This window comes from Lepidochelys kempii, chromosome 1 (assembly GCF_965140265.1).
Source record: "Lepidochelys kempii isolate rLepKem1 chromosome 1, rLepKem1.hap2, whole genome shotgun sequence".
Lineage (NCBI taxonomy): Eukaryota > Metazoa > Chordata > Testudines > Cheloniidae > Lepidochelys > Lepidochelys kempii.
Genome location: NC_133256.1, coordinates 51,809,326 through 51,881,414, shown reverse-complemented (window position 1 = coordinate 51,881,414; position 72,089 = coordinate 51,809,326). Strand labels below are relative to the sequence as shown.

The 72,089-nt window shown below is 41.0% G+C and overlaps 1 protein-coding gene across 5 annotated transcripts; it reads left to right on the top strand.

Annotated features, from left to right (window-relative positions):
- The first annotated feature begins 15,179 nt into the window (after positions 1–15,179).
- On the top strand, positions 15,180–65,036 carry POSTN (periostin). Of its 5 annotated transcripts, XM_073342400.1 has the most exons (25): positions 15,180–15,385; positions 16,856–16,954; positions 23,895–23,959; positions 25,167–25,324; positions 26,035–26,199; positions 27,383–27,529; positions 31,193–31,334; positions 35,515–35,727; positions 35,976–36,110; positions 37,250–37,398; positions 37,994–38,130; positions 39,745–39,875; positions 44,436–44,566; positions 44,751–44,853; positions 45,715–45,782; positions 47,567–47,612; positions 48,691–48,762; positions 50,933–50,995; positions 52,451–52,528; positions 55,829–55,918; positions 56,772–56,852; positions 57,481–57,561; positions 59,813–59,899; positions 62,829–62,870; positions 63,835–65,036. In XM_073342400.1, the coding sequence occupies exons 1-25, from the start codon at positions 15,264–15,266 to the stop codon at positions 63,870–63,872; spliced, it is 2,643 nt and encodes an 880-aa protein (XP_073198501.1). In that variant the 5' UTR covers positions 15,180–15,263; the 3' UTR covers positions 63,873–65,036. The 5 variants fall into 5 exon arrangements, with proteins under 5 accessions (XP_073198501.1, XP_073198512.1, XP_073198534.1 ...); XM_073342411.1 differs by lacking the exon at positions 48,691–48,762 and having other exon boundaries at positions 15,181–15,385; XM_073342422.1 differs by lacking the exon at positions 59,813–59,899 and having other exon boundaries at positions 15,182–15,385.
- The last annotated feature ends 7,053 nt before the right edge of the window (positions 65,037–72,089 follow it).

Sequence of the window (72,089 nt, the reverse complement as noted above, 5' to 3'; positions counted from 1 at the left end):
GCCTAATCTAATGCTTATTGAAATCAGTGGAAACCTTTGCACTGAAGTTAATGAACATTGGAATCTGGCATTAGTTTATCACAAGACTTCGCTGCTGCATTTAAATCTTGATACCTTAACCAGACACAAGGGTATATGTTAGGGAAAAGAATACTTTCACATTTAAAAACTACATATCGTTGTTTGTTTGCTTGGGTTTTTTTAACTTTAGGATAGAAAATATGGGAGGTATAGGCACATAATTTAGACTGCCGAGGGCACTGTCTAATGTCAGGCCAGGCTAGAAATATTCCTGGGAGAAAACACTTGATTGCTGACTCATACCCCTGCTGCTTCCTGAGCATCACTGTGCGTTACATTCTACTGCTGGTTGACTGAATCACCTATTAACTTCTATTGATTGGTTCAATCTACATTTATCACACTGTTACACTGGTATTTACAATGTGGCAAAAGAAGTCGATAATATTATAGATCTTCTCTCAAGTACTAATTCTCTGAGGTAGAGTTACTGCAAGAGCATCACCTGCTGTCAGATTAAGAATTAACATTAGTAATTACTGAGGATGCTGTTGTGTGTCTGTTTTATTCTTTTTAGGTCTATTTTAGCTGACAGAGGAAGCCAGGTTTGGGATAGAAGGAAGGGTTATTGGTGCTCTGTAGATAGATAGATAGATTTATATGTGCTGGGTTCGGAGGTGAAAGTAAGCTAGTACGCCCCAGTACGGCATACCGGCAAGAGCCGATGCACCGTACTGGGGCAGCCCGGCTTCCCCAGGGGGCAATTTAAAGGACCTGGGGCTCCCAGTAGTGGCTGAAGCCCCAGGCCCTTTAAATTGCCTCCAGAGCCCCGCTGCTGGAGCCCTGGGTTAGCAGCTGCAGGGCTCCGGCAGCTATTTAAAGGGCCTGGGGCTCCCCTGCTTCTACTGCCCGGGCCCTTTAAATAGCCACTGGAGCCCTGCCGCTGCTACTCCAGGACTCCGGCAGCTATTTAAAGGACCGGGGCGGTAGAAGCAGGAGGGCCACGGGGTAGCGGGGGGCTCCAGGGGCTATTTAAAGGGCTGTGGCTCCAGCTGCCTCTGTGGCCCCAGTCCTTAAATAGCTGCTGAAGCCCCGCCGCTTCCCCAGGTCTCTGGTAGCTATTTAAAGGGCCTGGGCGGGAGAAGAAGTCCTTTAAATAGCCCCCGGAGCCCTGGACTGCTGATGCTACCCCGGTGGGGGGGACACTTACCTTACAGGGTGGGCCGGGGCTGGCTCTGACCCCCTCAACCCCTCCCCTTCCACCCTAGGCTCCGCCCCTTCTGGGGGCCAGAGCTGGCCCCAGAGTACCAGTAAGTCACTCGACTTACTTTCACCCCGGCTGGGTTTTCACATAACATTGTCCGTAAGATGACAGCTCATGTGAAAGAGATACAGAAACCCTACTGTGGAGAAAACTGTAATCTGGATGTTGTATTCTTTTAGATATTTTGCATTGTACAAAACAGAGAAGAAGACACTGTCTCACCAGGAAGGATAAATAATAGAGTGAATTCTTGTTTTTTGTACATCAGTTTTACTATCAGACTCCTGCAGAATTCTACAATTAGGAATAATTTATTGGAATATTGGATTACTGTACCTCTTGGTTTAGAATTATAAATATTTAAGAGTACTGTCTTCTTAAATCAAGGAGTATATTCCACTTAAATAAATAAGGACTATTTTGTAAAAATCAAGGACTATCATATGTATCTTGATATAGTGAGTTTTTAAGCATAACTCCTTTCTCCCATCAAAAAAAGTATAAGGTAAAATTTTCAATAATGGCTGAGTGATTTAGGTGCTTAAATCCAATTGACCTTCAGTGGAGTTGGGCACCTAAGTCATTTATGCACTTTTGAAAATTTTACCTGTGGTGAGTCTGGGCTCAACAGAACCTTCCAAACTCTGAGTGTACATTGAAAAATCGGTTATAGATCTTAGACACACAAGTGCAGAAGCTGTTTCTACAAGGTTTATGCTGATGCATGAATCCATACTGGAGGGAAGAGAGTCCTTATTTTGTGTCAAATATTGTGTCAAATATTTTGTGTCAAATCTCCCATTAAAACAAAATATATTCTTGCATCTAACCCAGTCTCAGCTTTATCCCCCTCAAATCCAGCACTTCCATTCGAAATATACTCCCCTCCGACCCCAGATATACCTCCTTTCTTATCCAGTTCCATTACCTTCTTCTTTCTTTTACAGTTCTTTTATTGTCAGTCTCCTGTTCTATGGTCTGTAACCCCAATCCAATAAACCACATAAGCATTTATGAAACTTTAAACACACCAGTAGTCCCATTGAAGCGGGGGGCTATTCATGTGCTTAAAGTTACACACATGCTTAAGTACTAGATCATGGCCTCATGTAACGTTAGTCTTCCAGTCTCTTATCAACTTCAGGTCCACCCCATTTTGACATCTAATGTTATCTATTTATCAAAATACACTCATAGAATCATAGAATCATAGAATATCAGGGTTGGAAGGGACCTCAGGAGGTCATCTAGTCCAACCCCCTGCTCAAAGCAGGACCAATCCCCAATTAAATCATCCCAGCCAGGGCTTTGTCAAGCCTGACCTTAAAAACTTCTAAGGAAGGAGATTCTACCACCTCCCTAGGTAATGCATTCCAGTGTTTCACCACCCTCCTAGTGAAAAAGTTTTTCCTAATATCCAACCTAAACCTCCCCCACTGCAACTTGAGACCATTACTCCTTGTCCTGTCCTCTTCTACCACTGAGAATAGTCTAGAACCATCCTCTCTGGAACCACCTCTCAGGTAGTTGAAAGCAGCTATCAAATCCCCCCTCATTCTTCTCTTCTGCAAACTAAACAATCCCAGTTCCCTCAGCCTCTCCTCATAAGTCATGTGTTCCAGACCCCTAATCATTTTTGTTGCCCTTCGCTGGACTCTCTCCAATTTATCCCCATCCTTCTCGTAGTGTGGGGCCCAAAACTGGACACAGTACTCCAGATGAGGCCTCACCAATGTCGAATAGAGGGGAACGATCACGTCCCTCGATCTGCTCGCTATGCCCCTACTTATACATCCCAAAATGCCATTGGCCTTCTTGGCAACAAGGGCACACTACTGATATCCAGCTTCTCGTCCACTGTCACCCCTCGGTCCTTTTCCGCAGAACTGCTGACTAGCCATTCAGTCCCTAGTCTGTAGCTGTGCATTGAGTTCTTCCGTTCTAAGTGCAGGACCCTGCACTTACCCTTATTGAACCTCATCAGATTTCTTTTGGCCCAGTCCTCCAATTTTATCTGTCTATCTGTCTACTCTATCTGTCAACTCTATCTATCTGTCTTTGTCTTCATATTCAGAGTATGTTTTATCATAGTTTTAAAAATGTACATAGCTTATTTATGACACGGGTAATCAAATGGTATCATATGCTTTTTCTTGAAAAAATGTTACTAAATTTAACGCTTACAAAGAAAACAAGGAAGCAGAAAACATGAGATGTAGAAATCAATAAGAAAACTAGTGAAGGGTCCATCACTTTAGACTTTTTAAAAACTGGACTAGATTTGAATAAATGTACAACAGTGAACAATTCCGCATTGGCAGGATGATGTGCTGGATTACCTAACAGATGTTTATTCTTTTCCATTGTAATTTGTATTGGAGGATTTATCTCTACAACCCCAGTCACCCCCTCTGTGGCCCTACATTTGACTCCTCCACGCATCTGTCATCTGTCACGGACTGACATAAAAGGCAAGCCAAGGTGGAGTTGGGGAGGTGGAAAGGTACAGTGCCAAAAGGGATGCTGCTACAGTCCTATTGTGGTTTGCCCCGTCAATGATAGGCAGTACCAGTGATGCTATCATAACAAAGGCTTCCTTCCAGGCTGCCTAAGTTATGTCTAGGGCTTTTTTAGCTCCCAGATCAGCCCAGAATTGGGATGGGTTAAAACCACCTTTGTTCTCCTCCCTCTAGGCTGGATCTTTTGTGCTGCATCTCCTAGAAGGACCGCACAGAATCTGGGCTTTTGAATGAATCAGTGGAATACCACAGAGACGTTTTAGGGCTGGCCACATTTAAAATCTTGATTAATGTCCTTGGAGAGGGATTAAACAGTATTGGTGGGATTCACAAAGGTACTTGAGTTCCTACAGCCCACACTAAGCAGGGAGCTGGGTGCCTAAGTCTGGGTTTAGGCACTTAAGTCCTAGTTTTAGGCTCCACTGCAATTCACAAAACTCCTGCTGAATTCTGTAGGTGCCTAAACTCACTTGGCACCTAAATTTTCAGGATAAAAGTTCCCTAGGTGTTTACATTCCTACCTCCGGGTATGCACAGGGCCAGATTAAGGCAGGGGCTTTAGGGGCTGCCAGCCAGGGCCCTGAAAGGGGGGGCCCTCAAAAATAAATCACAGCCAGCAATCTCCAGGCCGCTAAAAGGGGCTCTCAAGAAGACTGCCTGCATGCCGTGGCCCCATGCCACTCCCAGAAGTGGCTAGCTGCTGGCATGTCTCTGCAGACCCTGGCGAGGGGGAGGGAGGCGGCTCTGCATCTGCCCCCACCCACAGCACCGTCCCCGTAGCTCCCATTGGCCAGTTTCCGGCCAATGGGAGTTACGGGGGTGGCGCTTGTGGACGTGGGCAGTTCATGGAGACCTGCTGCCCCCCTTCCCCTAAGGGGCTCTCAGAGACATGCCAGCAGCCAGCTGCTTCCACGAGCAGCATAGGGCTATAGCAGGCAGGCAGACAGCCTGAGCCCTGCTGCGCAGCTGGCCAGGAGCCGCCTGTGGTAAGTACACCCCAGCTGGAGGCTTCACCTCTCACCCCCTCCTCCACCCCAACCCTCTGCCCCAGAATCACCTCTTAAACTCCCTTCCAGACCCCACACCCCCTCCTGCACCCCAATCCCCTGCCCCAGCCCCCTCCTGCACCAAACTCCCTCCCAGGAAAAGGACTTGTATACAGGGACCCCACAAAATGTAATAGCCCCGGGCCCACAGGAGAGTTAATCTGGCTCTGGGTAAGCACACTGCTATCTCACTCTAAGCATCCAATTGCCTATCTCCCACCTCAGCCTTCAGTGTGATTCACATACTGGGAGAAGATAGACACCCCTCCATCTATCTCAAGTACAGGACCCAATGTGATAGGCGTGCTACGAGGCCACCTCACTTAAAATCTGGACAGAGGAGCAGAGGGAGATGGTAGTGCTTACCTTATAACTTTTAGCCCATTGTTTGGATAATTGGGATGTGGGAGACCCAGGTCGAATTGTCCCCAATGAAGGGGGAAGAGTAATTTGAGCCATGGGATACTCTGATGTGGGATTCCTTCAGTCTCTGCTTGAAGCTGTTCCATTGTGGATAAAAACGTAGAGTCATTGGGACAGAAAGAGTGAGCAAGAGGGTGACTCTTTAATCTGATAGTTAGGGTACCGTCTGGAAGGTGAGAGACCCGAGGCCCCCTCCTCCAATAAATTGGGTGCCTAACTCATTCTCACAAGAAGTGCCTTAGGTGTCTAAGCCATGTGATTCAAGGAGAAGGGTTACCACTTGTGAATCCCTAAAGGAGATAGGTGCCTATCTCTAGAGGGCTAGGGATTAAGACACATTCCTGTTGTTGGCATCTCCCATTAACTATCTTAGGCAGCTCCCTGCCTAGTGTGGTAACTTTTTCAAATCACAGTCCAAGGCGCCTGTCTTTCTCCATTCATTGTATAGGGAGCCTACCGCCAAAGTCAGGCTTTGTGATTTGCAATTTTGTTCCTGTGATTTCCAAAATGTCTAAAAATTAGGCATTGCCACACTCAGCATCACAATGCCTAAGCCCCTTTGTGAATGTAGACCCACAATAATACAATATGGAAGGTGTCTCAAATACCAATGAGAGCGAGAAATAACACAAATGAATAAGAAACTGGGAGAGAAAATTATCAGCTGAGATTAATTTCAAGCCAATGCATCCAGGCAAAAAAATGGCTTTTAGCTCATGTGGTAGAGGCTCATGCTCTAAGCTCCAGAGGCTCCAGGTTTGATCCTGCCTGCCGATGACTGGGGTTGTCGAAAGAAAGCATAAGCATGAAAGAAAATACCTGCAGTGGGGTACATGTATCTGCATCTGATGTGATTTATATTCAAATATTCTGTTTATGACACTGGAACAGTTGGTTGCTGATTTATAAGACGATCCCAAGGGATCTTTATAAAGCGGGGGGAGGGATAGCTCAGTGGTTTGAGCATTGACCTGCTAAACCCAGGGTTGTGAGTTCAATCCTTGAGGGGGCTATTTGGGGATCTGGGCCAAAAATTGGGGATTGGTCCTGCTTTGAGCAGGCGGTTGGACTAGATGACGTCCTGAGGTCCCTTCCAACCCTGATAGTCTATGAAATACAATAGGCTGTATACACAATGACATTGCATTATGGCAGAGCAGACCAATAGTCTATGGGAGCTAATTATGCAGCCACTTCGTATGATTAGCTCCCATTGAAATCAACAGTGGCTTCTCAGACAACAGTGCAATCACATAGAAATGTTGTTTTCATGTCTGGGCATTCCATTGCTAGAAAGATATTGACAAATCTGAGGAAGTTCACAGGAGAGCAAAATAAACAAATAGGGGCTGGGGCAGTTCAGTGCTGAGGAATGGTTATAAGATCTGTATTTGTGCAGCTTGGCAAGAAGACAGCTAATGGAATTTCTGAGAGCAGTCTGCAAAATATCTGAATACGTGTAGACCAAGATATTAGGAAATTAAGTAGCTTTGTACAGGTGTGGTATAGCTAGGATTAATGGAATGAAATTAATAAACAGGAAAATGCAGGCAGAATGCCAGGAAAGCGTCTTGAGGGCCAGATCCATTAGGCTGTGAAATAAATGCCTTAGGAAAGAAGTGGAGGCCCCATTGCCCACTGGAACACGTATTACAGAGAACAATACTGCGTTGACGTAACATGATAGGTTTTCTCCATCTCTAACATCTATGAGTCTAACCCTCACCCCTCCACGAACCCACCACTCCCAGCATCAAAGCCTATAGCAATATTTCCTTGAGTAGTGATCTTACCAGAAATCATAAAATAAGCAATGTCAGGATGGGAGACCTATGGAAAACTCCAGTGTTGTTGAAAGACATGTTGGTAATTCAGCAGGTGGTGTTTTTCTCAATGAATTATTACTGAACCAGTAAACCAGCCTTGTGCTAACGAGTGCTGTGCTGATGGAAGTATCAGAAAACAGCCGCCTTACAATTTATTGTTATTAAAGATTTTATGGGACCATTGCAAGTGTCAGAATATTAACTCTGGAGTCCTTGCCAAATTCCAGTTTGGGCAATGTTCTGCTCACTGAAAACTTCCTCTTTCTTCTGCTGGTATTCTTCACGTGGTTTGTGAAATAAATAGAATAATTCAAAGAGTAACATGCACTTACACTAGTGGGCTAACTCAGTGGCCCCTTCACACAAGAACCTCTTCAGGATTCCAGGCTTCAGGGCTTCTGTTTTATTTCTTCAAAATAACGTAAATTCAACATATCCATCACATCTTTTCCCCCAACCCAGGGTCTTCTGCAGCGGCCCATCTACACCTGCAGGATTATACTTTGCAGGCCACCTGCCTGAGGCTCATGCATCAACTGGGATCTTGCTCCTAACACAGGAACAGATATATGTCTGCTTCTCTGTCTAACCAAGGTACTTGCTGGCTTTGATGAGGACCAGGATATCATCCAGCCAGCTGTCACCTGATCCTTCAAAAGAAGGCGCAAGAAACCCTGCAGTGGTGAGTTATGGGACAACCTGTCCCCAGGGAAACCATCCCTCTAACCCCCAGTTATTAGAGATTGGCTTAATCTTGAAGTATGAGGGTCATGTCCCTCTCCACACTCTTGTTTACTTTTTCTTTAGTATTTATTGTCATGACTCTGGATATTTGTGTTATCCACGTAAATGTCCAGTCCCTTTTTGAATCCTCGAAACCCAGGGGAGCCTTAGACTTTCTGTGGAAGCCAGGCTCCATCCCTGGGTCTGGGCCTTTCTAGGTCCCTCTGCGTTGCTTTCATGGATCTCCCTTCTCATGGCAGTACAGCTCTCTTGGCCTGATTCTCCACTGCCTTGTGTAGTCATTTTCAACTGTAGAATGTGAATATAAAGTAGGTACAAATCATGACTGAGTAAAGCTGGCCATGTTCAACACCCACTTTGCACAGATATTCTCCTTTTGGTGGCTTCTTCTTAGAGCCCCTTAGGGTACATCTCCAGGATACATGCCCATGCTAGCTGTGGCTGCAGCTCAGGCTCCGAAGCCTGGGGAGGCGGGGTGGGCTTCAGAGCCTGAGCTCCAGACTGAGCTGCAACTTCAAAGCACTTTCTATGCAGCTATTTTTAGCATGCTAGCCTGAGCCCCTCAAGGTTGACAAGGTCTGAGAGGCTTGTATACATGCCTTAAATGTTTGCTTAGCCAAACTCTTAAATATTTGAATTCAAGGATTTTCCTGTCAGGGAATAAAATTAAACCTTTGATGAAATAATTAAACTAATTGTTTGCAGTAAAACACTTTTTATTCAGTCAACAAATTATTTAGCATGAACATTCAAAGTGTTTAGGGGAAAATAAATATTACTGGGTTTTCTCCACTAGAGGTCTCCAGAGAAATACAAGTAGCACTAGTCAGAATTACTACAGATGCATTAACATTTTTATCTTGACACTGTTCAAATGACTAAAGACAGAAACCAATCTCTACATTTTGTTAAAAGAATGAATTTTGTGATCTATCTCTGTATTTGTTCTGATACTTTTCTCTTACTGTGGATAGTATGTAATCTTTGCAATCATCACTAAAACAAAGGAATTTCATCTCTTATTTATTTTAAAAGTATTTTTAACATATTTTTAATTAGATTTTCAGGATCATATACCTTGGGAAGTACAATATTCCAAAAAGTAATAAGCCCAGGCAAAATAAACAAAGGGATCAGGCAACAACATTGCTAAAAAATTAAAGAATAGATTAAAATAAAAATAATTCTAATAATTACAGGTGAATAAACCCAGGATTGGTTAACCAGCATAGTAGTTTGGTTTATGAATTACAAACTGAACATATAATAGTTTCCTTTAGTACTTTGGTGTGCCATACATCTCATTTTTTGTGATACCTTATGGTATGTATATGGGCCTGAGGGTGTGGGTAGGTTATTTATTTTAATCATATAATTCTCTATATTTTATAGGGCACAATTATTCACCTGGAATATGATTCATGAAGCCTATTTCCTTTTTTCTTTTCTAGATTCATGGTGATTTATGTTTTTTTAGCATATGTTTGCTAACTGGTAAGATTGCACAATTTCTGTCAGTTTGATCAATTATAAAACGACTATTTCCAGTATTTACAGAATTTCTTTAGCCATAGAGTCATAGATAATAAGGCCAGAAGGGACCATTGTGATCATCTAGTTGGACCTCCTGTGTAACACAGTTCATAGAACTTGCTTAATTAATTTTTGTTTGAACTAGAGCATATCCTGTAGACAAAAATATCTCATCTTGACTTTAAAATTACCAGTGATGGTGAATCCACAACAACCCTTGAGGTACATCTACACTGCAGTTAAAAACCTGCAACAGACCCATGTCAGCTGACTCAGGTTCACAGGGCCCAGGATAAGGGGCTGTTTAACTGTGGTGTAGATGTTCGGGCTCAAGCTGTAGCCCAGGATCTGGGACCCTGTGAGTGGGGAGAGTCCTAGAACTCAGGCTCCAGTCCGAGCCCGCATTTCTATGCAGCAATTAAACAGCCCCTCAGCCCTGAGCACTGTTAGTGTGAGTCATCTGACACAGGTCAGGAATTGGTATTTAACTGCAATGTAGACCTACCCTTGGAGATCATGTGTATTTGTAGTCACACTTTCCCAACAATGCTTAATACAAGCAATATTAGGCCAATGGCTTATGCACTTTATAGGAATATTAGGGTTGGAGGTCAAAGTTATTAATCCCTTTTAATTATGTTTTCATTTGGCTCACAAAGGCCTCAAATCTGCACATTCTTACACATGTCAATCACAACCATACTATTTCTGTAATGTTCCTAACTGTTCTCCTAAGATTGCCTGAGGTAAGCTTTGTCAGGAAAGAGCGACTATATAAAAAAACCAAACAAACACATGGCTACTTTGCCATGGGATTATTCATGTGCTTACAGTTAGGTGTATGTATAAATCTTTCCAGGACTGCACAAAACCATTATTAGACATGGCTAAATCTGTGTCTGTCACCATGTCAACAGCTTCCTTGAACAGTGTTTGTGGAATCTCATGCAGCCACAAGATATATGAAATTCAGTTTTCCACACTTTGCTCCCGTGAAGAGAAGAACAGAAGGGTGACCTGCATTATTCGGATTTTTACAGGAGTGTACGTTTTTCCTCCCAAAACTTTACATCTCTGTTGCTTTATTTTTAATATAACCTTTGTCCATATTACTTATCCAGCAAATGAACAGTAAAATGACATGTCACTAGGGATGCTACAAATTAAGGTTGATTTTTTTCTAAATGGAACTAATTAATCTGACTCAATTAATATTTATGTTTTTCACCACCATTTGCCGTGCTGTCTTACCACCTTTGGGAGCCTCCTCTGATATTAAAGCAGCTATATACTAAAAGTGAGGCATGTAATATTCATTTTAAATTCATTTTTAAGCATTTGAAATGGAAATGAGAGTTACTTAACACTGATCTTTACTCTTTACATATGAATGGAAAGCAAAAAAGGTCTTGGGATTGCTGTGATTTAATGCTTAATATGGGGTCTACACTCCCATTGGTACATTTGTGCAGCTCCTATTAGCATTAGAGAACTGCAAACCAGCAATAGATGTTAGAAAGGGATTTCTGCCTATGAGTCAAGGCCCAATACTTTCCCTGCAAGCCAGCAGAAAGCCATCCATACAAAGTCCATTCAGCTGGGGTTCTATGGGAAGCGGGGGGGGGAGGAGAATCTGTCTAGCCAGATGTGAGGAAGAGCCTGAAAATAGTTGCCCTATCCAGCATACTCCTCCTCCAAACCTGGAGGATGTTCCTCTAAATGCATGGAACCCAATGTTGCTTGGAGCAGCATTGACTTCCACCTCATGCTCAGTGAGCCCCACTGAAGTTGTCACAGTATAAGCAGGAAAGGGAACAAGGAGAAAATGACTTCTAAGTTGGGCCCTGCTACCAACTGGGAGGGGAAGTTGGAGAGCAACTCTGACGAGCTTGCTGCAGGGATGGAATTAGATTTCCCTGAAGTCCTTAGCATCCTTGAACTCGTTAAATCTGCATCTCTTTTAAATCAAGGTTTGAATCTCATTTCTGTTGACCTTAATATTTAAGGGTTTGGGTTTGTTTTTATTTTAAATGAGATTCGAAGGTTACACATTCGTGTGATCATGATACCGACTGCAGTTTAAAAGTACAGCCCACTGTGGAACAGGAAATACATAAGGAGTTAAAAACCAAATTCTGAGTGCAAATTCAGCCCAATTCAATAATGAACGAAAGGCATTGGCACTTTATGGCTGTTCTATGGTAAATTAATTTGGTGAACTCACTTTAGTTCTGAGTCACAAAATCATATGTTGCACTAATTGGCAACCTTTTTGGAAGTCTAGAAAGCCAAGGCAGAATGAGCATAGAAGAGTCACTTAACCTTCATATCTCATAGTTTGCCCATCTATAAAATCATAGAATTGTAGGAGTGGAAGGGACCTTGATAGATCGTCTAGTCCATTCCATTACACTGAGGCAGGATTAAGTATTATCTAGACCATCCCTGACAGGTGGGAACATTAATATTACTTACCTACAAAGGTTAATTAATTAATTAAGGTTTTATATATAGTGGCTCTGGTAGGCACAGTCAGAGTTGTGGATTGCAATGGAGAGGCCTTGCAACTGGGACTTTTCCCAGAGACCAGAGGGTGATAGAAGGCTTCCAAGGCACTAGAGGGAGCATGCCAAGGAGAAGTTCCTACACTTTCTATTTTAGAGTTGTACCATATGCTTGCCCCATCACTGTCCCTGGACCACCAGCTGGTATGGCAAAGGCGAGTTCATGGCCTTCGCTCTTCCCCTTTGGAGGGACTAGGGATACTGATGACACTTGCAGATATGACAAGCATTGAAATTCTGTCTGCAATAGAGAAGGGCTCTCTATACTTTCTCCCTGCACTTTATGTACCTGCATGGTGTCATCCAGAATCTGGTCCTTTGAAGACATAAAGTGCTATATTGGTTCAATGTATTATTATAATCCTAAACTATCTTCTCCTTCTTAGATATGGTCCCTCCTTGTACTTATGCCTAGGGAAAATCCCACTGTCTCTGCCCAAGCTGTACCTGTTCTATAGTGAAACATAGGGCTTCAGTCACAGGAATGTCAATCCAACATTTTTCATGAACACTGCACTCTCCTGCACCACACAGATACACACCTGTTTGTTTAATTTCAAAATGTGATAATTACCTATTTTTATTTCACTTTAATTTTAGGATGGTAGGTCTTTTGAACTTAGGGTTAAGAATTTACCCATTTTCATAAATGATGGATTATTAATTAAAACTGTATGCATATATTTGTTTAAAATATTCTAAGAACATTTCTGGCTTGAAATGGAGAAATTTGCACTGTTCTGGGGGTCAGAAACTCCGGTATTCCAGCCCAGTCCTCTGACACTGACTCACAATGTGCCCTCAGTCATGTTACTTCACATTTCTGCTTCAGTTCCTTCATTTATCAAATAAGATTGACACTTAAGAACATAAGAACGGCCATACTGGGTCAGACCAATGGTCCATCTAGCCCAATATCCTGTCTTCCAACAGTAGCCAGTGCCAGATGTTTCAGAGGCAATGAACAGAATCGGGCAATTATTGAGTGATCTATCTCCTGTCATTGAGTCCCAGCTTTTGGGACAGCCAGTGCATGGCATTGTGTCCATAACCATCTTGGCTAATAACCCTTGATAGACCTCTTAACTTATCTTCCATTAACTTATCCAATTCTTAAACCTGATGCCCAATAATTTCATTGGGTGACCCCCTGGTTCTTGTTTTATGTGCGGGGAAAATAACACTTCTCTATTCACTTTCTCCACATCATTTGTGATTTCATAGACCGCTGTCATACCTCCTTATTTTCTAAACTGAAGAGTCCCAATCTTAATAATCTCTCATAATATGGAAGCTGTTCCATAGCCCCTAATTATTTTTGTTGCCCTTAGCTGTACTTTGTCCAATTCTAATATTTATTTTTTGTGATGGGGCAACCAGAACGGCATGCAGTATTGAAGAAGTCATATAGTGGCATTATGATATTTGTCTGTCTTATTATCTATCCCTTTTATAATGATTCCTAACATTCTGGTTTTTTGACTGCCAGATCCCTTGTGTGATCCCTTCGTAACTCATCCCAGTCACCTTTGGACAAAACTGTCTTAAGTAACTTCACATCATCTGGAAACTTTGCTACCTCAGTGTTTACCCCCTTTTTCCAGCTCATTTATGAATATGTTGAACAGCACTGGTCCCAGTACAGATCCCTAAGGCACCCTGCTGTTTACCTCTCTCCATTGTGAAAACTGGCCATTTATTCCTACCTTTGTTTCCTGTCTTTTAACCACTTACTGAGCCATGAGCAGACCTCCCCTCTTATCCCATAACTGCCTACTTTGCTTAAGAACCTTTGCTGAGGGATCGTGTTGAAAGCTTTCTGAAAGTCCAAGTACACTATCTCAGCTGGCTCACCCTTGTCCACATGCTTGCTAGCACCCTCAAAGAATCCTAATAGATTGGTGTGGCCTCCCCCACCTGCCTCATAGGAGGCTTGTGGGAACTACTAAGGCCATATTTACACTAGGGATGCTATAGCACCATAGATATGGTGCCGTAACTGTGCTACTGTTACCCCGTAGTGTAGATGCAGACTACAGCGATGCAAGGTGCGTATTTCTGTCACGGTAGGAAGTCCATCTCCCTGAGCAACTGAAGCTAGGTTGATGGAAGCATTCTTCCATTGACTCCACCGTATCTGCACTGGGGGGGAGGGTGGCATGGCTATGGCACTCCAGTGGAGAGGGGAGGGAATGGTGGATTTTTCACACCCTGAGCACTGTAGCTGTATCAGCCTAAGTTTTAAGTGTAGACCAGGCCTCAATTAATGTCTGTACAATGCTCAATGTAAATACTAAGTATGATCATTCTTAAATGAATTCACTAGTTAAGCTATTATTAAATTATATTACTAATTAACAAGTGTGTTACTATCACTTTTTCTGATCACACAAACACTATCTCACGCTAGTGTCATTGACAAGCGTTGATAGTGCCATTAATCAGTTTCACTGATAAGATGACTGAACTCAGGTTACAATAGTGAACACACAAAACACAGTAAAAAAAGCAAGGTATAGCTCTGTGAGGCAGAGACAGTATCTCCTTCTGTGTTTCTGCCACACCTAGCACAGTGACAGGTTTCAGAGTGGTAGCTGTGTTCGTCTGTGGCAGCAAAAAAACAAGGACTTGTGGCACCGTAGAGACTAACAAATTTATTTGGGCATGAGCTTTCGTGGGCTAAAACGCACTTCATCAGGTACAGCAGGAAGCTATATATACACAGAGAACATGACAAAATGGGTGTTGCCATACCACACCGTTACAGTTGGTATGGCAACACCCATTTTGTCATGTTCTCTGTGTTTATATATATATATATATATATATATATATATCTTCCTGCTGTACCTGATGAAGTGGGTTTTAGCCCACGAAAGCTCATGCCCAAATAAATTTGTTAGTCTCTAAGGTGCCACAACTCCTCCTCGTTTTTTTTTACCTAACACAATGGAACTCTGATCCCATCTGAGGCAGCTAGATGCTTCTGTATTCTAAATATCAAATCATGAATCATGGTCTAAAATTCTTCTAACTACTCTGCTGTTTTAAGTGTCAACTGAACAAAATGATAAACATCAGCTCTTTACAGAATAAAGAAAATTAGTCACAGTGGTGGGAGAGGGGGACGACGCATGCTTTGCGTGTTTTGTGAATGGTATTAATTCAACTCATTGAAGCTGGCAGTTTGAAGTTGCTATTCCTGGAAGAGTCTCAGGTTGATACAACGTTCCCTCCCACAACCCTGTAGCATGTATATAAACTGTGAGCTCTCCAGAACTTTTTGCCAGTTCTCTCGTTAGACTAGGCAGGAGGAACTAAGGATGAAGATCCTTTTTTTATCCACCTTCTCCATTTTTTTGTTGTCTGCTTTTGACCTAGCAGACTCTTCTGCTCATTACGACAAGATTTTGTCCCACAGTCGAATCAGGGCACGTGAGCAGGGGTAAGTACAGGTTTTCTCTTTTAGAATACCTTAACAGGAGTGTTTTAAAGTTCTCTCCCCCACACCGATCTCAAGATTAGCCAGAATATTAAAATGAGATTTGTGCACGGTAAGTTCTTACTGAGTGTGAATCAAATATATTCTTTCTAAAATGCATGTGTTATGAAATATATTTCCAAATTATTTTTTGTGGAAAAACCATGCAAAATAAAATTAAATATTGTTAAACTTTATGAACTGTTTGAAAGCTAAAGATTATATCTGAAGAGAAGCAAAATGCATGTGTTTCAGTATCATTGAAGATCATTATAGTTTACAACAGATATAATGTGTGATCAGCTATGTTTAACATGGCCCATCAAATATTTTACGAGCATTAGTGTATATTCCACAACATGTACTTTTTTTTTTTCTCATAGTGAGAAGTATGAACTCTACCTAATTCTCTGGTCATTTGTAAATGCACAGAGTATTTTTCAAAAGTTCAGTTCCCACTTAAGCTTTATAATAATGTTGCAGAGTAAGACACTGAAATGCAGTGATCAGAATTTATTTATTTTAACAAATTGTCTCAGGGTAAATATTAAGCAGTCTACACATATCTGTTTTAAGATTTATTAGTAAAAGATAGTTTAGCTCTGTGGGCTTGGTTTTTTTTTTAATAATCAAAAGGATTCCCCACACACACACACACACACACTTACAAGATGAACTGGACTTTGTAAAATAAGGGTTTAATGGTTTCCTCTTTTGAAAAATCTTCTGTTCTAACACTCCAACAGATAAATTACTATAATATATAAATTAGAGACAAAATGGAAATTTGCTTTTGAAGAAATTTCTCTTTTGCACACAACTACGTTACAAAGTTTTCCTTATTTGAATTTTCTGGGTTTTTTGTATATGGCAGTTTACCCTTTGGTCCTGTGTAATTATTAGGCTGTTTATTTAGGTGCTCTTGGCATTCCAGACAGTGGCAATCCAAATAGCTGATAGAGTTACTGAAGATGGGGTTCCTTACCAGACAAAGAAAAAGTAGGCTTTCTGCCCTTCCCCCTCTCCGTGACATACAGCCACACAGCTGTGCACAAGCTGAACTTTGATGAAAAGAGCTCGGCAATAGTCACAGCTCAGTCCCTAGTGGATGGTAATTCACTTCGGGAAAAAAAATGCAATGCATAATAAAGCTTGATTAGGCACAGCTGGCAGTGACTGTTTATTAGACATACAGGGCTGAGCTGGCAGACAGGGGGAAACACCTCTTGCTTCTGGGGAGTGTGATCTTTCCAAAGAACTCAGCAGGGTGGTGTCAGGAGCTTGGATGGTGGTTGACTGAAATCACACCTGCTCTGGGAATCAGGACCAGATGTTCATTTCTGGCTCTTGTCCATTGAATACTGTATTCAAAACTATTGTTAATCACACTTTTTCAAATATGTACAACAACTTTATGTGTTTTTTTTTCTCCAGTCCAAATGTCTGTGCTCTTCAGCAAGTTATGGGCACCAAAAAGAAATATTTCAGCACCTGCAGAAACTGGTATCAGGGAGCTATCTGTGGGAAAAAAGCGTAAGTGCTATTTGTTACCTGACTATCCACTATTTATGGAAATGGAATACTTACAGAACTCTACTTCCTTAGAGGCATATTACATACTTGCTTCAAATGCAGATCTCCCTTTGCTAGCAATGGCAATTTGGAAAATGACATCACAGTACAAAGCATTTAAAATTCCAAGTGCTTTCCAAATAATCCCCTCAACACACATTAATTAATCCTCACAACACACATTGAAGGATGGTAGAACTGAGACAGAGGGCTGAAGTGACTTGTCCAGTTCTACAAAGGGAGCAACTATCCAGGCTGGGGACAGAAATCAGTATTTCGTGGCTCCAGTCCTGTGCTCAGACCACATCTTTATCTATGTACATGGAACAAGAATAGAATATTCCTAAGGATTTGCGGAAGTTATTCTGTCTGTTGTTTACTAAGTCTAAGTGATTTTGGTGTCTTTTTAGTACCTTAGAGAAATTTGTTTCTTTACGTTTATTGTAATTGTGACCTCATAATTTCAAGATGAAATCAGTTGTTTCATTATCCCATGATGGTGATAATAAATTTCACTTCCAGGACATAACATCAGAGTCATTAATTACTCCACTTCTGGCCATGCCCTGTCTTTGGGGCATACTCACCCAAGCACCGAAAACCCAGTGCAGAACTCTTCTTGCACTGCTTTTCTTGGGGCTGCGGCCATGAGTGACTAGTACAGCTGGTTAAATCAGTATCCTTAGAAAAAGGTATTTAACACATTCTGCCACTGTAGAGGCACTAAACGATTCAATTAGTAATTTTACAATTTTTTCAATTAGTAATTTTACCCACCTTTTCTTTAGCTGTTGAGCTACTATTGGTTGGATAATTTATTCAGCAACTATGGCAAAAATCATTAAATATGTTATTTGACTATTCATCTTTGTCAGGCAGATGGTAGATCTAAGATAAGATTTTCAAATGCGCCTAAGTGACTAAGGCATCTACGTTCCATTTTCAAAAGTGATTTGGGCACTTAGGAGTCTTCATCTTATTGAAAGTCCATGGGACATGGTCTCCTAAATGCCTAAAATACTTTTGAAAATGGGATTCATGCAGTAAGTCACTTAGATGCTGTTGAAAATTTTAGCCATTGCATTAAAAAAAATAATGATAGCAAACACCCAGAACAGAAAGTGACTGACATTTTCCAAGCCATTTAAAGAAACATTGTCACTTTCCTTTACTTAATGGCTATTTTCAAAGCCAATTAAACATTAGAGTCCATTTTTAGCCTTTGCTTTCAGCTTAAACCAGAATTCCTAAGTAAGTCCCCAAAGCCTCAAACACCCATTAATCAATTTATTTGGACTTCAGTAAGTACTCACAACCTACATTGTTGCTATTGGACATTGCGCACACATTCAGAGAAGCGTAACCCTTCAGGAGCTTAGATGTCACGGTGACGTCCATGACATAAATGCCTACACAAGTGTTCTTCTCAGTGTCACAAAACAGTTGTGAATTCACGGTAGCTCAGCAGACCTGAAGCAGCCTTGTATTATGGTTGCTACTGGTGCTGTTAGACGCTCATGAGACAGTTTTGCATTTCTTGAGATTCCTGACAGATTCTCATCCCATCTTGTGGCACAGTACTGGAATGGCCCCTGAGGAAAAAAAAGTGGGAAGAGATGGAGGAGGAGGAGATGGCTTCCAGCTTTTTCTTTATCAGAAAATATTTTTCAGCAATGTGTCAGCATAGCATAGAATTATGGGGCCAGTTATGGTTTTGATACACTAATCAAGCAAAGTTCATAACATCGAGTCTTGTGGTGGATATATTCCAATAATTCTGATCTCTAAGGTCAGTTGAGATAATAGGGCTAAAATCTGGGCCCTACTGAAGTCCAAGGAAAAACTCCAATTGACTTAAATCGGGCTAGGATTTCACCCTGTGCTTTCTGTCATTGTAAACTTCATATTTGCTCCAAGAGCCACGGATTAACACCTGTATGATATTAACATTATTATGAAGGATACAATGACATTCTCATCAGAATAGGCACAGATACCTCTTTGCATCTCCAGAAGCTTCTCTGGAATATAATTTAGCATCTAGAATTCTAACCCTCCCATTTTGAGTTAGACTGATGTTTTCGCAAGGTTTTTTATTTCTGCAGCTGAGTCAGGATCTGTCTCCCCTTTATGCAATTTGATCAGCTCAGTTATGCATAAGATTGGGGGATTCTGTGGAGACAATGTAGTTTAATTTCCACGACTCAGACTGGTGCTATAGAAGTTGTGTTTGATCATCCTTCCAACTACGAGCCTGGGTTTCCCAGGCACTTTACTTTGTTTTGTGGTCTTTCTCCCTTCCAGTCTTTCCTTCTCTTCCTGACGACATTGTAATGCAATACTGACATCCATTTTCTTCAGAGCACATGCTGTAAATTGTCCAAGATATTTATTCACCATTTATGTAAAGCCTGCCTTATCACTGTCTTCTTAGCAGAGCACTTTCTTTCACTAGTGACACATTAGGGAGAAGAATGCTTCCTGAAAATGCTTTAGACTGAACTTCTTTGGACATTTTCAAAGCTGATTTTGGAACGTTAGCTGCCTCTGCAGACTAACTGCTTCATTTATGTCATGTCTTGCCAATACCCTCTAAGTGAAAGACTGCTGAGTGTTTTAAGATGACACAGAGAATCGTTATTCAGCTGAGCCACAGTGGTAGCCTGAGGTTTTTGGGTTTTTTTTGTTTTTTTTTGTGGCCAGAGACATCATGATGTGACAGAAGAAATATTTTGAGGCCATGAAGAGATTTTACAGTACACAAAATAAGATTCCTTTAGTGTAGTTTGGACTCATTGACAGTGAGGTTACACAAAGGTATCACATACATTCTGAGCTCTGCTTTGGCACTTTCTGAGTTGTGCAAATACGAGAAAGAGTAGGTTTGAGGAAGACTGTGGACTGGATTAAATGATAGGCATACTGGCACTTTTTGTGTGGTAACAGTAGAACATTTGGTATAATTTAGAAGTGCCTAAAGTAATGTAATTATTAACAGGAGATTTTGAACAATGCCAAAAACAGAACTACCACCAGTCCTAAACAGATTAATTTGCTTCCTTCTCATTTTCAAAAACAATGTTATTTCTTATAGTTATAACACTTCCATGGTAACTCCCTTCAGATTGTATACACTGATCCAGAAAATGTACAAAAGATACCAAAAGGATCTACATTGTATCATTTCCCATCTACAACTGTATTTACAAATTCCCCAGCTGAACTACTGACCTGAGGGCTCTGTAGAAACAGGGCCCTACTGGATCATAAAGGTGTTTGTAGTTTTAATAGTATATTATGCCTGCTAACAAGACAGATCATTTGCAAACAAGCCTCAGGGCCACTTTGAGCTATTCCAGCTGCCAACAGCCCCAAGAGGATGCTTGACTATCCATAGATATGCCCAGGCCATGCCCCCTTTTTCCTTGGGAATGCCTTTTATCCCTGGGGCTGAGATGGGAGTGGCATAGAGCTGGTTTTCTTTACTTAGGAATGCAGCATTACATCATTATCGAAGAGTCTCTTCTCTTCAGTAACATCACATCATGTGCTGAATTTGCAGAATTACGTAGCTGAAAGTTTTTTGGAGTGCAATATTAGTGTAAAGGCAACTTTGCTTTGGATTTTATACAATCTCTCTCTATGGTGGAGGGCAAGGGGGCTGTGTTCTTTTTTCCCCCTCTAAATTGTCCTTCAACCTGAAAGGTGCTGAGCAACTGCATCTTACATTGATTTCAATAGAAGCTGCACGTTCCTCCTACCTCAGCATCCAGTTTATTGACAACCCTCACTCTATCACATTTACCGACACTTCATAGACATTTGATACATCAGCTTTCTAGTTGCAATCAACCATGAGGGAACATATGGCTTTGGATACTAAAAGTAAGAACTTGCCAGATTTGAATTACTAGCAGTCCTCAGAGGAAGCATGCTGTAAGTTAAAAGGAATATGATAGCCCAAAGGTATTGCCAGAGAAGCATTCCCTTTGTCCATTGTGCTCTTTAGCCAGTTTTCTGCCTCACATAAATTGTACTCATATCAGACTCAGTCTTTTCTCTGCTGAATATGGTGAAGAAGAGTAAACATGCAATGTCTGATTGGTGCTTAGTCCCCCTTTTCCTGTTATCAAAACCTAAGTGAGATGTCAAAACACACAGGATATTTTCCGGTTTCCTTTTGGAATATTTTCTCTCTGAAAGAAGTATATTTTCTTATAACAAAGCAATTCCGTGGATGGCAGATGCATACTAATTGCTGGTTTGGGACAGGGATTCCACAAGAGCCAGCTTTCGTCTGACTCTAGCATGGGTGAGCAGGAGGCATGGGAGGAATGGTGCAAGGAGCCCTCTCCTCACACTTGTGTGCCTTGTGAAAGGGTTAGGAATCACTCCAAAAGTGTATCTTTGGGTGCACAGGGTGGGAGTAAGAAGGACGATTGTTGCACCCACAGTGAGAGAGCGGGTTTCACTATTGCTGCTTGCTCGGGAGTCAGGGGAAGGCACAATCCTTCTCCAAACTAAATCTAGTCCTACCCATGCAAGGTTTGCACGTTCACCTACCTGTTAGAATATGTTGCCCACAATGTATCATTCTGGGGGAGGGGCGTAAAGGGAATTGTCATCCTCCACAGAGAAGTATATTACAGACTGTTGCACAAAACTTTTTTGAAGCTTAGTTAGAATTGTCTTGTGTAAGGTTTAGCCCAGCGTTTCCCAAACTGTGTTCTGCGGAATACTGGTGTTCCGCACAATGTGAATAGGTGTTCTGTGAAAGAATTGTAATTAAAATAAAGGGTCTTGCACTTGATTTTTGTACTACTTTATACACGCTTTCCAGTTAGAAATTCTTATTTTAAATTTGTATTTTTGCTTTGTTTTATAAAATAAAATGTATTTGAGCATAAATAAAGCAATTTTTTATTTGAAAACCAAACGACTACAAAATAATATTATAAGTCTTCTGTAAATATATACCAGATGTTCCGTGGCCAAAAAGGTTTGGGAAACACTGGTTTAGCCAGCTGAAAAATAAATAGATTCATTTAAAAATCAGATTAAAAAGAGAAAATAGGGAGTCAAACAACCTACATTCATAGCACAAACAAATCTAACATGGCAGAGCAAACTCTCTATAATGAAAAGCTCTTTGTTCTTTATCAGCTCTCACTTTGCAATAAATTATGTAGCTCAGAGTTTCATTTTAAACTCATGCTTTGTAATGTAGTTTTTATTCCAGTCTGCTTTCATTTTTAAGTGTCTTCAAATAGATTTTTATCCCAGAATTCTGAAAATTCCAACTTTCAAGTAATTAGAGCAAGCCATTTAGTTTAATGTATTTGTTGCTAATACTTTGTCAGCTCTAACTCATTACAACAACCTACAAAACCCCACATAGCTGTCTCTAGGAAGCTTCCAGCTTCAAAACTGACATCATTGAGCCACATGCATTAAAAAGACATCATGTAAAGCTCTGATTGCATGTTTTTCTAGTAATTCAGTCTGCAGTAATTACTTTGAAAAGCAATAACTGCAAAAGAAAGAGTTTAAAGGTTTAGTTACCTTTCCGTTTCAGTAAGTCCATATAATTTCCTGGGTTTCTTTATCCTCTAGCAACCACATTCATCCTTGCCATAACTCCATTCACTTCAGTAGAGTTGTGCTTATTTACAGCAGGGCTGAATCTGGTTAAAGATGTCTATTTTAAAGCTGTTACTTCCTTCAAATCAGTAAGGTACAATAAAAAGCAATCCATAATGCTGAATGAAACACTACATTTAGCACCAACCCACTTTTGAGTACAGTTTGTACATACAAAGGTAAGGCGATTTCCTTGAACAACTATACATCAGGCACTATCCAATTTCCAGGTCAACTCCATCCTCCCCTTCATGGCTAAGCTCTTACTCCTGCTGCCTTCACTTCCTCTCTGCTAGCTCTTTCCTTCGTTTGTTACAATCTGGCTTTCACCCTCTCTACTCTAACTAATGAGACTGCTCTCACTAAAGTTACCAATGACCTTTCCCTTGTCTTCTCCATATTCCTTGTTTTTTCCACTTCTTTCAACATAACCAGGCAATCTTTATTGATTCTCTTCTTCATTGGCTTTTACAACACTGTTCTTGAATAGTTTTCCTTTTTACCTCTTGCATTTCTCTTTCAGTGTCGTCCTCAGTGGCTCCACCTCCTCCCACTTTCTGTCAGCTTCCCACAGGGCCTATTCCTAACCCCCTGCCTTCATTCCTTCACATTATCCCTGGGTTTTCTTATTTGCCTTCATGACTCTAATTCCCATCAATTTACCCTTTGCATTTAGACTATTGCCAAAGCTTGGCACTTTTTTCCTTTACATCCACGCTGTCAAAAGCTTGTCCATGCTTTGATAATCCTCCCCATCCCTTCCATCCTTGGTTCTTTTGATCCCTCCTGTAATCTTCTCTTTGGTTTTCCAATCCCTTCTCTCCTAGCCAAAATGTCACCATCAGATTCATTTTCTTCACCTGTTATTGCAATCACATCATTCCCCTTTACGAGTCCCTTCACTAGCTCCACTTCCTCCCCCACATCTATTCCAAGCTCTTTGTCAACCTTCATGACTGTGGATGTGTTGAGTATTTAAAATGCTACGTAGCTACAGAATACAGTACAGTTGAACCAGTTAATAGTGTCTAATTTGATACCAACAGAAAATAGATTTGATTGTCTGATTTGATACCAACATTGTCTGATTTGATACCAACATTGCTGAATGTTAAAAAAAATAAGATGATTAGATAACTCTAGCCACAGAAACTGAATAGAAGTAGATAATTTGTAAAAAAGTAAAACTAAGATAATTAACTGTAATTGGTGTCATTTCGTTTGTACTTTATTTAATCTAGCTTTTATCTATACCCTACAGAACAGTCTTGTATGAATGTTGCCCTGGCTACATGAAGATGGATGGAATGAGAGGTTGCCCGGCAGGTACAGTCTTAGATGCACATGATCTTTACATATGGGACCCATTCTAACACAGGAGATTTTCAGAAGTGGTCCGTAATTTTGGGTGCCCAACCTGAGACATCTAAAGCTTATTTCTCAGAGGGGCTGACTGAGCATCCACAACTTCATTTGATGTCCCTGAGTGTGGGCAGCACCACTGGAAATCGTCTGCAAAGTGGTTGACGTTGGACACCGAACACTGAGACATTCATAATTAGAGGCCACTTCTGAAAATTAAAGCCCAAACCCTTAAAATACGAACCTGCCCACTATGGATAATCCTGGCAAGTCTTTGCCCTGCTGATATGATGGGTTCCCTGGCAACGGAAATACTGCAGTCCCACTGTGTAAGGGGACAGGATTTGGGGAACTGTACAGGAGGCATGCATGTCTTGTGCAGTGTGGAGTTCCCTGATGTGTCACTTATGTAGTTGCTTGCAGTGGACCAAGCAGCATTGGGTAGGGGGAGGGATGGTGCAAAACCAGGTATTGGAGGTGAGATGGCACCAGAGTCAAGGGGAGGGATGGGTATTAGGGGTGCATAACAGGTACCAAGGGCTACTCAGTAGAATTGGCTGGTCATACGTTTTCCAGTGGAACATTTTTTCATGGGAAAATGCTGGTGTCAAAATCAAAACTTTTGCAGGAACTTTTCAATTTTGTCCAATTTTCCTATAGAAACCAAGCAGATTTTCAAAGAGAAAACTACTTGGTTTTCTGCCAGCTCACTTGTCTCATGGGCTGCCAGGATTCTGGAAGCCCTGGGAGCCCTAACTCAAGCCAGAGTTGTCAGGACTTCTAGACTTCTCAATAGCCTATCAGATGGGCAGCCGGGGCTCCAGGCAGCTCGGGGATTTCGTTTAGAAAAAATCAAATCAGAATGTCATTTACATTTTTTCTAAACAAAAGTTTCAGACCTTCACTTCTCCACATCTTGGGGTGGAGAATTCCTCCCATCTGGATATTTGTTGAGTTATTTGTTCTGGGCACTATCTGCAATGAGGATTTGGCATATATTGCAAATTCTACTTAATTTGAACCCAAACTATGGAATTTTAAAAGCAATGTTTAGTTAAAAGGATTTTAATAAGATGATTCTCTCCTCCCGTTAAAACAGTGGTAATAGGTAATGATTTTGAGAGACTGACCTGTCAAAGAATTTACAGTACTCTTGTCTTGTGTATTTTAGTTGCTCCTATTGATCATGTTTATGGTACCCTGGGCATTGTGGGAGCAACCTCTACTCAACGTTATTCTGACATATCAAAGCTGAGAGAAGAGATTGAAGGACGGGGATCATTCACATTCTTTGCACCAAGCAATGAAGCTTGGGAACTGTTGGATCGAGTAACTATATATCTCTATATACACACACACACGTATATATATTAATGATATGAGTACTTATTTTTGTATCTACAATAGCTGTGTTTTAAACCACATTAGAAACAATGAAGATTTTTTTATATATCAGAGATAAATATTGAAACTCAATTACTATATTATTCTAAACTAAACTATGCTTAAGGAACACAGATATTTTACATTTTTAAAAAAAATTCTAGAAACAATGAACAGCTGCAAAGGATATCTGTTTGAGCACCGTCAAAGAGAAATTGTTTTTTGTTGCTCAGCACCCTGAGTATTTTCATGGTTGGATGCTTTATAAATACAATTATCATTATTAGTCTTGTCAGCATAGCTTTGGGAATAGTTTTGAAAACTGAAGCAATTCCAGTAAGGGAGGGTGACAGACACTTTTGTGGGTGACTGTAGGGTACTTTCCCTAGAACTACAATGTTAATCCACTACTGAACCAAAAAAAAAGCTTGAATGCCTTGCTTATGTAATGAGGCCTGCTGTCTTTGATACTGAATCAGTCTAGGGAATCCTCTAGCCAGCTGCATACCAAAAAAGTATGTAACTGAAGTAATTTACGTATTCAAATGAAATACACATTCAAAAATATATTGAAAGCATATTTTGTGGCAAAGAAATCTGTATAACTAACTGATTAAGATTGTCCAGGAAATGTCTAACTGAATCTTCTTCCTCAGGAAATTCATAGTAATTTAATTGACAATGTAAATATTGAACTGTACAATGCCCTCCACAACCATATGGTAAACAAGCGTATGTTGACAAAGGATCTTAAGAATGGCCTGACTCTTGTATCCATGTACAATGATCAGCAACTGCTTATTAATCATTATCCTAATGGGGTAAGTTTATTTCCATAAGCTTCTTTTATACCGTATTTCAGAGTGGTCATTTTCATTAACTCTGGGCATTTTTTTTTTAATTTATCTAATGAAGAATTGAGAAAGTCATAATGAGATTATCACTTGGCATGTCAGTTATACATCTTACCTTACAAATGTTAGGAATACAGAATAAATCTGTCCATTAAAGGACTCTTTCATAGACTGACGGCTAATTGCTAAGAAAGGACTGGGTAACAAGAGCTATTTTTTATTTTAAGAAAGTTGTAAAAACACGGAATGAACTTTCCTCTAAAGAGGTAGCCTTTTGTGGATAGCACAGATTATCCTCCTGCTAAATATCAGCAGTTAGATTTATTACACGCTTTTTTCATATATTACTAAATACATTTTAATAAGATTTTTATTCCAATTGCAGCATGTGACAGAAATATTTAGTCATAGAAGAAACACTTATATTATCTTCCTAGATGGGATTTAATTTTTATAAACCAGGATTCCCAAAGTAAAGTCACTAGTATTTATTTTCTTAAATTCATAGAAACTGCATGTTAGGTTGGCACTTAAATTAGTGTAAACCAAAAGCAAGAACCATTTTAACTATTCAGGGATATGGAACGCTAAACAACTGTCATATGGTTGGAAATCAAGATGACCTGCACAAGTTGCTGTATTGGTAAATCTAAGTGCACAGGTGCTGACTTTTGTTTTTGCCAGTTGGTTTGCTCCTCTTGCCCCTCCCCCTTTGTGAGCAGTGGGCAGGTTGTTGGAGGGAAGAGGCTGAGCGGGGTGGGGCCTTGGGGCAGAACATGGGCCGGGCCTGAGGGGAAAGAAGCCAAGCAGGGACGGGGCCTGAGGGGGCAGAAGGCTGAGTGGGGGCAGGGCCTTGGGGTGTAGCGGGGGCAGGGCCTTGGGGCAAAGAGGCCGAGTGGGGGCAGGACCTCAGGCAGAGCTTGGGCAGAGCAGTGGGTGGGCGCATGGTCTGGACGCTGGGGCCTACAGAAGATCAATCCAGCCCTGCAAGTGCTGAGCACCCCAATTTTTTTCAGTGGGTGCTTGAGCCCCACAACACCCACAGAGTCGGCATCTAAGGCTAGGTAGCTGTCCTCCTTAAAAATAAATTATAAGAGATAGGATGCCAAGTCAATGCTGAATATTCTACTGTTCAATTCTTTAAACATAGGTTGTTACTGTTAACTGTGCCAGAATCATCCATGGCAACCAGATTGCTACAAACGGTGTCGTTCATGTCATTGACCGTGTCCTGACCCCTGTTGGAAATACCATTCAAGAGTTCCTTGAAGCTGAGGATGATGTCTCATCTCTTAGAGTGAGTGGGGGGAAATAAAATGCTAAGAAGCTTCTTTGGCTTTGTAATTTTCCTTTCTTTTTTTGTTGTCTTAGATGTAAGAAAAGATTATTAACACATTGTTAGGGGAGTGAAATGAACCAAATCAAGGACTAGTCCACCAAATGATACAAGGTAGAAGAGCTGTATATTTTTTCATAAGTGCCTAGTCCTGCTTTTGTGACAGTCTTGTAATTGATGTCACAAGGCCAGATTCTGGCACCCTTATTCGCAGTGAGTAGTCCTTACTCCTTGAGTCCTGGGGCTGTTCAGAAAGTAAGGTATCACTCAGTGTGAGTACAGATCACAGAATCTGGTCCTGTGTGATCAGAATTAGATCCAAAATGAGGAAAATAATTAAAAGTAATGGAAGTAATGGAGATATCATCATGAAAGTTTAAGTGATCCAGTTGGTTTCAGAAAGTGGGTTAGAGTGTGGTGAGAAGGATATTTACTCACTGGCTTGGGCTGGGGCACCAGGATATTATGGAATCTTTCCAAGCTCTTCCCGAATTGAAAGACTCTCTCATTTGCCTTCCTTTCCTCTGATTTCTCTCATCTTTTCTTCCTTCTGTGGAAAAAAGAGAAAAGTTACAAGCAGCGAAGAACAGAGGGCCCAGCAGGCTCCCTCTTTGTAGGATGAGGAGGTGAGAAAAACTATGGAAGGTGTGGGAAGTCAACACTCATATAGGGCTGCTTTTCTTATTTCCTGGTTGGTGGAGTCATATACAATGTCAAAATATAATTGTGCTGTTATACTCAAGGGGAGACATTCATGACAAGATGTAACTATAATTCTTATATAAGCCCAGACATCTTAATATTAAAGATAAATTGGCTTAGAGATGTTCCCATCTGTTCAGCAACGTATTTCAAGTACACTTACACTGTTCTGTAAATAACTATATTAATCTAGATAATTTATTTCAATGTTTTACGTTGTGACACTGGAAGTAGTGGATGCTGCATGAATGGGCTTATTTAGGCTGCAGAAGAGAAGAGTGAGGGGGGATTTGATAGCAGCCTTCAACTACCTGAAGGGGGTCCCAAAGAGGATGGAGCTAGGCTGTACTTAGTGGTGGCAGATGACAGACCAAGGAGCAATGGTCTCAAGTTGCAGTGTGGGAGGTCTAGAATGGATATTAGAAAAACTTTTTCACTAGGAGGGTGGTGAAGCACTGGAATGGGTTACCTAGGGAGGTGGTGGAATCTCCATCCTTAGAAGTTTTTAAGGCCCGACTTGACAAAGCCCTGGCTGGGATGATTTAGTTGGGGTTGGTCCTGCTTTGAGTAGGGGGTTGGACTAGATGATCCTTTGAGGTCTCTTCCAACCCTAATCTTCTATGATTCTATGAAATCAAAACATGATAACCCCATTGGTCTGATGAGTTCCAACTTAGAGCAGGTTTTCAACAGGGCAAATCAAATATCAAAAATGTTAGTGGCTCAATTCAGCTATGCCTCCAAAAGTTCTGGAGTAAATCCCAAACCCACTGAAGTCTAACGGCAACCCCCTATCATAGAATCATATAATATCAGGGTTGGAAGGGACCTCAGGAGATCATCTAGTCCAACCCCCTGCTCAAAGCAGGACCAATCCCCAATTAAATCATCCCAGCCAGGGCTTTGTCAAGCCTGACCTTAAAAACTTCTAAGGAAGGAGATTCCACCACCTCCCTAGGTAATGCATTCCAGTGCTTCATCACCCTCCTAGTGAAAAAGTTTTTCCTAATATCCAACCTAAACCTCCCCCACTGCAACTTGAGACCATTACTCCTTGACCTGTCCTCTTCTACCACTGAGAATAGTCTAGAACCATCCTCTCTGGAACCACCTCTCAGGTAGTTGAAAGCAGCTATCAAATCCCCCCTCATTCTTCTCTTCTGCAGACTAAACAATCCCAGTTCCCTCAGCCTCTCCTCATAAGTCATGTGTTCCAGACCCCTAATAATTTTTGTTGCCCTTCGCTGGACTCTCTCCAATTTATCGCCATCCTTCTTGTAGTGTGGGCCCAAAACTGGACACAGTACTCCAGATGAGGCCTCACCAATGTCGAATAGAGGGGGATGATCACGTCCCTCGATCTGCTCGCTGTGCCCCTACTTATACATCCCAAAATGCCATTGGCCTTCTTGGCAACAAGGGCACACTGCTGACTCATATCCAGCTTCTCGTCCACTGTCACCCCTAGGTCCTTTTCTGCAGAACTGCTGCCTAGCCATTCGGTCCCTAGTCTGTAGCTGTGCATTGGGTTCTTCCGTCCTAAGTGCAGGACCCTGCACTTATCCTTATTGAACCTCATCAGATTAACCTCAATGCAGATTAACCTCAATGCATCAACCTCAATGCAGCAAGGATTTCACCCTGATGTTTATCTGCACTTGTCTGGATGTAGCCAAACAAATGGTGTGAAAATCTTAAGAGTTCATGCTTTCTTGAAAGACTCCTAATCCTCCTGGTATTGATTAGACTAAAGCTACCTATAAAACAGCCTCTCAATATATATTTTTTTTCATTATACTTGTTTATCTGAGCATGGACAAGCATAGGGGCATGGGGAGAATTTAAAGTAAGCAAATTAAGAAAATGTTTTTCTTTAATCAGAAAAGGGTTGCTTGATTACACTTTTGGGACAGGGATTGAGTTAGTTCATATTTCATTCAGATTGATTCTTACATACCTAGTTTCCAGGAAGTAAAGGTGAACCCCTATTGAGGTTAGTTATTTCAATCCTACTTCATATCTATTGGGATAACTTTTAGCCAATCTGAACAAAATTGAAGGAATTAAACCATGTAAACATTATGGCTAAATGCATTCCTATGGCTTAGGAGGGGTTAGGAAACAATGTACTGTGCAACAACACATAATTCACTAGCTGTATTATGAAAGATTTTTCACCTTCTTCAGAAGTATCAGGTCTTGGCTACTATTCCAAAGGCAAAAGAATGGATTAGATAGACTGTTGGTTTTATCTGGCAAAACCTATGTGCATATGGTCTTCAATGCAATGAGCTTTTTCAGGATTCTTTGTATTCATTTAACCTAAAGGTTTGTGTATAGAATTTCACTTACTCAGCTTTATTTAAATTTGCTACTGAGTGTTTTCGTGTGGTGGATGAATCTAATGAACTACATTCTAATACAGTTTGGACTGGAGTAAATCCAATCTATCTCAACTGAAATCAACAGAGTTATGCTACATTTGAATCATTATAAATTGTATCAGAATTGGGCTCTTTCTTAATATCTGCTAAATTGTCAAAGAAACTCAGAAGACTGAGCCAAGACGTTTCCCTAGAGCATTTAGTTTTCTACATTTTGATTCTGTAATTTTACTTATGTAAACAGGCTTTTCTCTGAAGAATATTATAATTCATTTCAACATATCATTAAAATATCTGGATACAAATCCTAAAGTGCTAAATCATAATATAGTATCAGTTGCACAGAAACTACGTGCCAAATTCTGCCTACAGATTCACATGCAACAACTTCCACTGTTCTCAATAAGAGATGAATGTGAGCATTCAAGTGCAGGATTTAACCTTCTGAGGTTTCAAAATTAAGGGTTTTGTTTTTCTGTACCCATAAGTTTAATGTATTTGAACAATGCTGTCAGTAAGTAATATATTTCTTTTCTAGGCTGCTGCCATTACATCTGGTGTATTGGACACTCTTGGAAAGCCCGGCCATTACACACTCTTTGCTCCTACTAATGAAGCTTTTGAGAAACTTCCAAGGGGAGTCTTGGAAAGGATTATGGGTGACAAGGTGGCCTCTGAAGGTATATCAGTGATTCTGTATATGGGAAAATGTGAAAATATATTTCAAACATAATCAAATCAGGAATTAGCAACAAAGGGATTATAAAGCCATACAAATATCTCAAAAGAGTGAGCAGAGTGAGTGCTTGTATTTATTTAATGGAAATGGATCTCAGCTTTATATTCCGGGACATCTGGATCTGGGCTTTTGCCTCAAACGTCATCTCAGCTATAGCTGTTTCATAGTAAGAGTATATGTATTCTATGGGCCAAATTCTACTGTGTAAACTTTTCAAGGGATTGTCTTATTTTTTTACAGTGCACAACGGGGCTGCAATCCTAATTCAGCCTTCTGGGTGCTACTGTAACACAAAGAAATAAAAAGCACAGACAATTTGGTCTGTGAAATGCTATGCACATCTATGTGCTGTGTTAAAAATAATAATAATTACCAATAAAATAACCTTCAGTTCATCTGAGAAGGGTACTCAAATCAATTTGATTTTAATTCCACAAAAATGTACAGTTGTTCCCAATCCCAAAGGGATCCAACATGTTGTTTATGGGTAAAATTTTCCAATGCACCTAATTAACTCTAGAAGCCTACTTCCCATGGATTTTCATGGAGACCTAGATGAGTCACAGAGGTGCTTTTAAAATGTTTGCCCTACATGCTTTAAACTGGATATTCCTATTCTCATGCAGGCAGAATTCCCATTGAAGTTTATAGAAGCTATGCCTGCAGGCTCTTTACTGACAGGCATCAATTGGAAAAGAGAGCAGAATGTGCTGGGCTAGATCTACAGGTGGTGTAAAGTGGTGTAGCTAAATTGACTTACGCCAGTGGAGGATCTGACCCATCATATATTAATGAAGAAGAATCATTTAATGGTGGCTGTACAGTGCATTTTAAATAATGGAGCAGATGCCAATTTTCTTGTCCTACCTATGTCTGTGGTGTGTAAATGAAGGTCAAGAGGAAGATTGTGCAACTATGGTTTCGAGACAATCTAATTTTAATCCTTGAAAAAGATGTTACCAGTCACTGATCCCCAGTCCTTAAGCAGATTGTATAGCTATTACTATCCCTTTCCAGCACATTTATCTGCAGTGGTCTGATACCTGGGGATAAGAATCCTTTAACAACCAAGCTGTCAAATGAAAGGCTATGCATCTAATGCAATCAGCATTGATTAAATGCATGCATAGCTCATAAAATTTACTTTCCACAGAATGGAAAAGGAAGTCCCATTAGAATCATTATAGTTGTAAGTTACAGCTAACATCTGTCCTTCTCATTAAGAAAGGGCAATTGCTACATACTGTACTGTAGGAGTCAGAGTTTCTGTCCTGCTTTAAATTACCAAAAAAAAAAAAAAAAGCCAAGGGATTCAGAATAAGCATTATAAGCAGGATGTCTGAAAGCAATCTATGGAAACTATGTCTTAAAGACTGAGACTGCAGTTTCTGCATGCACTGCGCTGCATATTTAAGGCATTTTAAAGATGAACTGCAAAAGGCACTTTTCTGCCTTTTTAGTAAGTGCTTCTTTGCAAAGAGTAAAGATGGCTTCAAAGTTTTCTTCCCAAACTAAAAAAAAAAAAAAAGTGTTTTTGGGGGGAGTTTAGAAATAGCAAGTTTTGATTTCTTCTTTTCTTCTGGAGAATTCCTTGGAGTACTGGAATCTGTGGGATGTTTCCTAAAAATGTATTGAAGCTTGTGCGGGGGGGTAATCTTTCAAAAACACAGGTTTTCTTCCAACTGTTTATCAGGAATTACATATTAAAGCAGTAAGCTAGTTTAGTTATCCAATTCTCCAAGAAGTCCTCCAGCAAAAAGAAATAAATCGGGGCCTGATGAGGATGAGGGAGGCAGTCTGGGGACTGTAACAGTCACCTGATTCTCAGAACATAAGAACATGAGAATAGCCATACAGGGTCAGACCAAAGGTCCATCTAGCCCAGTATCCTGTCTTCTGACAGTGGCCAATTCCAGGTGCTTCAGAGGGAATGAACAGAACAGGTAATCATCAAGTGATCTATCCTCGTTACTCATTCCCAGCTGCTGGCAAACAGAGGCTAGGGACACCATCCCTGCCAATCCTAGCTAATAGCCATTGATGGACCTATCCTCCATGAATTCATCTAGTTCCTTTTTGAACCCTATTATAGTCTTGGCCTTCACAACATCCTCTAGCAAAGAGTTCCACAGGTTGACTGTGCGCTGTTTGAAGAAATATTTCCTTTTGTTTGTTTTAAATCTGCTGCCTATTAATTTCATTTGGTGACCCCTAGTTCTTGTGTTATGAGGAGTGAATAACACTTTCTTATTTACTTACTCCATACCAATCATGATTTTATAGACCTCTATCATATACCACCTTAGTCATCTCTTTTCCAAGCTGAAAAGTCCCAGCCTTATTAATCTCTCCTCCTGTGGAAGCTGTTCCATACTCCTAATCATTTTTGTTGCCCTTTTCTGAAACTTTTCCAATTCCAATATATCTTTTTTGAGATGGGGTGACCATGTCTGCATGCAGTGTTCAAGATGTGGGCATACCCACATTTTTTTAGATTTTTATAGAGGAAATATGATATTTTCTGTCTTAGTATCTATCCCTTTCTTAATGATTCCCAACATTCTGTTCACTTTTTTGACTGCCACTGCACACTGAGTGGATCAGGGCAGATTTTTTCTTGTCCTTGACCCACATAATTTAGAGTAGCCTAAGGATTGCTCTATCTTGTGCTAGCTAGCTATGGTCCTGAAGGGAACATATGCCAGTTACGAATTGGCAGAGCTCCAGCTGACTCTTGTTATGACCCCACCAGAATGTGAGCAGTCTGCTGGGGGTAAGGAATTGGGTTGGGAATACTCTGTGTCATGTTACACAATCTGCAAACTTCCCTACTCTTGGAGAATTATCATTAGGGCCAGATCAGGAAACTTGCCATCATCTGAGTGGCATAAAGTGGCAAACGCTGGAGGGGAGGAATCTGAGCTGATACTTGTAATGTAAAAAAAATAACCAAGAAAAGAGAATTTTTTGAAATCTCATAGAACTTCTTTATACATCATAAAAAAGTAAAATGTGATTTTTTTTTAAATTTGTTTTGCTTTTAAGTTCACCTATAAGAATTTCATCTTGTCTTCTGGGCACCACACCCAGAAGACTGGACTCTGAATCTCACTTCTCTGATACAGTCAAATGCAACAGAACCCCCTCTTGTATATTTGACAACAAAAGAGGAAGAGACAGCTCTGCTGGGGCTACACACCTGTGAGCTGAATTCTGTCCTTCATCATACAATAAAGGCAGCAGGGTTGCCCATGGACAGAATATGGCCCACAGTGTTTTCAGTATCTGCAAAAAGTAAAGAATTCAAACCAGCAGACAGTCCTGTAACACCTTCTTTAAATTCCTCCACAAAGTTCAGACCACCCAGGTTGTCCTCAGCACCACATGTCTAACAGACGCTCCCCACGGCCAGCAAGTAACCACATTTCACACTCCCTTCATTTTACAGGGAAGAGCAAACATCTGTGTCTACTACCAGCCTCTCCACAGACTAGCTGCAGATGTTTAGTGACTGGCAACTAATGACACTGGTGTATCTGAAGGGGTAAGGGCACTAGCTAGAAAATCCTCTCACTGGATCACTAGCAGGAGGATATTTCTCGGAGGTGCCTTTTTTCCCATCTTTTTTTTAAAAAACCCTATGGGAGCTACTAGAAACAAATAATGAACAATAGTAATTAAAAGCTGAGGCTTGGTTCTGAACACTCAATACCGAAAGGTGTATGTTGAGATCCACTGGCAACCTAATATTACCCATGGCCATTAAACTATATGCTCTGGCTTACACAGAGCTAATTAACAGACTAGGATGTATTTAATGATATTATGGGAATCACTAAAACATTTCTTAAACATAATGTACTATAGCAGTCTGCACTTATGAGTTGTTGTACAAATAACCCTATTTTCAGAGACCAGAATAAAGAGTTATCTGTACAGTCATTAAAATAATATTATATTTTGTATTTGTCAAACTTGGTATGAGAAATTATGGAAAATAAAGATAGTTATTCAAAATTATTTTGTAACAACACTAATTGAGTCAATGCATTAAATTGTCTTAAGCAATCCTCTTCCAATCAAGTACCTCTACATGGACCTGTCTCTTCTGTTCTCCACAGCTCTCATGAAGTTCCATATTTTAAATACTCTTCAGTGCTCTGAAGCCATCATGGGTGGAGCAGTCTATGAGACCTTGGAAGGGAGTACAGTTGAAGTAGGTTGTGATGGTGAAAGTCTGACTGTAAATGGAGTCAAGATGGTAAACCGCAAAGACATTGTGACAAGCAACGGTGTTATCCACCTCATTGACCATGTGCTGATTCCTAACTCTGGTGAGTGACTGACATAGTTTCATGTATGTATCACAGAGATAAGGAATGTTGACTATAAGACATTCTCCACCTGCGAAATCTGTACAAGCCTGTTTATTGAGAGGATCTGTGTGCACACCTGCTCTGTCCTTATCCAGACTCTCTAAACCCTCTTCTATTGAGTTCTAATTTGTAGGGAGGGAGGTGGCTGAAGCAAGAAAACTAATTAACAGGCTACAATTAATTATCTTTTCCTTTATCAATTGCAGCCAAGCAAGTTATTGAACTTGCAGGTGACCAGCAGACCACCTTCACAGACCTTTTAGCACAGCTGGGATTGGCTTCTTCTCTAAGGCCAGAGGGACAATACACTCTGCTGGCTCCTCTGAATGGTGCTTTCTCAGGTAGGTGGCCTTGGAGGGGAATATTCCCTACCTCTGAGGCAGTGTCAAAAGCATTTTCGGCCATCATGGTTTTCTAAAACCAATTTTTTCCCCAGTCTATGTTCTGAGACTGCAAAGAATTGGCGCAACTAGGAATAAGAGATGCTTTGTCCTTTTCAGTATGCATAGTGGGTAAAATTTACCACTGTGCAGAGCATCCGCAAAAGACCTATATGCCACTTGAGTCTTACTTAAGCCTACACAATTTATTTTATTCAGTATATAGAGAACCTCTTTATTTGATGGGAAAAGTAAAGTTAAAATAAGATGCAAAATATACCCTAATGCTTAGCAGAAGAGCTGGATGAATAATGCAATAATATATTTACAGTAAATCCCCTTAAATTCACTTGAGTTGTCATCAGAACCCCCTTTATTTACTGTCAAAGTACCTTCACACAAGCACATTTTTATTTACCAGGATGATGGAGCAAAGAGACAGTGTCACATATGTATGTGCCAATAAACATTTGAATTAGTATTTGCACTAGGAGTGGCCACATGGCCCTTCTGAAAGCTCTTTGTGGATTTGGTAGTCATCCAATCAGAGATAAGAAGCATCTCCATGTGACCTAGATGTCACAACACAGAATGGATTTCAAATGGTGAATACTCAAAGCAATAGTTACCAGAAATATTTTACAAGTAATCTAGAGGTTAAAACATGCCTATACATAAATCATCTACCAAATGTCTACTAAAGAATTAGAAGCCTGTTTACAGATAATTGTAATAATAAAAATGAGTTAATCAATTTAATTTCTGGTTTCAGAGTAGCAGTCATGTTAGTCTGTATCTGCAAAAAGAAAAGGAGTACTAGTGGCACCTTAGAGACTAACAAATTTATTAGAGCATAAGCTTTCATGAGCTACAGCTTACTTCATCGGATGCATACTGTTTTTTCCATGAAAGCTTATGCTCTAATAAATTTAATTTCTGTGAATATTTTTCCCAGTTTTATTAAGTCTAAAATGATTGATCTAAAATGTAAACAATGCAAAAAGAACAAGTATTTTCATGATTCTAAAACATAGTGTGTGCAGTGAACCTTACTTGAATGAAGGAATCATTTATACATTATTGTCTAAATGATTTGGTAGATGACACTTTGAGGATGGACCAACGGCTTCTTAAACTGATCATGCAAAACCACATTTTGAAAGTGAAAATTAGCCTCAATGAGCTCTACAATGGACAGAACGTGGAGACCTTGGGAGGAAAACAACTCAGAGTCTTTGTATACCGCACAGTAAGTGAATGAAGATTTCCAAATCCTGGGGCAGTGACAAATAAAATCTATCCAAAACCTGAAGCCGGGGAAGGATGGAGCTCACTGTAGAAGACAATACTATTGGTGTTATAAAAGAGCTCACCATTGAAAGTCAAAATTACCAACATTTACCACACCACTGTATAGGAGAGAGATCTTTGATTTTGACGTATAATGCAATTAAATTAAATTAAACTTTGGCTGAAATAGATGAATGAGTGGAAAACTAGAAGACAGCTTCAGGATTTGGCTTGAGATTAATAATAAAAATTTCTAGTTTCAAAACAGCTAACAATTTTTTCAGGTGACACAAGTAATCAATTTTCAATCTAATTACGTATTTATTTCCTACATCATTTGCTTCCTTTTGCACATTTTATTTTAAAAAGGAGGAACAAATAACTTGCCAATGAGAAGTTGGAGAAATTCTATTTTTAAATTATAGAGGCTACAGAGGAGTTCATGTTTCAGGCTGATTACAAAAAAATATGCTTCACTAATGTTGCCGTGGCTGTGGCATGGATGCTGTGACTATAATCTTAGGTGGTTTGTCTTGTTTTTTCTTTTCAACCAGGCTGTATGTATTGAAAATTCATGCATGGTAAGAGGAAGCAAAGAGGGAAGGAATGGTGTCATTCACATTTTCAGACAGATCATCAAACCAGCCGAAAAGTCACTGCGTGAAGTGTTGAAGAATGATAAGCGCTTTAGGTAAGCAAAAGGTTTTCACAGCATAGAAATCTCTCTATAGACGGTGGGTCTGTCTACACAAGACATGCTACAGTGGTACAACACATATTACAGTGATGGGTTCTTCGGTCACTGTAGTCGATCCACTTCTATGAGAGGTGGTAGTTAGGTCAATGAAAGAATTCTTCTGTTGACCTCGTGGTTTCTATATCAGGCTTAGGTCAGCTTAATTACATCTTTCAGCACATGACATTTTGCCCTGAGCAATGTAGTTAAAATGGCCTATCTTTGTAGTCTAGACCAGCCCTTGATCAATATGGAGTAGAGCTGCTCTGAAAAATTTAATTTTGACAAAAAATGGGGGGGGGCGGGGGAATGGATTTCTTTCCCCATTTTCCATGCAGGTATATTTTGTAATACAAGAGTGACACAGTGAAGCTATAGGCTCCCATTCTGGTCAGCATTCTAGCTCTTTCATGCCATTCCAGAGACAATAAGGTCGAGAACCTAGACCTCTTTCCCTGATGGTAAGTCCCCCAGCACTAGGGCAGTGTATGGCTGGTGTAATAGCTTTACATGGCCACACCCACTCAGCTGCTGGCAAGGTGTTCAGAAGGGCTGGGACAAGGAGAGCAGAGAGGATGTATCTAGAACAGTGGTTCTTAACCTTTACTGCAGCCTGCACCCCTTTGGTTCTCAAAATATGTTCTCGCACCCCTTATCAAAATCATTGAAGTAGGTCAGTTCTTTAAACCTACATATATTTTTGTTTTTATATTACAAATGGTAATGGTTAAAAAATGTATAATGTTAATAAATACATAGGTTTGATGAAACAAAGTAGTTGTACTTAACGTGGCTGTGCTTAATTTGTTTCAGAGCAGCAGCCGTGTTAGTCTGTATCCACAAGTACTTCTGTTCTTTTTGCTTAATTCGTGTTTTCGATGATTTACCTTCAAAAAAATCTGGCATGTGTTGCACCACCAGAAAGGGCATCTCGCACCCCCATGGGGTGCATGCACCCCAGGTTAAGAACCTGTGGTCTAGAGTGTTTTCACTAGGACTACTTCTCATGAGTAAGTGTGGTGATAGCCTGGGGCCTTAATTTTGCTCAAACCCTAATCTCTGTACACAACTTGCTTGTACACAGGGTAGCCTGAGTACATGCTCTAGTATCCCATTTAATGAAGTACTACTCCCTTGAACTCACTTATCTTACTATTATCTTCTCTTCCCTTTTATCTCCTCCCCCAGGAGCATACAGTCTTGGCTTGCCTTTCTCTCCTCTACTTCCCCAATGGATTCTGTGCAATCTCATTTCTGACTGCTCCACTCCATGAACATTGCTTGTATCAAAGTCACCAACATCCTCCTCTCCTTCTACTCCCTTCCCCTTCAGTCTAGCCATTACTTTTGACACATTCAGTGACTTACCATCTCCTCCATTCTCTCTCAACCTTGAAATCATTGGGAATAATTGCAGAGTAAGATACTACATTGATGCTTAGGAGTGACAGGAACTGTCTTAATTAAGCAGACTTTTGTGTGCTGATGTTGCCTTCAAAATTCCTTGTGTAAACAAATCTTTGGGAACTGGACCATAATTTAATGTGTGCTATTTTTATTTCTGATTAGCATATTCCTCAATTTGGTGAAAGATGCCGATTTAGATGGTATTCTATCACAACCTGGAGAATGGACTTTGTTTGTCCCAACCAATGAGGCCTTTAAAGGCTTGACTGATGAAGAAAAGGAAATACTGAGAAGTAAGTCGCACAAGAATATTAGAAATGTAATTAACTAGGGGTGAAATCCCACTAAAGTCTATGGCAAAGATCAGTGGGGCAGAATTTCACCCTAAATGTTTAATGTGCCTGAAACCTGCGTGCTTCATACTCCTAGGAGCTGGAGCCAGTTCGCACCCGTTTGCTAGAACCGGTTGTTAAATTTTAGAAGCCCTTTTAGAACCGGTTGTTCCGCGAGGGACAACCGGTTCTAAAAGGGCTTCTAAATGTAACTGGCCAAGAGTAGCGCCTTAGTGCCAACTCCACGGGTGCTCCAGTCCTGGAGCACCCAAGGGGAAAATTTGGTGGGTGCAGAGCACCCACCGGCACCTCCCTGCCCCACCCCCGGCTCCAGCTCACCTCCGTTCCGCCTCCTCCCCTGAATGCACCACCCCGCTCTGCTTCTCCACCCCCCACCCAGGCTTCCCGCGAATCAGCTGTTCGCACAGGAAGCCAGGGCGGGCTGAGAAGCAGGCGGTGGCTTCGCACTCAGGCCCAGGGAGGCGGAGGTGAGCTGGGGCAGGGGGACGCGAGGAGGGCCACCCACGCCGCAGCAGGTAATCTGGGGGGTGCACAGGGGAACTGATCCCCGCCCCAGCTCAACTCTGCCACCCTTGGCCTGAGTGCGAAGCCACCGCCTGCTTCTCAGCCCTCCCAGGCTTCCCGCCGAACAGCTGATTCACAGGAAGCCGGGCACAGGGCGGGGAGCTGCCGGTGGGTGCTCTGCACCCACCAAATTTTCCCCCCGTGGGTGCTCCAGCCCCGGAGCACCCATGAAGTCGGCGCCTAAGGTGCCACTTTTGATGTGATCAGTGGGGGGAGTGGCTGCTCCCCCTGCTCCCCCCCTAGCTATGCTCCCCTGCCCCTAGGAGCCAGAGGGACCTGCCAGATGCTTCCTGGGAGCTGCCCCAGGTGAGCCCCGCCGGGACTCCCCACCTCACGCCCCAGCAGGTCCCTGTGGCTCTTAGGGGTGCAGTGGGCACCCACTACGGTGGCCCACGAGACCCTCCTGCACGGTTCTGGGGGCAATCAGGGGACCCGGGAGGGGGGTGGATGGGGCAGGGATCCTTTGGCGGGGGCATCAAGGAACGTGGGGCGGTGGATGGGACAGGAGTCCCGGGGGGCGGGGGTGGGCAGGGAACCAGTTGTTAAGATTTTGGCAGCTCATCAGTGCCTAGGATCCACCTAACACCCCATCCCTGCTAGGAACTCTGGGTACCCCCAGGCAATGGGATCAGAGTTTATAAGCTGGCATCCCTCCTTTTCTTTCTTTTCTCTTCCCCTGCCTCCAGCACAGCCATCGCTGCCCTCACCCTGCTATTAGAAAAGTTCACCTTCACTGGATCCTTGCTACTTTTGCTACTTACACCACAATACTTTGCATTTATATAACGACTTTCAAACAAGTTAGCACTCTCAGTCCCTTTTTAACCCCACAACTTCCCTTTGAAATAGGCAAGGGATATACACTGCTCAATTCAAACACTACTGTACTCAGGTAAGTTGTGGCAAGGTACAAAGGCTTTGACCACTTTGTATGTCCCTGGGCAAAGGCCAGAAACAGTTCCAGTCTCCTCACTTTACATACTAGAATTCAGCAATGATGCTAAGGTTAATACCTCAGATCCTGTGGAAAGTTCCAGAGGATCTTTAATGAGTGAAAAGAGTAAATATCAGAGCCATAGTGTAAAGCTGTGTCAATTAATTACACCCTATCCTACATCTCCAATCATTCTGTCACTTACTTATCCAATTGCTTCAGTTAAGAGCTACACCATAACTTATTATTATTTGCCTCAAAGGCTGAACTATTCCACAGGAACAAATCCACTTTGTCCTGGCCCTCTAAGTTCATTAGAGAGATAAAGTGGGTGAGGTAATATCTTTTATTGGACCAACTTCTGTTGGTGAGAGGGGAACTTTCTAGCTGCACAGATTGTTTAGCATAAGCAGTTAACACATATTGCAAGGGTTCAAGGTACAAGTGGCCCATTAAGGTTAAGTGGCCCATTAAGGTTAAGTGGCCATTCAAGGTTAAGTGGCCCATTAACACCTCTCCTAGTCATAGGGAGGAAGGAAAAAAAGCCTGGTGAGTAGGAGGGAGGTTAAGTGGTTATAGATTGTTGTAATAGGCCTTAAATCCAGTGTCTCAGTTCAGTCCATTAGAGTCTAGCAAAGTTATTAATTTAAACTCCCGGGCTCGTCTTTTGAAGGTGTTGTGCAGGTTTTCTTTGAGGATGAGGACTGAAATGTCAGATACACAGTGATCACTTCGTGAAAAGTGATTATCCAAGGCATAGACAACTCGTGCCTCTTGACCTAGGCGCCGATTTCCCCGCTTTCCCACGGGGGCTTGATCCCCATGCTCCCCGCCCCCACTCCGCCCTGTCAATGAGGCCCCACCCCTACCCTGCCTCTTCCCACCCCTGCCCCGCCCCCATTCCAACCCCTTCTCCAAAGTCCCAACCCCAACTCCACCCCCTCCCTGCCCCTATTCCAACTCCTTCCCCAAATCCCCACCCCGGCCCAGACTCTTCCCTACCTCCTCCCCTGAGCACCCATGTTCCCGCTCCTCCACTTCTCTCCGGGAGCATGCTAATGCTGCCAACAGCTGTTTGGAGGTAGGCAGAGGAGCGGGGACGCGGCGCGTTTAGGGGGGAGAGGAGGCGATAGAGGAGGAGATGGGGTGGAGGGTGAGGGGAGCTGGCTGCCAGTGGGTGCAGAGCACCCACCAATTTTTCCCCGTGGGTACTCCATCCCCGAAGCACCCATGGAGTCAGTGCGTATGCCTCCTGATACCGGGGGGGGGCACAATCTAAAGGGGAGGACACATGACCACTCCACTTGTCTCCTCTGCCCAGTGACCTCCCCGTCCTGTGCCCAGCCTGAGGCTGCTGCACTCTCTCCGCCCCACCAGACTTACCTGCAGGGGGAGGGGGAGCGCTGTCCTTCTCCCGGGGTGCCTCCCCTCCCCCGTACATTCGGCCGTTCTCCCTGCTGGCAGGTGGGGAGCAGGAGGGAGCCGCTTCTCACGCCAGCTGAAATTGGCCTCTCTGGGTTGCTGACTCTGTGCAGCGCAGCAGCTGCCTGAGAGAGAGCCTGGCTGGGGTGGTGGCTTGCCCTGCTCCGCCCACTCTGCTCTCCTCCCCAGCCTGCCTGCCGGGGACAGCAGCAGAGCGAGTCAGAGCTCCACCTCCCCCCTGTCCCTGGCAGCTGGGCATGGGCAGGGAGTAGAGGGGGTGAGGTGGGCCACTAGCCCATCCAGACTGTCTCTCAGGCATCCGCCACACTGCACAGAGCAGCAACCAAAGCGGCCAGTGTGAGAAGCAGCTGGTCCCACCCCTTCAGCTCCCCACAGGTCAAACAGAAGTCTGGGGGGTGGGCACTTAACCCCATATACCTCTCCTACGCAGCACCTATCCTCAAAGGTGAGATGCTGTTTTTGTCTTTTATCATTTTTCTCTGTTAACAACTTATGCTAAACAATCTGTTCCACCTTGTGTTTAGCTGTCACACTCTGAGTACATGTCCCAGATCTGAAGAAGAGCTCTGTGTAAGGTCTTGTCTACACTTCAAATGCTGCAACAGTGCAACTTCTCCACTTGAGCACTTCAGTGAAGACGTTACCTATTGATGGGAGTGGCTCTCCTGTCAGCTTAGTTAATCCACCTCCCCAAGAGGCAGTAGCTAGGTTGAAGGGAGCATTTTCCCAGGGTTTAGGTCAATTTATTTGCACTGCTCAGGGGTGTAGATTTTTCACACTCCTGAGTGATATAGTTATACCAACCTAATTTCCTACAGTAGACCAGGCCTAAGCTCAAAAGCTTGTCTCTCTCACCAACAGAAACTGGTCCAATAAAAGATATTAACTCAACTACCTTGCCTCTCTAATATGCTGGGATCAACATGGCTACAGCAACACTGCATATAACAATCTAAGTCCATTATCACTCTCTTTAATTCACTACTTAACTTTTCACCCAGAATTTACTTCTCCTATCTTCTGCCATTATTTTCACTCTGAGAATTCATATAAAGCCTGGATCCCATTGGATTTTTTAAATGGCTTAGCTTCTGAATTTGTTTAAAAAATTGCAGACTGTTTAATATGATCTCATTCTATCCATAGTGGGCTTGGCACACCATTACACTGTTGTCTGGTAGCTGCTTATTTATGGGATTTAAGTAAGAGGAGATCAGACAAGTATTCAAAGACTGGAGAATTCATAGCTGTGATTTTTCAAAGCAAATGAATAGGAGCAAAATGCTGAATGCTTTTCTGGTTTATTCTATATAGGTTCTAATACCACTCTCATCACTGTATTTTCTTAGTGCATTCTCATTAAGCAATGTGACTAACACTTGGTCACATCTGGTTCGTGCTCTCTCTCATCCTCTTCCTAGGGAAAGAATGGCATGTGCTTTTGAATATGCCATGTTGTGTGACTGTTTAAGCAGTGATCTTATTCAAGCATCATTCCATGAGTCCTTGGTATCTTTACAAATGAACTAACCAGTACTATTTAATGGCTATTTTTATAGGGGACAAAAACGCTCTCAGGAACATTCTTCTTTATCACATAACAAGAGGAATTTACATTGGAAGTGGTTTTGAACCTGGTGTAACGAACATTCTCAAAACTATCCAAGGAAGCAAACTGTTCTTGAAAACAGTAAGTTCTAAAAAAACCTTATGATACTCCCTCTAATAGGGATTGGCATATCAGGTCCATATATTAAATAGTATATATTACAGAAAGATGTGTACTTGAACAGTATAAACTGCCGTAGTAATACTAAACTTTTTTAGAAATATACATGTTCAGTATCTTGAGTTCTCTTCTCATTGTTTGTTAGGTAAATGACACACTTCTGGTGAATGAACTGAAATCACAAGAATCTGATCTCATGACAACTAATGGTGTTATTCATGTTATAGATAAACTCTTGTATCCAGTAGGTGAGTATTGACTTATTGCAGGAAATAAATATATAGAAAACCTCTGTCTGCCTCTTCTCAGACATGTCTAAGCATATGCAAAGAGTTAGCAGTACTCTATGTTTTGTGTTTTTTTTAAAAAAATCACTACTTTTATAATTACACAATGCAGAAAAGCAAATAAGAATTGGTTCGTGGACAACCCTTGCCTGGTGCTGTGGTATTTTCTTAATTGTGAGAATACCTCAGGCTCAGTGCTTAATTTGTAATGAAAGAAGTGACAGAGTTCAAGCAATTAGATGCTGGGGTTCAAGCAAGTTTTTTTTTGCATTCATAACTGATGCAGCAAGGCCAGAGGTGCTGGGGCTATGAACTGCCAAGCCTAGAAGTGCCGGGGCTCAGCTTTGGCAAGCCCTGGCACAAATTAAACACTGCTCAGGCTTATGGTAGGATACAAGATGATACAGGCTGTGTACCCAATAGAAGAGAGATTTGGACTCCATGTCCGTGTTGTAATCACAATCCCTTCTGATTGCTAAGAACAATGGCAGAAAGAAATAGTTACAGTTACAGATGTCAGATATACATGACTACTGTTTCTTCACAGGGTTTCTAGGGTTTCATGACTACTGTTTCTTCACAGGGTCTTACTAATGGCAAGCTTCCTTTACCATTATTTAAATTGACATATTTAAATTGATATATTTTTATTCATTACTGGACTTCAGATTGTGTCATTTAATTATAAATTCAAATCTGAATGCTTATTCTGAACCTGAAGAAATGCCTTCAGTTCAGAACAGTGCAGTCCTTGACAGCTGATCAGTGGAAGATCTTTACAACTGTTTCCTTTTCCCAAAATATTTGCATTCTTTTTTGCAGATGTACCTGTTGGAAATGATCAGTTGCTCACCATCCTTAATAAAATGATTAAATACATTCAGATTAAGGTACTTTTTTAAATAAAGGTTTGATTGTTTATGCTTTTAGCCATATATATGCAAACAGAAGGGTTCCCTCCACCAGTATTTCTTCAATGAACAACACTTTAATCTGATTGATAGAGCCCTGTTTGTCCTAGAACAAGGATCCACTTTCCATAGAGTCATCACATAAACCATTATATTCACTGTCAAATGAAACTCGTAAATATCAGATTAAACAAATATCCTGCCAAGGATCTTTGGTTACAGTACATTTGAACACACTGAAGTCTCCGACACATTCTGGGCCAGATTCAGATTCCTGCTGTGGTTATATTCCACCCCTCCAGCAGCATAAACCAGTTCTAAAGCCAGATGGCTCTAAACCCTTGAGGATTCCCCTCTCTGCAATAGTGGATTAATGCCTGGGCCCATGGGGCTCATGCCCAGGGCCCCTGGCAAAGATGGGGGCCTCCTCAGGAGCTCCAGAACCTGGGTAGAAGTGTGTGTGGGGGGGGCTCTTCCAATGCTGGAACTGTGGCCCCGCCCCTTGCTCCTTTTCTTCCCCCCAGAACCCCACCACCTGGCCAGGACAGAAGCCGAAGCTGGGCCATGGTAAGAGCCTCCCAGGGAGCTAGGGCCGCCGTGGGGAGCCCTGGACCCTCCACCTGCCCTAGGCAGGGGCCAGGGTGCTGAAGAGCAGCCCCAACCTGTGTTCCCATCCCCCACGGGTGGGACCAACGGGTGGTGGCTCTGGTTGGGCCTCCTGCCCTCTTCCTGGGACCTGCAGACAGACTCTGCAGGGAGAATAGGCCCTGCCCTGACTGAGAGGCACTGCAGGGAGCCCCGGGAAGGTCACAGGCAGTGAGGAGCCAGGCAGGCAGGGCTCCTCTGGCACAGCTCCCGTTGCTACTGGCCTGGCTAAGCAGCCACCACACTCTGCCTGGACTCTCTCGGTGCCTGAGCCCAGTTCCTGCTGCCAGGCTGCCCTTGCCAGGTCCCTCCTGCCCCCGGTGATAGACTGCCCTTTCTGCTGCCTGGGCTTTGTGCCCAAGGCAGCACTCACGTGCGGCAATGCTCCTCCTGTCACCTCAGGCTCGAGGCTTGCTGTTTAGGGAGGAGCAACGCTCCCCTGCCACCCTTCACAACTACCGCCACCTTGTGCCTGCCCAAGGCCACTATGCCCATTTTAAAAAGTGGGCAGGCATGCCCCTCCCATTGTCAAAACTGTGGAGGGGCCATGGCCCACCTGGCCTGCCCGGTTCTGGCACCCCGGGGCCCCCAGGATGTGGGGGGGCCCAGATGTTCTTTGTGCCCAGGGCCCCAATAAACCTTATCTGCCTCTGCCTCGCTGGGAGAAACCTTGCGTGGCAAAGGAACTGCCGTCACCTATGTCACCACACACACCAGCCCCCAGCATGAATCGGGGGCAAAAGGAGGCACAGTCGAGGCACCATTAGAAGGGAGCTCAGAGGTTTGGCCCTTCCACACAGGCGGGCAGAAATGGGCAGACCATTATGGTGCCCTAAGCTGTAGAATTTTCAGAGGGTATAGCAATTGTCACTCTTGTGTGTCCTCTGCCAACATCCCTCATGGTCTGTACAGCCAGGGGCTAGAGCCTTGCACACCCTCATGTCTCCAATACTACTGTGGCATAGGGTCTGATCCAATGCCTAAGGAAATTCAATGTGGCTCTTGCCCATGATGTCAGTGGGCTTTGGATCTGGTTCATATAATATTTAATGCATTAAAAAGTGAGTTTTTATTGTAAAAGTCCTTGTATGTTTTCTGGATTTGTTTTTTATTTATAGTTTGTTCGTGGCAGCCGCTTCCAAGAGATCCCCCTGACATTTTTCAGTAAGTTAATTTGGAATATTTCCAGATACCATTGGTGATATTGCTTCTAAAAATTGTTGCCAGTGCAGCTTGAAAAGCATTTTTCAATTAAAAAGAATGTCATCTCTATGAAATTAGGCCATTCTAATGGTGTATGGATGAAGTAGTACAAAGTAGTACAAAGACACAGATTTGCCTTTATCATGATACCCAATGCAGTATTTTCATATTTCACATCTGTGATGGGGCTGAAGGAAGCAGTTTAAATTCCTCAGGCTAGGGTGGTGGAAAAAAAAGTCCTCATTTAGCTTTCAGCAATAGCCCAGGATTAGGGGCAGTGCAGAGCCATATGGCTTCAAAGAAGCGGCAGGAGACAGCATTGACCTGTGAGCTCTCTAGTGTAGCCATAGCCCAAGACTCTGGTGCCGCAAAGGCTTATGCACATCAGACTTTGGCACATGCCTATGTCTTTGCAGGACTGGAGCCTAAGACTCTAGATAGATATAGAGAACACTGCATTGGGCATTAGAGAATTCAGAACTGATAAGCTGAAGTTTAGATTCAGTTCTCAGAATGACATGGGTCGACGCTATTTGTTTTTTGTCTCCCTATCACCTGTGCTGTCTCTTGAAAAAAAAATGTAAATCTCAAATTTTAAAAAAATGTTAGAGAATTGTAGGAGTCTCTGCTTTCCTTTGTTTATCTTCTGTTGTCATGGAGCTGATCTTTTCAGGAGATACAAACAAAGATAAATAGCATATTTGTGTAGTCCAACACTATAAGCCTCAAGCCTAGAACACTATTGGTGCTACAAAAAAATAAAACCTATTAATAATATATGTAGTTGATTTTTCTGTTGAATAGTTTCCTTCTGTGCATAACGTGTATAATGTCTATAACTAGAACTGATTAGGTTCTTACTCTAGATCTCTAAAAAAGTTCTTTTTTGCATACAGTACTTCACACTGATTGTACCTCATTCCTTATAGCCACAGCTAATCTGAAAGAGCCATACTATAAAGAGATCATAAGAAAGGAACAACTTTGTTTGGATACTCTTATGTAACCGTGCTTCATGTTCCACTTTCTGTACTTTCAGCATCTAAATTTATAGTGGAGCCAAATATTAAAGTGATTGAAGGCAGCCTCCAGCCCATCACCAGAAAAGAGGGTAAAACTGGCTCCTTTTCAGCTTGAAATACATTGATGTAATAGGATTAATTTTGGAACAGAACAAATCCAGGTTTTCACATGTTGCTTCAAAAGCAGAGATAACAACTAGAAGTGGCCAAACTTTTCTGAACAAAAAGATCTTTCTTAAAAGGCCTGTTTTCTAAAGTAATTTTTGTCATGGGAAATGGCTGGCATTTTAATTTCAAAATCAAAACAAATTGTATCTTGTTTTAAAGATTTGTTGGGTTATTTTAAGTACCAAAAACATTACTCAGTTTTCAGTAAATAAAAAAAAATCAAGTGAAGTTTTCGATAATGTTTTGTTTAACATTTTTAAAAATGGGACATTGAACAAAAAATGGATTTGTTCCAAACAGTTTGAAGTGAAAACATCAGCATTTTCAATAAAAATAGATGTCCATTTTTCAACTAATATCAATGTTGGTCCTAGCCATTTGGTATGGACATTTTAGGAGGACTCTTCTCTCCCTGTTTCTCAGGAGTGATCTCCTTTCCTGTGCTGCAGGCTGTGGGAGTGGTGCTGGCATAGGAGCCAACTCCATGGGTGATCCAGGGCTGGAGCACCCACAGAAAACAATTAGTGGGTTCTTAGCACACACCGACAGCCAAGCTCCCCTCCTCCCCGCCAAGTGCCTCCTGCCCGCCGCCGGCCCCACTGATCAACTCCTCCCCCTCCTTCCCAGTGCCTCCTGCACACCACGGAATAGCTGGGAGGGAGGGAGAGGAGCGGGGACGGGGAGCACTCCATGGAGGTGGCGGAAAGAGGTGGGGCAGGGGTGGGAAGAGGCAGTGGGGCCTTGGGGGAAGAGGTGGAGTGGGGGTGGGAAGAGGCATGGTGGGACTGGAGGCTTGGGGAAAGGCCGAGCCTGGGCAGAGGGGCAGTAGAGTACCCCCGGGCAGAGAGGAAGTCAGCACCTATGGATGGTGGGACCAAAGAAAGTGGGATAGAAATCTTGGAAGGGATTTTCAAAAGCATTCAGTGTTGACCTAATACTGCTACTACTGAACTCCAAGGTAAAACTCCCATTGAGTTCATTGGAAGCAGAATGAAGCCAACACTGAGTACTCTTGAAAGTCTCATGACTCTCATCCCTACTGGATAAATTCTATGAAGGAATAAAAAATCTTCAGTCATTTAAATGCTGCCTCATGAACTCGGTACATAAGGCAGAACACACCTCCGCTGCTTCCTTAGGCACCCAGCAAACCACTTGGAAACCCCCATGTCCCACTGGAATGTTCCAAAGGGAATTTGCTGAAGTCAAACCCAGCAAAGAAAGGATTAAATAAATGCTTGTAAAGTTTCTATCAAGGTTATTATCTGTTGTTGTTGAGGGAGTTTCTTCCCAACATGAAGGTCGTGATCTTGCTTATTCCACAGTTAATGACAATGTGAAATAGTGTGATTTGGTACTGTCTGATGCACAGGTCAGAACCATTCACCAAAGCAAGATGAAATAACAGTACAAATAGTGAGCATTGACTAGTCACTTCATCCAGCCAGCTATCACTGGGTGGCAAAGCAGTAATCCTACCTCTGGCTATACCCCAGTGCATGCTTTTTGTTTGCCAGTATTCTGACTCCTCCCATAGTCTCACCATTGAGTCTCACTCCTGGTGAAGCCAGTTTTGGCTCTCATGGCTTGCCAGCAGCAGCAGCTGCAGCAGTCCCCAAAAGACACAAATGCCTGTAACTGTCGTTAAAAAAATGTCCCAAAGTTGCCAAAATGTTACTTTTTCTAGCGATGGCAGGAAGTCTTAGACAGATCATAGTGCTAGAGGAGGATTTAGTGAAAATAAATACTCTTCCAAAGTCTCTTCAGAGGGTAGGGTGGGCTACCCATCCTGAACTAAGCAGAAAAGTACTGCTTTATGGAACCCTCTATGTGCCACATATTTTGATTGCACTAGTCTGACAAAAAACAAAGCAGATTAAGGTTAAAAGGAGCAGAGTTTTAAAAACCACCACATAACTTTATGAATAATTGTATTGAGTTGTGTGATTAAATTCTATTACATTGTGTTATTATGTACCTGCTTAATATGCCCGCAATTAAAATGCAAAAATTCCTCTAAATTTAAAGCAGCAACAACTGAGCATAGCTGTTATTGATGTGGTCACTAAAATATGTATGTATGTTTGTCAGAAAAACCAGGTAGAAAAATCACGAAAGTAGTTGGTGGTGCAACAATTCGAAAAGTTACTCAAGGTAGGATTTATTAACAGAGCTATATGTTTTGTGATGCACCAGTGTGCTCTAGATTGAGGTTCATTTAGCTAGTTATTTAACTAGCTAAAAGCTAATCTAGGACCCTGTGCATCACCTCCTATTACAAACATATAGGAGGTCCAGCAAGTCTGGACTGTATTGTTTTAACCACTTGACAATAAACCAACCTGTATGAAAACACAATGTCAGGTGAATCCTGATTAATAATCATAAAAAAAACCTTCTTATAGAATCAACTTTTATGGAAGGTCAACTTTTTTAAAAAAGACGGTTATTATCTGTTATTAAAACAACGAGGAGTCTGGGGGCACCTTAAAGACTAACAAGATTTATGTGGGCATAAGCTTGTTAGTCTTTAAGGTGCCACCGGATTCCTCTTTGTTTTTATGGATACAGACTAACCCGGCTACCCCTCTGATATCTTTTACAAAGAGAGGAATTGTACAATAAATGTCAACTAATAAGGTTAAGGACTATATCATGCTCTTAGCACCAAAAACAGAGTAAGGGGAGGTGCAAAAACACATCTCCCTTTTGGGAACACCATAATACTCTGTAAAGAAACTGCACTGATGTTGTGTTTTAAACTTAGTCATGCATTACTCAACTGCTGCCTTACAGTTAGAGATGAGTCTGAGCCAGACATTCAAACTCTGCCTCCCTCAATCAGACTTTGGGGCCTGGTTCTTTGCTGTCTTAAATCATGTGTAGTTATTGTAGTCAGTATAAAATGGCTTTAAAATACTAACTGATTGGGATGGGGATCAAAGACAATAGTCACCTGCACTGACAGGTGTCCCTACCACACCAGTCCCTACAGGCTGCTCCATTGGCCTCCAGTATGGCTCTGCTTGAGATATGCTACCATTGGCTGCACAGTGGTAGCTGCAGAGAGATCTGACAAGGAGGTAAGGTTGATTGAAGCAGAGCTAACTGGGTATCTGAATGGTTAGCAGGAGACAGTGCCATGAAGAGAGTCAGGAGTCCTCCTCTGCCCCAGCCCACCTCCCAAATCTCCACAGAGCTCGTTCCATGCAGAGCTCTGGTGCAGAAGCATCTGTAGGGTTCCAAGGAGTGGAGACAATGCCAAAAAGGAGATGTGTCCCAACTTATACCCAGGAAGGCAGATCCCGAGGAGATGATTTTGCCATAGACGGGACAGAGGCTAGTCAACAAATCTTTAAACTCCCAACATACAACAGGGTGAGGGATATTATGACTCCAACTGGTATGAGAAAATGCAAGGTTATTCAGTTGTTCTCATGAATGGATACACTTAGTTTTATTTTCTCATATAAATCTCTGGCATTATCCAAATGTATTATTATAACAATAAATAATCAAAATGGAATATTATATGTTATGGTTTTTGTGTGGAGGGTGTTAATGCCTTTTCTACCTTAGCTGATTTGAATATTATATATTTTTTTCCAGGCACGAAAATGCTCGAAGGGGAACCAGAATTAAAATTGTTCAGAGAAGGCGAGACAATAACTAAAGTGATTCATGGAGGTAAATAAACTTTCTGCGGCTAGACTTTATTAGCCAGAGTACTTATGAAAGCTTTATAGTTCCAAGTCAGGTTTTATTTCAATTAAGAGCCATGTGGGTTTTTATGAGTCATCGGATTTGCTTTTATTATTTCATTCAGGAAATATAGTAGCATTTAATTCCTACTTGTTACAGATTTTGCCTAACTCTTCCCAAATACACTGTATCTGATCAAGAATCAGGGGGTAGCCATGTTAGTCTGTATCCACAAAAACAGGAAGGAGTCCGGTGGCACCTTAAAGACTAACAGATTTATTTGGGCATAAGCTTTCACGGGCTAGAACCCACTTCATTGGATGCATGGAGTGAAAATTACAGATGCAGGCATTATTATACTGACACATGAAGAGAGGGGAACAGAAGTGGAGAACCACTTGTGAGGTAACTCCCTTCTCTTCATGTGTCAGTATAATAATGCCTGCATCTGTAATTTTCACTCCATGCATCCGATGAAGTGGGTTCTAGCCCATGAAAGCTTATGCGCAAATAAATCTGTTAGTCTTTAAGGTGCCACCAGACTCCGTTCTGTATCTGATGTTATGTTTCCAGCACTTTACATGCTGGGTTGCCATCTGTCTCAATTTAATTGTGTTTGGTGGCTGTTGTCCTGCCTTCTAAAGTGCAGTAGGTAGAAGTGATAGAAAGTGAATATGTTTTGATATAGAAGTGAATCTTAGAAGCGTAGGACTGGAAAGGACCTCAATAGGTCATCTAGTCCACCCCCTGAATTCAAAGCAGAAGTAATAACTAGACAGTTCCTGACGGGTGTTCATCTAACCTGTTCTTAAAAACTTCCAATGATGGTGATTCCACAATCTCCCTTGGCAATTTCTTCCAGTACTTAATTACCCAGACAATTAGGAAGATTCTCCTAATGTCCAACCTGACTGCCCTTGCTGCAATTGAAGCCCATTGCTTCTTCTCCTATCCTCAGAGATTAACAAGAACAATTTTTTCACCCTCCTTCTTGTAACAAACTTTTATATACTTGAAAACTGTTATCATGTCCAACTCAGTCATCTCTTCTCCAGCCAAACAAACCCAGTTTTTTCGGTCTTTCCTCATAGGTCATGTTTTCTAGACTTTTAATCATTTGTGTTGATCTCCTCTGGACTTTCTCCAGTTTTTCCACATCTTTCCTGATGGTGCACAGAACTGGGTACAATACTCTAGATGAGGTCTTATCAGCATGGAAGAGAGTAGAAGAATTACATCTTATGACTTGTTTACAACATTCTTGCTAATACACCCCAGAATGATGTTTGTTTTTTTGCAACAGTGTTACACTGTTGACTCATATTTATCCTGCAATCCACTATAATTCTCAAATCCCTTTCGGCAGTACTCCTTTCTAAGCAGTCATTTCCCATTTTGTATGTGTTCCTTCCTAAGTGGAGTACTGTGCATTTGTCTTTATTGAATTTCATCCTGTTTACTTCAGACAATTTCTCCAGTTCATCCATTTCTACAGTTCATTTTGAATTGTAATCATATCCTCCAAAGCACTTGCAACCCCTCCTAGCTTGGTATTATCTGCAAAATTTATAAGTGTACTCTCTAAGCCATTACCTCAATAATTTATGAAGATAAATTAACATAACCAGAACCAGGACTGATCTCTGTGGGACCCCACTCTATATGCCCTTCCAGCTTGACTGTGAACCACTAATAACTACTCTCTAGGAATGGTTTTCCAACCAGTTATGCACCCACCTTACAGTAGCTCAATCTCGGCTATATTTCCCTCATTCGTTTATGTGAAGGTCATGTGACACAGTAACAAAAGCCTTACTAAAGTCAAGATATATCACATCTACCACTTCTTCCCTATTCACAAGGCTAATTACTTTGTCAAAGAAAGCTATTAGGTTGGTTTGACATGACTTGTTCTTGACATATCCATGTACTTGTCACCTTATTATCTTCTAGAGATGTTTGCAAATTGATTGCTTAATTATTTGCTCCATTATCTTTCTGGGTACTGAAGTTAAGCTGACTGGTCTGTAATTCCACAGGTTGTCTTTATTCCCCTTTTTTATAGATTGGCACTATATTCACCCTCTTCTCATCCTCTGGAATCTCTCCCGTCTTCCATGATCTTTTGAAGACAATCACTAGTGGCTCAGATATCTCCTCAAGTCAGTTCCTTGAATACTGTAGGGTGTATTTCATCAGGCCATGCTGACTTGAAGACATCTAGCTTGTCTAAGTACTTTTTAACTTGTTCTTTCGCTATTTTACCCTCAGATCCTCCCTCATTTCCACTATGTTCGACGTCCAATTGCCACTAACCTTTTTTGGTGAAAACTGAAACAAAAAATGTCATTTAGCACTTCTTTCATTTCCACATTTTCTGTTATTGTTTCCCACCCCCATCATTGAGTAATGGGCCTATCCTGTCCTTGGTCTACCTCTTGCTTCTAATGTATTTGTAGAATGTTTTCTTGTTACCCTTTGTGTCTCTAGCTAGTTTAATCTCATTTTGTGCCTTGACCTTTCTAATTTTGTCCTTACATGTTTGTGTTGTTTGTTTATATTCATCCTTCATAATTAGACCTAGTTTCCACTTTTTGTAGGGCTTTTTAAAGTTTAAGATAATTGAAAATCTCCTGGTTAAACCAGGGTGGTCTCTTGCCATACTTCCTATCTTTCCAATGCTGTGGGATAGTTTGCTTTTGTGCCCTTACTAACGTCTCTTTGAAAAACAGCCAACTCTCTCAAACTATTTTTCCCCTTAGACTTGCTTCCCATGGGAGCTTATCTACCATCTCCTTGAGTTTGCTAAAGTCTGTTTTCTTGAAATCCATTATCTTTATGCTACAGTTTTCCCTCCTAACATTCCTTAGAATCATGATCTCTGTCATTTCAAGATCACTTTCATCCACTTCCACTTTCCACGTGGACATTGGCATTTCCGCCCACTTTCCCAGGTCCTTGAATTGTTTCTAACTAATATGGGCCTCAACCAAAACTTTGGATATGACCATCCCTGGACTTGAGGGAAGCTTAGGTCCTGATCCAGATCCAAGCACTGAGGCCAACTCCATAGAGCCATTCTTCTCAGTATTATTAATTTGTATTACGGTATCACTTAGGGGTCCCAATCAAGATCATGTCCCCACGGTGCTAGGTGCATAGTAAGAAACAGTTCCTGCCTGAAGAGTTTACTATCTAAATAGAAAAGACAAATAAAGGGTAGAAGAGAGGCAATATAAGTACAGAGAGGTAATGTCTCTTTGAATTTTTAAAATATCATTATAGAGCCTATTATTAAAACATACACCAAAATCATTGATGGACATCCTGTGGAAGTGACTGAAAAAGAAGTGACAGAAGAGAGAATTATTCAAGGTAAACTATATGAAGCACCTTTCTAGTCACACTGGCTGAAATTTACCTTTCTGCACCAGGCCAATCTATGCATTTCTGAGGTCCCACTCTGGCTTTTGTGGTGCACTGTGCAGAAAGGTGAATGCTATCCAAAATTCTTAAGCCCTTCCACTACTCCTAGGGAAGGCCAGCTCCTGGCTGTGGGTTGTACACAGATGTGTCTGCAATATTTTAAACACAATGTAGAAGTATCAAAAGTCAGCATGTTTCTATATTTCAAAAAGGAGTGTCTTTTGCAAACATTTCACTAATGTATGCCATGGTGGGTTTTTATTATTAATTATTAGTATTATTTTTGAGTTTTTTAAAAATGGGCCCATTTTCAAGATAAGAAGATTTCTGAGGAAAAAGGATAAAAAAAGTTCACATTGCTGCTATGGAAAGGACAATTTTATCAGTATTTCAAATAAAGCAAAATTTGGGAAGGTGGCAATATCTCCAAAATTAAATTTAAAATTTTAATATTAGCAATTAATGTATTACTAGCATTTAAAATAAATTAATGTATAATAAATCATTAATTAAGAAAAAATATAGGCATGGTGGGTAAAATTTTCAAAAGCACTTACGTGAATTAGTCTTCTAATTCCCATTTTGAAAATGGAACTTAAGCTCTTTGGAATCTAACTAAGTACCTTGGGAGAGTGGGTGGAGATCTCAATATTGCATTCTGGGGTCCTCTTTAATTATAATTTTGAACATGATGCTTCTGTTAAAGACAAAAAACATACTAGATGTTTCATAGGAGAAAATACATTAAAATGCAACAGTGTAGTCTTTGTTTCAATGCTGCCTCTTTTAAACTTTGTTTCAGGTCCTGAAATTAAATATACCCGAATTACTGCGGGTGGTAGAGGAGATACGGAGGAAAATTTGAAGAAATTGCTTGAAGAAGGTTAGTATTTTTCTTCTCAAAGAAAAATGTAGGCACCATGAGATCCACCCAGGTATTTAATTATTGGAAATTATGCATCTTATAATTTTAATAGATATACATATACAAGGTGGGCCCAAGCCACAAGTTCAGAGCTAGAGATTAAACAATCCAAAGTTTAGGAGTGCTGAGATCTGATCTATTATTTGATCTATTATAAAGATGTAGGGTTCCTTGAAATCTGAACCTCAAAGTTGAGGCTTGTTTGGATCTATATAAACATGTGCTTGAAATGCAGTAGAGAGCTTTATTTTTCAACATGTTGAGTTCCACATCAAGACAAGAAAAGAAGTCCCAGAAGCAGCTGTGAAAGACATACTACAAATGACCCATCATTGGTACCTGTCTCAATATGTACTTCATTAGCAATTCATTTTAAGTGGAACTGCTCATGTATACTGTATACCGAGAACTGATCAAAATTATTGCTTTTCTGTCATGATGATAACCAGATGTTTGGCATGGAACTTCTTATAATAAATGGATTTTGTAGTTATTCAGCTTGGTTCGTTAATGTAATGTAATGTAATTTAGAATTCTGAATGTCTTATGTAAATCAACTTTATGCCGTAAACATGTATCCTCTCAGAGGTTACCAAGGTGACCAAATTCATTGAAGGGGATGGTCATTTACTTGAAGATGAAGAAATCAAAAGACTCCTGCAGGGAGGTTAGTGAGTGTATGACAACTAACCTCTACATAACAGGTTCTGGTGATTGAAACCTCTCTCAGACAATTTGATCTCTTAACATTTTAAAGATTGACCTAGCTGATCTAGTTTAAATATAAATCTTCACAAAAAAAAAAAAAAATGAAGTAAAAGGCCTCCTGAACTATAAGATGGCAAACTTTGAACAGCCAATTTTCATGCTCACATTGATAATGAACAAATAGAAGCTTGTTTGTTTTTTAGTCTTTAAAATGTTACCTAATTCAAACCTACGGGAGCAATGAAGATTTATTCCATTAGCTGCAAACCTTTTTTCCAGGAAATCGTTAACTTTTAGAAACACTAATGAAATGGAAAGTGTTACAAGAGGACAAATCCATTATGCTTTTCTGTTATCCAGAAATGAATATTCATTGCCCTCAAGTTAACAATCAAAGGCATGTTTAGCATCTCTCTTTGAATACTGACAGGTAATGTGGGTCAAAATATTAACTTTAATTCTCTTCAAGTATAGCATTCCTGGTAATGATTCTCTCTCTCTCCCTCTCTCTCTCAATTCTAACAGTTTTAGCAATAAATAACCAGTGGATGTAGAAAAAAGTAGAAAAATGTGTGCATATGAAATTATTTCTTTATCTATAAATATGGAATGTATTCTGCTTACTGCATAGATTAAAACAACTACTTGTAGTAGCAAAGGTGACAGTGAAAAAGAATTCAAGTATTCTGGGGAAATTTAGTATTGGCCTGACTAATAAACTCGAAAGGATATTTGTCTATTTCTCAAGTCATACAGTAAAACCTCTGATTTAGATTAATTGAATCCATTTCTTCTTGTCATCTTTTTATTAATGACAAGTTTGGAAGTCAGTGAAGTAGGTCACAAACAACCCTGGACCTAATCCTATGGACAAATTCAACTAGGCTCAGATTCTCAAAGGCATTTAGATGCCTAACTTCTCATTGGAATTAGGCACCTAAATACCTTTGAAGTCTGGGCCTTAAACATTTGCCTAAGTAAGGATTTAGAAAAGGCTACAGGATATAGCCCTTAGCTCTTTTATAAAGTAAAACCATCACAGTAAACACTCATTGGTCTACCTTATCTTAACTGGTAGACTCAGCAGGCAAGCAAAGGACTGGTCATAGAGCCTGAACTGCTGCATTATCTTTACTCATAAGCTTCTCTAGGTCAGGATTTAAGGAACTGTGATTAGGGCAGTGTGGGAAAGCTTGCATTACTGCTGAATATAGTGTATACATATTAGCAGTAAAGTCTCCAGGGCTACCCATCTTTTATCTTTTACCTGCACTAAATTCAGTTAAAGCTATTTTAAAATTAAATTGAAAAATTACAAAAGATATAGCAGACAAATTAGAAGCACTGGACTAAATTCCATTGTCTACAGTGGAGGTGCAGAAGTCAAAAATGCTGAATTTATGCCCTAGGGGTGTGCAAAGCTCTAAAGTTGTGAATTAGAGTGGCCTGACACCTTGGATCTCTTCGGTATCTAGCTATTGCCCTAAATTATCAAGCTCTGCAATTAAATACAATTGATCTCTAAAGCTATATGACTCTACAGATTTATATAATGGTGATACATTGAGTATTAGTAATAAATTGGGTAATACAACATAGTCTCTTGAATTCTTTTCTTCTCCTTGCTATCATAAGGTAGTTAGTAAAAGCCTCTTGCTTTATGTAATGGAGCAAATGAGCGGATTATCGGTTTTTCTTCAGTCTTCTCTACACTTTTCCATGTTTTAATCAAGTCTTTTACACCACAGTACAGTAGTTCTAGCCAAGAAGAACAGCTACACATGCTGCATTGTGGCTTCTGTAATAATGGTGGTGATGGCTCCCTGCTCCCTCTGACTGCATCAGAGCACTTCTGTTTTACAACAGAGAATTCCCCAAGCACTTGAACAAACCTGAGTCCAGTCACAAATGTATGTCTTGCCTTTGTGCAAAGGAACATGCTCTCTAATGGGCTGTTATAAAATTATATATAATCCAGCAGAGCTTTCTGCACTAGGCAGGCTTTGTTGAAACAAAGCCCCAGTTCAGCCCTAGAGAAGGAGACTCCCCAGTGTCAGGGTTGAGAAAATTGGCAGGATTGTACAATGCTTATAACATGGCATCCTGCTCACCACTATGCCCCCAGAATGAAATGTGTCCTGACCAGGCACCCTTCATATTGAAAAATGCTATCCCAGATTTAACTCATTTGTTTTTAATGCTTATCATAGCTGGAACTGAGTACACCAAGGTTACTAAAGTAATTGAGGGAGAGCCACAGATTATCGAGAGAGAAATCAAGGAAGTCCATCTGGAAGGTTAGTTTGTCTAATAATGCAAAAGCACTGAGACCATCTTCATCTGCAGTGATCATCCCAGGTGGGGTTTTATAGTGTTTGTGCACATAAGTTGTTTAGCTCCGAAACTACAGTTTTAGCAGGAAGAGTTTTGACAATTTTTTTAAAGGATTTGATCATACGCTGACATTGAAATGACTCTCTGCAAAGTTTATTTTGAGGTTTATCCTAAATAAATTAATTGCCATGTGTAGTAGGCAAAGAAAAAGGTCTAGCTGCAAAATCTGGGCAAGAATACTGGAAAATGAGCATAATAAACTTACTGCCTTTTTTGTGAGCAGCACTATGAGAAGAATATGTAAGTTCTCAGTAACTTTAGTTTGTTTCCTGTTTCAATGTCCATCCATTAGGCTAGGAGTTCTCAACTGCGGGGTCACAATCCCGGGGGAGGGGGGGGGAGAAGGGACATAAACAGGTGGTGGGTTGCAATCATTCTTCCCTTCTCATATTGTTAAATGGGAAGGAGGTTCCAGTTAGATGTTCTGGAACAATCTGTATAACGGGGGTGCTGAGAGCCATTGAACCAAACTGTAAACCCTGTATATGATGGAAACCACTTCAAGCCAGGGGATGTGGCAGGACTCCTAGTTCCAGCACCTGTGGTTCCAGTGGGATCCCAGTATTAAAAAGGTTGAGAATCACTGGAGTATGCAATGAAATTCTTAGGGACCACATTCATTCCTGGCTTATGCCTGGGCTGAATTTAGATGTTCTAGTTTAACTTGCAGTTACTTGTAAGTTGCTCACCTAACTCACCTACTGTGAGTTAAAACAAAGCAGTGATTTCTTGTGATATTTTTGTGTGTCCTCTTTGAACTAGCATTTCTAATCATTCAAGATCCGTTGCTAAAGTTTATCTATTTCTTAACTGTTCACATTCCAGATATAGGATATATAGAAACAAATATAGTTTCTGGTGAATGAAGTTTCTCATGCTATCTGAAGTACCAAGAAATTAATTTGTTTCAACTATATTTTCAACTTATGTTAACTTAATGGATTTTGCAAATGTGAAAGAAATTCAGAGGATAAATTTACAATATACCAGAGGATTTGTTTGGTTGGTTGTTTTTTACATAAATATTCACATTTTAATTGTTCAAAATGAAGTGTCGTATTTGTGTTTACAGGACTCATGATACATCTGTATAGATTAGGGGTGGCCAAACCATGGCTCGCGAGTTGCATGTGGCTCTTTTACAGTTAAAGTGTGGCTTGCAAAACTTCCCATACTCCTCCCCCCATTCTCCACCTACCAAACGTGGGGCTGGAGGAGCTTTGGGCTCTGCCCAGCAAGGAGAAGGGGCTCAGGGCTTTATCAGAAGCAGGGTTGAAGCTCCAAGCCCTGGCAGGCACCTCCCATGGGGCTGGAGTCCCAACACTCGCCTTCCCACAGCCCTGAGCCCTGGCAGGCACGTCCCAGCTCTCAAACATGTGAAGATTGTCATATGTGGTTCGGCGGGTCAGTAAGTTTGGCCACCCCGGTATAGATACTTATAGGACATATACTGCATAATGGTGCGCAGTAAACTCCGGGTTTGATCATACACAAAGAAGATGTGGAGCATTGTGTGTATAACTTCAGTGATAAGCAGGACAGGGAAGGCAGAGAAGTCTGATCTTCCATCAGTGAGAGAGATGCCCAGTAGCTTTGAGCCTAATAGCTGATGTAACTTAATTCAGTGAACAACCTCAGCTGGGAGGATATGTCCCTAAAGGGGGACCTGATTAGCATGGTGAGGCTTGCACTTAAGACCATGTGTCTGAATCAGCCATTTTCTGCACACATCTTCCACACTTTTAAGTGATGTAGGGAGCTTGAGACTCACTATTCCCCAGTGCAGAACTTCAAAACTTTACTTTGCTTGTAATCCAGTGAAAATAGAAGTGAAGACTGTAGATAGGTGCGAGAAACTAGTGTAGCCTGCTGTTCATTGTGAAGTGACTTCAAAGAAATCAAAGTGTTAAGGTAAACAAAGTAAAGTGCAAAGCTAGTTAACTGCATGTGTTAGTAAATACAGCCTTAGTCGGCTGATGGATTCTAAGGGGAAAACTCTCCACTCAGATCAATGGATCTTGACTCTAATATTTTGGTCTCCCTTACATGTTCAGAACTCCTATTGACATTAACAGGCATTCCATGCATGTAATATCCGTGGCAAGATCTGCAGTGAGGATGTCAGAGAATATTTGTTTTTCTTCCTCTGGAATTTGTCTCATATTTATGTTTTCTTGCACTAATCTACAGATGTGGGTTACAACATTTAGCAAATGCCTGTAGAGTCACAGATCAAATGGATATTTTGAAAAACGTCTATTAATTAAGAGTGCCTCTCCAACATCTTACCTGTAAGCCTCTCATCTCAAAAGAAGGGAATTCTGGGAATCTAAATTGTATATACAACGGTGCTGCGACATCACAATGCTGACTGCACTGTACATGGTTATTTGGAATTTCCAACTAGCATCTCAGGGATGGTTCATCTTTAAGAACTATAAAAAACAGTACAGGTCTTATGTTTATCTTCTGATATCAGTAAGTTATCAATTAGTTATCAGTGAGTTATCAACTACCCTTTCCAGGAAAAAATAGCTTGTCAGCAGCACAATCATCCTAACTCACATTAGGGATAATTCTGTAGTTTTAAAGGATTTTTTTGTTATGATTTGTAGAATGAACAAAATGACAATGTTTTATAATTTTTTCTTAGTACAAGCCTTTGTGTTGCAGGTCATCAGTAATCCCAAACTTGTTAAATACCTACAACAGTGTTGACTTCATTTTTTAAGCTATGAGTTTCAAATCAGCTGTTGATTTGAATTAGAATTGAACTCTAATTCAAATACTTGTTTATAAATCATTCCTGACTGCAATATTTCTATTTTGTAGAAGCACCAGCAAGGAGACCAAAACCACCCAAAAAGGCACAAGGTACAGGAAAGGAAGCATTTTCATATTATACTTTTTCGAAGGATATTTTTAAGACAATAAACCTTTCCTGAGACTAAAATACATTCCAGTAAAAAGAACGGTAGTCATTTTTCACTGTGTTCTTTTGCACGGTTGGTAATGTTAATGTTTTTTTAAAACACTAATATGCCTGAAAAACAACTCCTAGGGACTTTGCTCTGTATAAACAGGGTTGCAGATTTCATTTATTGAAACAAAGGTTGAATAGTGAAAAGGTATTAACCAGTACTTCGACTCTGAATACAGGCTTTATAAAAATGGCATTGTGGAGTTCCATCTTTATTGTGTTTCACAAATTTGATATCAACCTTGGTTGCTTGATAAGTAAAAGGATGCTTTTTACTTTGCTAACTGCCAGGCCTGCAACTCAATGTGACATCTGAAAGTCAAGCTAGATACTTTGTTTCTCATGAATTGGCAGCTGCAGCAAAGATAAGCCAGTCATACCCTTGGCTACACTAGGGGAAGCCCATTGTCTCTAAATGATGTCCTCAGATGGGTTTGTGTAACATCGTTAGCTTTTACTGGAGTAGCAGATGGGCATCACTGGAAGATAGTTGGGTTGCATTTGGCCTGCAGCACTGATATGGTGAAGTCATTAAGAATTTTGCTGGCATAAGGAATAAATAATAACTGTGTAAGGGCCTCAGGATTTGTCCCACTAAAACTAGATATGGGATTAAGAGGGGTCTAGATTCCAAGTATTCTCAAAGTTTGGGGGTATTTGGATCCAGGGTTTTAGTGTAGCCTATTATCAAATGAGTAGATGTCCATGAAGTTCAAAGTCAGATCTGTTGACTTCCATTGGGCTATTTGAAGAAGCAAGAACGGATTTAGGACAAATTAATTTTTTAAATACTTTACTGACCTATTGACTATCCATTATATTTGCAAATAACTTTCTCCTATTATGTTTTGCCACTAGGAACACCACGGAGAAGGACAAGGCTAGTTCGTCCTTAGAGCTTTCCAGTGAGATAGAGTCCATAGAACTAAAAATGAATAGCCTGATCTTTGAAAGGAAAAGAAGTTGTTTTAAAATAAAATCAAAAGGAATGTGTCATTTGCTAATCAAGTATAAACTGAACCATGAGCCCACACAAAGGGTCTGATAGTGTAAACATTCACTACTGGGCTTCGTGCCCACTAGCATGAGAAGCATTATTTAGAGTGAAATGCTGGCCGCGCAGAAGTCAATAGCAAAACTCCCATTGATGTCAGCGGAGCCAGGATTTCACCCTATGCCTGGTAATAAGTGTTTACAGAATTGGGCTCAAACTGAGCAGGGAACATTTCAGAATGTAAATTTTATTATTTCTTATAAATGAGAAATATACATGAAATTAGATCATTTCTAGAAATATATCATTTTGGTGACTTGATGATGGGTAATCTAGGGCGAGTTCTATAAATCTAGCACTTTTGGTTCAGTAATATCATGCATTTTGATGTCAACTTTCATCATGTTTTTAATGTCATTATGACACCAAAAACATTACCTTTTTTAAATTAACAATTATACCATATATTAAATGTATCATCTAGTTCTGCATTACATATTCAAACATTTCCTGGTAATATGGCTAAAGGATTTTCTAAAAAAATCACAAATGAATTTCCTAAAATTTATTTGGTGTAGGATTGTGCTGGTGACATTTTCATCTATTAATAAAAATAATTCCTATTATAGGAATCCTATAGCAGACACAAAACTTAAGATACTAAAGGGATAACATTTTAAGTAAGAATGAGCCCTTGAATTGTTAAAGCATAAGGGATAAATAAAATGTATGCAAACTGTTACCTCTGCATGGAAACAAGCATAACAATAATTGGGGCTTGATATGAAAGCTTTTATATCAAACATGCTTTGCTAATGTCTGGTACTAATGTGGGTTTGTTTGTAAATTATGTCATTTTTATAACTCCAGTTTTGTACTCATAAAATGTTTAAGTCATTTGCCTTTTGCAATATTTTTATGTCAAATGTTGGAATGCAACTATTTGAGAAGAAAGAAAAAAAAACATTTCTTCAAGGTGCCTTAATTCTGCAGAACCAAGGTTTAGGAGGAGTCATTAGATGTGCTATTATTCTTCTGTTTCGAAACAAATACTCATTAAAAAACTGGCTGAATTATGCTTCTTTTTATTTGTAAGTAAACCCTTTTGTGACAGGGCAAATTCTAAATATTCTTAAGATTCCCCAAGGTAACTTTTAAACAAACGCATTCATATAAACGGGTATATTTTTTCTTTTTCCCACTTAGCATATGGAGTTTATCCTAAACTTAATGTGTATGTGTAACCCACACACCTCCTGGGTGTGGTGTTCTGTTCCATCTATTGGCACCGAGACCACTTAGCCCTAGTCTACACTGGGCGGGTGGGAGTCGACCTAAGATACGCAACTTCAGCTATGCGAATAGTGTAGCTGAAGTCGGCGTATCTTAGGTTGACTGACCTGGCTGTGAGGACGGCGGTGAGTTGACCGCTGCCGCTCCCCCGTCGACTCCACTTCCACCTCTTGTGAGCTGGAGTTCTGGAGTCAACAGGGAGCGCGTTTGGGGATCGATTTATTGCGTCTAGATGAGACACGATAAATCGATCCCCTATAGATTGATCACTACCCGCCAAGACCTGCCCTTAGAGAGAGTTAAATAAGTCTGCTCTACAGCCTTAGCTAACAGCCAGCTGGCTTTTAGCTCATGCACTAGAGGCTCATGCACTAAACTCCAGAGGTCCCAGGTTTAATCCTGCCCGCCAATGACCAGGGTCTGTCAGCGTTACATCGAGTTTTAGCAGCACAACTCTGTAAGTACATAATCCATAGCCCCTTGAAGTCAACAGAAAGTCTCCCACTGAATTCAAGGGGCTATGGATCAGGCCCTAAAACACTCCATAGCAGTCCTTTGTCAATCAACTAGTGACTGACAGGGGTAGTTATGCTGTCAGCACCTGATAGACCATTTAGTCTTACTGGACTAATATAGTATCTTACTGGACTAATCCTAGTATCTAGGAATTTATATGGTGACTTAATATGTTGGGTGCCCTTTAAAACTGGGGACCAGATCCTCAGTGGTTGTATATCAGCATAGCTCCACTGATTTTATGCCTTGGCAGGAGGACAGCTTTAAATTCTTGCCAGGGCTGTATATGAGCTCTGCTGGTGGAGGCTGCCCACGAAAAGGCCAGTTTTAGCACATTTCCCCTAAGCTCTCAACTGTATGTTCCACAGTCCAGCTGGTTCAGCCTCCCTGTCACACTGACCTGCATAGTCTGGTGTGTTTTGCAAGATAGGAGCTCATGGCCTGCAACTTTGAGACCTCTGCTCTTCTGCCTGCCTCCAAGAGACCTGTGAGGGAAATAGGGGATCTGGACAGGAGCTTACAGAAGATTCCAGATAGGGGAATTGATGAAGAGGGACTGATATCTTTTTCACCAGAGGGGAGGAGGAGAAGGAGCAAAGCCAGACCACAGCTGCCCCCCGCTTTCTGCTTCAACGATTCACATCCCAATTTACCTAATTCTTAAAATGGTAACAAACAGTCTTACTCTGGAGAAGTGTTTATTTTTTGTATCTCTTTGTGTCTCACAAACTTTTTTGATGCCTTCAAGCAAATACCTTCACTATTCACTAAAGTATGTAGTTTTGTTTACTTCCACTTTAGGTAATACACCAACATATATGGTATGGATTATATTAAGCGAAACTCATTTCAACATTTTCATTTCCTTAAATGGAGCTAAAATGTGCCTTTCATTTTGAATGCTTAGTTTAGTACAGACTGTATATACCCAACTGTACTATATACACCCTTTCAATGGAATTTTTTTCCAGCTGTCAAAGCAAGATTCTGTCTTCTTCTCAACACTTCTAAATTAAGAAAAATCAAACTCTGTGTGATCTGTGTGTGCACACATGCACCTACTTGCCCAAAACATTAGCCACCACAACTCACATTTCCTATAACTCTCTACATCTCCTATAACATTTTCACTTATTACACATGATGCTGGGGTCTACAGAGGAACTCCCTCAGAGATAAAAAGAATGTAGATAAAGATCATTTATAGTACTATCACAACCTCACAGCACTTTGTGGGAGAAAGTATGGGGAATCTTCTTTTCAAGGCTCATATTACACATGTGCGAAAGAAACAGTTGCAATGGCAAAAGTTCTTGAGACTGACAGTAAGTCTATACCTAATATAGCTTGTGAAAAAGTTCATCCATGTGCAACCGCTGTCCCCTCCCACTCCGCAATTAAAAAACACACACAAAAAACTGCTCCCAAAGACCTCATTGTCTCAAGCTATCAGGCTCAGAACAAAATCTTTGCAACCATTACTCTATCAGTTCACCCATACCATGTCATCTATAGAACAAGGTAATCTGTGAGGATGAGAAAAGGGAGCTGGCATTGAGGGGGAACTCTACTGATAGTCATGAGGAAAAAATGATGTCCCACCAGCCACCAATGAGTCCATTCATTTAGACCGTCGGTAACTTTGCCTCTATAGACGGATCAATAAAACAGTTCAGCCGGTATGCCCCAACCCCAAACTTTAGCAGATAACAGTTCATAAAACAGGTGTCATCATAGTAACATAGCCAAGGAGTCAAGGGACAATGACCTCTGACATGTCAAGCCAGAAGAAACTTCTTCTGTGTTGGCCCAAACACAGAAATAAGCAAAAATATAGTTTCAGCCCTACAAAGTGTGAAAATGTTGTTAGAGTTGAGATCAGCGTAGGAAAGTGTCAAGAACTTTTTTTTTAAAGAAGAATTTGAAAGAAAAGGACAATTGGTACACAGGAATTGTGGGGAAGCATGGGGGATATTCTTCTGAACATGTAGAATAGCATGAAAGAAAACACAAAGCTGAAAATGTGGAAAGAAGAAGGAACTTAGGACAGAAATAACGTCCTGGAACAGACCTGGCAGATCATCAAATACACCCTTCTGCAAGGCTAGGTTATAAAGTGTGATTGTTGGCTCACTTAAGTCAGTAAGAAGATGTGTTTTCAGTGAAAGAAAAATGTGGATAATTACGCTGATATAAAATTGTCATGGTTACTGAGCAAGCTGCAATTTAGGCCCTCAAGGGTACTCTGGCTATCTTTACCTCCTTGGGTGTAACTATGTGGTATTAGCCACACTTAGACTGGGTCTCTGGGCTCCAGCCTCCATGTTTCCCAACATAATAATGAAACAGGCTCAGCTGAATTTGGCACCTGCAAGCCCTCTGGGAGCCTGGGACCAACTAGCTGATTAAAGCGACTCAAAAACAACATCTTCACAACAACGGTATGAAGTACGCAGAGCAAAGGCATAAAACAAAAAAGGCCTATCTGCATATTTCCATTGCCTAATATTTCCTTGCAAGCTTTAGTGAGCTCCATTCAGCCCAGTTACCACTATCTGAGGATGAGGCCGCAGCATGCTTTCTGTGTCTTGTTCAATGGGTGTGCCAGCCTCGGTCTGCAGACAACCATTTCTCTCACCCTTCCTGCCTAGGCTAGCATGGTTAAGGTGTTAGTAATTAGCAGACCCACCCTTAGATCCCAAGTTAGGCCTTAGAAGAGTAAACTTTGGCAGTCTACTGGCCCCCATGCTGGAGAAGGGGAGATGGGAAGAGATTTCCCGCCGGGGCAGATTGGTAGTGCCCATTTCTTTTTTATTTTTATTTCTTTTTTTGCTTCCTCTGCAGCATAGGGCACAGGACACTTGCTAGGATCATCTAGGTATTTGTCACTTCATTAATAGGCTATGTCTACACTATGAGATAAGGGTGTAACCGCCCCGCCAATCTCGTGTACACGTACTTGCACTAGGTCTCTCTGAGCTAGCGTGGAGGCATGGCTGAGCCGTGCTAAACTGGCTGGCATGCACTTGGCCTAGCTCAGCTCTGCTCTGCTGCTGTTACCCATGCTACAACACTACTTATATTCTCACTAGCTTAACAAGAGCTAGCACAAGTGTGTAAACACAAGCAGAGGAATCACAGCCCTAGATTGCAGTGTAGACGTAGCCATGCAGGATGATGCATGGTCCCTTCTGGTCTTAAAATCTATGACTATGAACTTTCCATTTTGGCATTTTATAAAGACCAACACACCATCACATCAAAAACTTTCCATAAGTTATTCTCTATGGCCTTTTTTTAAAAAAGTATTCTATAGTATAACATTATTTTAAAGAGATTAGGCCTCTAGTTTCTGAAGAAATATGGTTTGCATTATTTTTTGGATTTCCATTCCATTTCATTGAAATCCTATTTGTGTCAAGAGAATTACAGAGACTTTCACAAGATTACCAGTGTGCCAACGTATTACTGCAGTTCTTAGGATGACATTCTACAGAGCCCTTTCAAAAAATACCTGTTTTTTTTTATACAACAAGACAACAAACATGTATAGTGTCATAATTTAATTAAGATTAGTATTATGTATGTTATTCTGCTTGCAGTTTTTTCAAAGCTGTATACAATTAGTACTGGATAAATACTCAAAAAATATTTAGCAAATGAATTAGTCAATAAATGTTGCTATTATTTGCCAGATGATAGCTATGATTAGCTATAAAGCCGGTGAACTACTACAAAATATATTGTCTAATAAATTATTTGATGAAAATGGCAAAAATTCACCCTACAAAACAGTCACAAAATGTCTTCTATTTCTACTTATTGAAAATATTTAGTTAGATGAAAATGTTTAATAATAAATATTGTAAAAATACCTAGATATTATCATGATCAGATCTCAAAGTACTTCACATAGGAGAGTGGTATCATTATCCCTATATTCAGATGAGGAAACTGAGGAACAGAGAGATGAAGTGACTTGCCTAGATCACCCATCAAACAAGAGGCAAAACTAGGAGTAGAACTTAAGTCCTATTCCAGTGCTATCCACTAGGCCACCCCTATCTCTTTCTCACCTGTGGTGGACATTTGACCACTGCATAATCACTATCATAAAATTTGACATATGTTGCAAATCCTCCAGGGCTGAACGCTCAGAAGGAGTTATTTCACCTTGTAACTCCCAAATGGAAGTTAGGAGCCTAATTCCTTTTGAGCATTCTGTCCCTAGCTACTTTCCATTCTGAAGGCCAAATGCTGTGCTTGGGACCTGACCCTATATAGCTTTAAGCACATGAATAGTTCTACTGAAGTGTATGTATGGGGAGGAGAGGCAGGGAGAAGTCCGTTAATCTGTCCATCCAGCTAGAGATTTCATTCTAGACATGAAAAACTTTTTCAATTAAAGTTTCTTTGAAACAAATACACACCTGACCAGCCCTAATCATGGCCTTTTGTCACTGACTTCATGCATACCCATTTGTAAAGGTTGGCCTAAGTGACTTCCATGATCTCACAGCAAATCAATAATGGAAAGGAAAAAAGACTTGATCCCCATTCCTCCACTCCAATCACTAGAACACATTGATTCATAAGCTTTCTTCCTTCCTCACATTTTACTTCAATATTTTCACACAGTTGAAGTGAAATCAAAGTTATAAAGCAGTACAGTCATAGGATAATGATAGATTAAATGTTGTGTGATAGTAATGGCTCATCACAGAACTGTGACGTACAGTATGACCCATCCTCACAGGCATATTTAAATAAGCCAGACCCCCTCCCACATACTCTTCCAGGCTGAAATTCACCTTGATACAGGGCTAGCTCCAGACCTATAGATCACTTATACATAAACTAAGTCTGGAAAACTGGTTGAAACTGGTCAGAAACCCCTTCTCTCCTCCCCACACAAACCAACAGTATAAAGTTTCACTGGAAACTTTCAAAATCTTCTACTGTTTTTTCAAACTTTTGAAATTTTTTAAGAAGTCAAAATTTCAATGAACTTTTCAATTGTCAAAAAACATGAAAAATGTCTATGAAAACTTGTAAAAAATGTCAAGAGGTTTTTTGGCAAAAAACTGAAAATTTGACCAAAAAATTGGTTGAAATGTCAACTTTTTGAGCATTTTAGCTCTAAATCAGATTTCAGTTGTGCATAGACCTTGTGCTTCCACTCTATATATGGGTACGTTTCACATAGAAGTTCTAAAGGAGAGTGAAAAGCATAATTTCTTGTGGCAAAGACGGACATAAATGCTGTGTGAGAGCCCAGCAAGATGAGAGTGTACCACCAAGGACTCAGTATACTAATTAAACAAACCCAGTGATATGTTCTTTGATTCATTATACTGAATCCCTACCGGTCTCCTTTGCAGTCAAATAGTTTATTCATAATGCTATAAAAGACTTCACTATTTCTTTTCTGTTTGCTTTATCTGGCATCCACTAAATACCACAGAGCTGATTTTATGGATTTGTGACTCATTAAACAAAAATAACCTTTACAAAAGAATGTATAACTCCAAAGAAGAGCATCTGCACTCGCACTACAAGCTATGAACGCCATCAGTTCTTAGGCTTTCTTGCATAAGCTGATCATGACAGCTGGGATTAGAAAGAGACATCTCCCTCCATAATGTAATGTTGCACAGTGACCTAGAGCAGAGGCGCTGAGTTTTTCTTTTGCCGAGGGGGTGCTCCACACCACTCTGCCCTGAGGTCCTAGCCCCCACTCACCCCTCCCCTGAGGCCCTGCCTTCACCCTGCCTCTTCACGCCCCTGCTCTGCCTCCTTTTCCAGGTCCTGCCTCTGCTCTACCCCTCCCCCAGATCTCTGCCTGCTCACTGCTCTTCGCCCTCCACAACCCTCTCCCCCAGCTGCCAGTCAGCTGTTTGGCCGCACTTCCAAACAGCTGTGGCTAGTGGGTGCTGAGCACCCACTGGTTTTTTTCTGTGGGTGCTCCAGCCCTGGATCACCCACGGAGTCGGCACCTATGACCTAGAGTTTTACACCTCTCTCTGAAGCACCCATTTGTAGCCACTAGTGGAGAAGATACATCAGACTCAATTATTATTTATTCTTTTTATTACCATGGCACCTGGCATCTCCAGTCACAGATCAGCATCCCATTGTGCTATTGTGCTATATGTACTATAGAACAAGCCGCTGGTCCCTGCTGGTCCCTGCTTGCAGTCTAAGAATAGGATACGAGACAACAGATTGATGCAAATTGGCATCATGGGCCTAATAGAGATGGGAATCAACCTTTCAATGCTGGATGAGATGATAGGTAGGGTACGTATAC

What these genes read in the sequence shown, in the direction of transcription:
- POSTN (XM_073342400.1), top strand. Translation starts at nt 15,264, where the DNA reads ATGAAGATCCTTTTTTTATCCACCTTCTCCATTTTTTTGTTGTCTGCT. An exon ending in CTTGGGAACTGTTGGATCGA is followed by an intron (nt 25,325 to 26,034) that starts GTAACTATATAT and finishes CTTCTTCCTCAG; the next exon opens with GAAATTCATAGTAATTTAAT. An exon ending in GAGTCTTTGTATACCGCACA is followed by an intron (nt 37,399 to 37,993) that starts GTAAGTGAATGA and finishes CTTTTCAACCAG; the next exon opens with GCTGTATGTATTGAAAATTC.